Source organism: Misgurnus anguillicaudatus, chromosome 4 (genome assembly GCF_027580225.2).
Source record: "Misgurnus anguillicaudatus chromosome 4, ASM2758022v2, whole genome shotgun sequence".
In the NCBI taxonomy this organism is placed as follows: Eukaryota; Metazoa; Chordata; class Actinopteri; order Cypriniformes; family Cobitidae; genus Misgurnus; species Misgurnus anguillicaudatus.
This window is the reverse complement of record NC_073340.2, coordinates 25,638,775-25,710,863: the sequence shown is the minus strand read 5'-3', so window position 1 is coordinate 25,710,863 and position 72,089 is coordinate 25,638,775. Positions and strand designations below refer to the sequence as shown.

Genomic DNA, 72,089 nt, shown 5'->3' with positions numbered 1-72,089 from the left:
TTATACACTTAAATCTGATTATGCATTTAAAATAACATGTCATAAACACACCTCGAAGTGCTACATATAAATGATAAAGAACAAAGCTCTACGAAATTAGCACATAATGCAAAGTCACTCACCCCAACAATTATGACTGTGTGATCCATGATGAATGAAATGAAATGAACAAGCATGTTCTTTTGAGCGATTTGTCTACCACACCCACCAGCCCCATACACATTCTAAGAGACCTTGCAGAGATTCATAGACTTTGAGAAGGTTAGGAATTTCCAGAAATACTTGCAGCTGATGCATGCATGAAAGTTCCTGTTTTAAAATTACAATACTACTGTATTTTAAGTCGTTTTGTATATGTTTTCTAGTAAAAAAAAAAACACTCCTTTGTATAATGTCTTGCAGTTAAACTCGTGTTACTTATACATGTTGTAGGACACAATGTGCAGGTGCATACAGTATAAAAAAAGAAAAACATTTTTAGAATATCTTCAGTGACGTCTGTTCATGTTCTTCGCGGGTTTATTCACTTCCTGGTTGTAGTACCACAGCAGTGGGATGTTCACAATTTCTATACAAGATTATTGTACGTATTTCCTGAAAGCAAAAACCGAGACAGTGAAATGACAGCTACCTATAGACCAAATATAGTCTGGCTATGAGTAACCCACTTCCCTTGAATTTGGTTACATGCTGTACGAAATTCCATCCTGTAAGCAAAGTCAACAAGTGTTTAAGGTGTTTTCCTTCATTTCTTTTGCATGTTTTAAAAGTATATGCATTGTCTATTCTTGTGCAATGGTTAGACGTCTATTAGACTTTCACTGGCAGCCCAAATTTTGCCTTGTTTTAGCCAAAATTGCTTGTTGGGTTCATATGAGGACTTGTACAGAAACAGATTAACAGCATCCATTTTACCGTGTGGTAGAGAGGTGCGGCATGCACACTTTAACAACAGCTGTTTGCCAAACATTCCTATCTATGAACAATCATTAACCAAATCTGGATTTCCATCCGTGGTCTAACTTCAATAAATCTTGCAATTGCACTGTTAAAAGATTAGATGTGCCTGTGGCTGCATACCACATCCCGTTTAATGGTAAGTTATATTGGGTGCAAGCCAAGGATAATCCAAAGATACACCCTCCAACAGCTTGAATAAATGCAGGACGTACAATATAGCCTATTTTAGCTTTAAGCTAAAAAGCAATTATTAAGTAATGTTATTATTAATTAATTAAAACAAATATTTTTATATCTTTTAACATAATTATATCTATCTGGAAGAAACAATATTCTAATTTAACGGCTTTTATTTATGCATTTGAAACCACGACACGAAACTGTGTATCAGTTATAGAGATTTATCACCCTTGTTAATCCCCACAAATACAGTACATGTGACAACTACTGTACCCAAAATCTTCTCTACACATCAACATTAATGCTGTACTAGAAATAACAATGAATAATACTAATAATGCATTTATCAACATATAAAACAAATTTTTTCGAAAAAAAATAAATAAAAAAGGCTCATAGAGAAATGCTTTCATTAAAGCAAAGGAAAGTTAAACCACTTCAAACCTATGCAACTTTCTTCTATTGCATAAATGATTTCAGTTTTCCTGCTTGACTGACTGTTTGAGCAGCCATGTGTTTTGTGTTGAGATGCAGTCTGTACTGTTGCTTATGTGTTGGATGAGCTGTTTGGCGTGGTGGACAGTAAGAAAACCACATTTCCTCCATCAACATGAATCTCAAACTTCCTGCCCCGCGGTGTAACCCATGACTCAGTATGAAATGCGCAAGGAAATAATAACATCATTTATTGTGATAAGATACAAAACGTATTTCTTCAGAATTTAGCCACATTCTGTGCAAAGTATGCACATTTATATAATATGCACAGCACAGATTACCCACACTCATAGAAGAAAAGCTGTCACTGGGGTGCTACCCTTACAAAAAGTATTTTATATTTGTATCTAAATTGTACATACTGTATTAGAATCTTTTTAAAGGGTACCATCTCAGTGACCACTTTTGTACTTTAAAAACTAGTGTTGTAGTTCTAGAGACCGGTCCACTTTTTAAAGGTCTTGGTCTCGTCTTGGAATCGACCGCATGACAATTTTTCTAATTTTTGTTTCTAATTTTATTACTAAAAACACCTGCATTGTGTTAAGTGGATGGCAAGCCATGGATAGACAGTTCAGAATAAATGGTTAAGTTGATTTCAGCTCTTTAGTATTTATTCACTTTTATTTGCTTACACATATCTGCCCACATATCTGCAATTCCTTTGATTATTTTATCAACTTCTCTGATGGCATACACACACACACACACACACACACACACACACACACACACACACACACACACACACACACACACACACACACACACACACACACATTCTGGTTTACATGTTTTGTGGGGACATTCCATAGGCGTGATGCATTTTATACCGTACAAACTGTATAAGAAGTGCCTAATCATATGAATATTGCACATTTTATCATAAGTGTTTTAATGCAATGACTTGCACTGGTCTTGGTCTTGACTTGGTCTCGGCCTGTCTTGGTCTTGGTCTTGACTTGGTCTCGACCCTTTAAAGTCTTGGTCTTGTCTCGGTCACGCCCTGTCTTGGTCTTGGTCATGACTTGGTCTCGGTTTAGGTGGTCTTGACTATAACACTTTTAAAAACTTACTGTTCTAAAACAGCTAAAAGTGGTAGCACCGGACCCAGAGATCAGCTGAATGGATTCCAAAACCGTAAAAATCAAATGTTTAGGGGAGCTGGAAAAGGAGCCTATTTTCAAAAAAAGTTGAGGGTCGCTTTAAAGCTAATATTTTCTGATACCTTTGTTCTTTTATACAAGGTCATGTTCTTTCTGATCCCATTTATTAACCCTAGTTAGTGTGTAAGGTTAGAGGATAAATAATACCTGTAAAATGATAAAGTTCAAAGTTCACTGCAAGGTGATATATATTTTCTTTAACAGAATTCGCCTACAGCGAACGGCCAATTTGGACTACAGCCCTCTACTTCCTGCTTTAATGACATCAGTAGAACAGTTTTTTGACTAAACTCCGCCCACAGGAATACGTCAGTCGCCAGCTACAGTAACGGCAAGCTAAGCTGCTATCGAATCACAACACACTAAACAAGCTACACAATCAGAACTCGATACCTATTTTTGAAGGAAGGACTTACACATCCTTAGAGTGTTGTAACATTTGCACTTCTGCCACTTTGAGTGTAATTGTACAAGAACAGTAGTTTCTAGAAACAAACTTTGTTCATTTGTAGCAGAGGTGTGTAGCTATTTTTGTTGCTTTTAAAATATGTTTAATCCGATCTTAATTTTTTTTCTTTTAATTATTTCAAAACCAAAAAGTGTTGTGGCCCAGTCTCCCCTACAACTGTCACGGTCTTGTCAGACATCGGTGCTAGATGTAGGTCTGAGTGCATCTGACAGGACCGTGGCAGTATCATGTTCTGTGTGGGGGCATGTGGAATCACATTGTGTGTGTGGCTTCCACATGTTCCGGGTGTCTTGTTGCTGTCGTGATCTTGCCAGACCTTAGTATAGGTTCAGGTCTATGTTAGAGGGCAAGATCACGGCAGCATTGTGTGTACGTGGGAACACGTGTGCTTCACATCATGTATGTGTGACACGTGTTCCCAGTGTTTTGTGGCTGTCATAGTCTTGCCTGACCCTGGTTAGTATCCAGGCGGTATGTTAGAGGGCAAGACTATGGCAGCATTGTGTTTATGTGGGAATACGTGTTGTTTCACATCATGTATGTGTAACACGTGTTCCCAGTGTCTTGTCACTTTTACCCTACTCCCTTATGTACTCGTGTCTTACGTGATTAATGATGTTCACCTGTTCCCCATTGATGTGCTGTCTATATAATGCCCTCTCGTCCTCTGGTGTGTGTGCGATCATTGTTGTAATCTTCATGTGTATATGCTTCGTGTTTAGATCTGTTCCAGTTTTGTGTTTCATCACAGTGTTTGGTTTACTTTCTGTTTTTACCCCCTCGTGGGTGTTTCAGTTATTTATTAAATAAATCATAGTTTATTCTTGTATTTGAGTCTGCGTTTGGGTTCTCTTTTGGTTTTCCTTTTTTCGGTGTTAACACACCGTGACAACAACCACATCGGGTTGAAGACTTCAGACAAATTCTTTTTTATTTCATTCTTTTCTTCACTATCGAGTTTTATTCTCAGCATCTCTCGTAGAATCTCATTAAAAAGAAAGGCCTTACTCCGTAACTTTGTATTTCTAGAAACAGAGACACTCAGACCAATGAGGTGAAGCTCTGTGATGCCAAGTACAGAAGATCAGACAGCTTGTTGACCACATATTGTACTCTGCCCTTAACCTTCAAACACACATGCCAAACAGTAAGTCAACCCCAGATTAGGGTTGTTGCGGTGACAGATTTTACCCACCGTCAGGTCGTGGGAGGGGCTTATAAATCTGCATGCAGATAATGGTTTGTTGTACCTAGTTGGTGTGACCCCTTGGTCAAGTTTTGTTTTGTTGGTTTCAGGAAAAGTGCCTCTCTGTATCTACAACTTTAATGTAAGTTTATTCACAAGGACATTGGGGAGGCTCAGGTACAGAATTAGTTGCACCAATTCTGTAGAATGGTCCACGTAAGCAGATGACATCATGCTCGATCATCAGAAGCTTCAGTCATTGGGTAAAACCTACAGTAAACCCTTGAAACAGGGTGGATTACAATGAAAATGGGCAACATTTGTTGCTTCTTAGAAATGTTCTGCACAGTACTGATCATACATTTGTCATGGTGCGAATCATTTTGTAGTAAATCATCAAAAGTACCCAATTTACCCAATATTAAAAAATGATATGTAACGAGTAAAAGCCAACAATGTTGTGGTAAATAAAACGTTTGAAAGACATGTCGTCATATTACATACCTGTAACACGTGCCAGCCAAATAATGTCATTGTGTTAAATACAGAGCTATTTTATCTCACGATTAGGGGATCATTTTGTAGTAAGTCATCAAAAGTACCCAATATACCCAATATTAAAAAATGATATGTACCGAGTAAAAGCCAGCAACGTTGTGGTAAATCAAACGTTTGAAAGACATGTCGTCATATTACATACCTGTAACACGTGCCAGTCAAATAATGTCATTGTGTTAAATACAGAACTATTTTATCTCACGATTAGGGGATAACCGGGGGATAACAAGGGGATTTTCAGAACCCTGACTACATTTGCATGCCATTGTCATGAACGTGCAAGAACAGGACCAAGTGCAGGAATAGATGAACTCAAAAAAGGGGGTTTATTTAACCTCAGACGGCTGTGGCTGCGTACAGTAGGACGCTGCCGTCACACAAACCAAACACCCAAAACGATCAAGAACAAAACACACAGGGGCCTTAAATATGGAAAACTAAACAAGATAACAAGGGAAGGACAGGTGAGGGGAGTTAACCAATAATGGATAATTAAGAAGGAAACAAGGGGGCAGGGGCGGAGACAAGACACGACTGCAGGATCATGACGCCAAACTATGACAGCATCTTTACCACGAAAATAAAACTAAAATGTGTTAGATCAATGTATAAATAACTTAAAGGTAGGTTAGGTAATAAATCTCTCATAGAACTTGGATGCATTCAGTAAATTTTGTTGTTCCACATGATTTCCTCAAGTTTTGCACGTCTAGGTCCAGAAAGTTTTCGACCATGATAAGTAAATTTCATAAGTGATAATTATATTCTTATAACGCATTGTGTTTCTTGTTTCATGTGTTACTGTACTGATTAATCTACAGGTTATTTAATGCTAACACATCCTGAAGTTTGCCTTCTCAGAGTTTTTCAAAATAAAAGTAAATGTCAGGAGCTCCTGTCGGGACGAAAGTAACACTTGTCACTTTTGTCCCGCTGCTAATACTGTTACATTATGTTGAAAATGTATATTATTCTAATTTGGTTTAATTTAACTTTCATACTGTAATTTAGTGTTCATAATGTTAAAAAAAAAATTTTATTCTCAACAATTCAAGTTTGTATTGTCAGGTTGCTTTTGAAATATTTGAAAAACTGACATTTAAGATGAAAATGTAATTTCATAATTTTTTGCAAAGATAAAGGACAAAATATGTTTGCAGTTACATATCAACAAGGTTTTAGTCATGTATATTTACTAAAAACAAGTGTAAAACAAAAATCTATCTTGTTCTGTTATGTTACTTTTGACCCACATGTGTGTTACTTTCGTCCTAGTCTCAGCCTCAGACGTCACGCCCACAAACTGTTGGCTGAACGTCTGATGTTTTTCGTACACTTTTCTGGAAACCCTGTGAAAATGTTAAAGTCGGCTTTGATTGGTTGAAAAAAACCGGATTTCCAGGAGACGCGAGTGTCGCGATTAGTTTCGGTCCCTGGAAAACAAAGCTCTGACATTCCATTGAGTGAAGAGTGTTCACGTGGATAATAATGAGCAGTTATCATGATCAGCTAAACATTGGATTTTTAAAAATATGCAAAATTTGCGGCATCGACTCTCTAAAAGGCGTCCAAGAGTTTTGCTTGAGGCAGTTAGGGGAGTCAAAAAGTTTGGTTCTCCTGAATTGCTTGTATGTGTTAAAAAGTGGAGAGATATGCTTCAAACAGACGTTTAACGGGATCGTCTCATTGGTGTGGCTGTTGATGAAGTGCACAACGTTGTCCTATGGTGAGTAATGTTGTTTATTTAGATACTTTTCGGTTGCGGCTGGTTATTTCAATAACTGACTTGTTGCCAGCCGGCTCGTTGTTGTGGGGAGTCCGAAACGTGACGCTAGATGAAACAAACTTTGATTGGTTGTTTGACATGTCGGTCAAACAGCTCGTGGGCGGGATTTGTCCAGAAAAAGCAGCGAAAAACACCAGACCTTCAGTCTTGAAGGTCTGGCTACGCGAGACTACTTTCGTCCCAGCTGCCAGGGTTAAAAGTAACAGTGCGCTACTTGTGTTCAGAGTAAATTATTCTGAAGTCGTTAGACCACACTTGTGAGTTAATAGCCTCTTTCACACAGTAATTCTGTTAAATTACCATGAATTTACCAGAATGAATTTACCAGTAAATACAAAAATGTGCTGTTCACACATGCAGTGACCTTCCGTCTTTTTACTAGTAAGACATCATTCACACATCAGTATCAAAATACCCGTAAACTCGGAGAGAAAGCGGAAGTTACCTGTGGCGCGCGGCCAGCGAGCTCCGTGTCGTATTTGTAAACAACGGCGGGTTATGACTTAATATCCACGGTCCGTATTTTGTTGTTTTCACATCTGTGGCAAACGGTCGCGAAGTTGCTCGTGACCAAACAAATTGCGTGAGGCGACGTCAACCTGCGTTTGCACATTAGGCTTCACAGATGGTGTGCTAAGGACGTCAGCAATATGGCAACTAGACAGTAAGCTGTTTTAAACAACTTTGGTGAAGAAATGTGGATGTTAACTTCAGTTGTGCTCGACTTTTAAGCAGCATGTGTGTGGAAACGTCCGTAAACAGTTCGAGGTAAACGCGTCACCTGTATAAAAAACTTTCTGATTGGCCCGATCTGTCAGCGCGGTCTGACGTCGTCCGTTCTAAATGCCGGTAATCCTATATTTTTCGTTCACACATAGTGCTTACCGGTAAATTACTGGTAATCTTACAACCTGTCTTACTGGTAAATTGGGAGCACTGATTTACTGGAAAGGTTCTGTTCACACATGACATGTTAACTGCAATTTACCAGTAAATTACCAGTAAAGACTGTATGTGTGAAAGGGACTATTGACTCTTTGCTAAGCCACGCCTGAAAACCGCCACAGGCCAATTGTGGTTTGAAACCATGACTAAGCGCAGGAGAAAGCTTTCGAGCCAGGGAAACATGCAAAGTGCTGTGCGTATGGATGGTGTTAATCTGATACCCGGTATAAAGTTTGGATGGGGTGGTGGATTTTTTCCCTTCCTGAAACTTATAACCCAAGGGGAGAAATGCCGGACGTGGATCAAGCAGTGTGGAAGGCCTCATTCACAACTAAATATTGACAGGATTATCGAAAACACATACGTTTTGCTTCAGTGTAAGAGCAGGCTAATGTTAGCTAACTCAGCACATCATTGCTTGGAAATAATGCATATATTTAAACATAAATAAGATGATTAAAGGCAAGATGGAGGCTGACGGACATACTTTAAAAATATTTCGCATTTCGTTAAGAGATGGCCTACTCCTGAGTACCCCAATCCGCGTAAGTAGTTCTATAATGGGAGAATGTTATCATTGCAAAGTGGTCAGGCTAATGTCTTGTGTTTAATCCACAATATTTATGAATAAGATATTTGATTTATAATTATTAGATTATTTATTTTCTTTTCACTTACCCTGCTGTGCATGAACAAAACTGTTCCTCGTTTTGTGTGTTTCCCATTTGAATGGTCAACGTATGAGGTGGCGGCGGCTGCTTGCACTGGGACCTATAGGGTGTAGCTTCAATTTTGATTAAATTATTTTCTAATCGGTTGCATATTATGTCGTGGATAAATCCCTCGAATACATACTGCAGTCCATTTTGTCTTGCTTTATTTAGCTAATAGCTTTCCCTTCATAATAAAAACCTTCATTTAAAAACTACATGTTGGGGCGGTTTGACGGACAGGGATTAGCTTAAGCCTGGACTAGGCCTTAGTTTACTTAGAAAATATGACTAGTTTTAACAAACATGCCTTACTAAAAACATTACTTGTGTGCATTTTGAGGCAAAACAATGTATTTTAAGATATGAAAGTGTAAGTTGTTTTGAGTTTGGACAGCTCTTACATTTATTTTAGTCTAGGACTATCCCTGTCCGGGAAACCACCCCGTTGTGTTTACTTGTGTTATTTTTGATTAATATTTAAATTTGTTTCATGATCTGAAACATTAAAGTGTGAAAAACATGCAAAAACATAACAAATCAGAAAGGGGGTCAACACTTTTCACACCACTATGTCAGTCATTTCTTTTTTTTTTTTAATATATCTTTTTATTGGAGAATCCAGGATGTTACAATTGACCTTACGCCGGCCCCTCCCCCAAAACGGCCATTGTCCAATCACACATCACAGCAACCGTTACTATGCAAGCACCTCCGACAAACATTCACGCCCGCAGCGTTTGTGAGCGGTGCATACAATGGATAAAACAGTGTGGACTGCCCCATTCAGTTAAATGTGTTGAACATTTACGAAGCATAAATACGTCTGCACAAAGGTAAGGCTTACAGCTAACTAGTTACAGTGGTCTACATCTACTAACTAGAGGCAAGAACACAAATTGGACCAAAGTTATAATTACCATGAATATAATTGCCAGAATGTTAACCTACTCTCTATGCTAAATTTAATGAGTTATTTTGCCAACATTAGTTAACATGTTAGCTAACGCTAGCTAACGTACATAGCTGCTGTTGTGTTGGGACTTTCAGCTCCCCAACTTTATTTTTCGTCAGTTTACGACAAAGTCGAACATAGCGCCCTTAACAATCAACTTTAAATGATTTGTTTTTATCTTTCATGTAGCATTTTATGAACGGAAAACCTACCCCTGAGTTTCCCAATCCCGTAAATGCTGTGCAATTTTATTATATTATACATTTTATTTATTATATTATCTGTCCTGCAAATTTTAAGACAAAACAATTTCCTGTTTGTGAAATCTGAGTATCACCATAAATACAGTCTTTCACACATTAAATAAATATAAGCAGTTGAGAGAATATAAACCTAATGCTGTTTTTATGCTGATGTTAATCAAACCATAAACAAAGAAAATCTCCAATAATCTAATATTTCCTAGTGTTGTTTGAATAACTTTTGCAACTTTAATAAGAATGAATCGAATTTTCACATTAAATGTAGTATTATCTGATTACTTTATTCAGTTTCTGTACTCCTGAAAACAGTTTATTTAATTTGTATGTTTGTTCTATGTGCTTATAATTTCACTATGTTTTATTACTAACCATTTACTTGTCTTTAACAATATGATGGTGACAGCATGTAGGATGTCTGTGCTATGAATAGTGTCGGTACGTAGCAACATACGTGTACAGTGCTCCTTTAAGAACCAGGCCAAAAAAGTTATGTGCACCCCTGTCTATGTGTTATTATGAGCTAAAACGTCACGTACTGAGGACATAAACCATTCATATTACATCTTAATAATGTCTTGAAAAATGTCCCCTTTAAGTAATGTTATTTTAATATGTTAGGAGAAACGGTAGTACCCTGTGTCAGCGTGGGTTTACTCCCACAGGCCAAAAACATGCAAGTTAGGCAAATTGAATATATAGCCATAGATGCTGGAATGGTGTAAAGAATAAAGAAAAAAAGAGAAATTATGAAACAGTAGTACAGTGTTTCCCATACATTGATTTATCTGTGGCGGCCGGCACAAATAGATGCTTTTTAAGATTCCCATTTACATTTTTATTTTACTAGCGCACCACCCTCTCTCTCGCGTGCACGTGCCCCCTCCCCTCTCCCTCTCATGATGGGTGCAGCGCGCCTCTCTCGCATAACAGTGAAAAGTAAACGGCAGCAGTCACAAATGTTACTGACAGAGAAGACGGCTGATCGAGTTCTTCATGACTTAGCGGAAGGTTAGCAGTATTGCTTCCCACACACACCGCCACAGTCTCTCAAAATCCTGTGGGAAACACTGTAGTCTTAGCCTATTTCTAGTGTTATGGTGACATCCAGTGGAGGGTCATGACAGGAACGAATGCTCCTATCCAAGGGTTGCCTGCAAAAATAAAACACTCACTGTAAAAAACGCATCACGAAGCTAAAACAACTTGGTTTTGCAAGTCAATTCAACCTACATGTACTGTTTTAAGTTTTGGCTTGTGAAAAGTTGGCATTACTTATAAAATCAAGTTGAAATTGTTGAAACTTAATTTTTTAATAAAAATATATATGTTAATTTGACCAAAATGCTGCATACACTCACCTAAAGGATTATTAGGACCACCTGTTCAATTTCTCATTAATGCAATTATCTATTCAACCAATCACATGTTAGTTGCTTCAATGCATTTAGGGGTGTGGTCCTGGTCAAGGCAATCTCCTGAACTCCAAACTGAATGTCAGAATGGGAAAGAAGGGTGATTTAAGCAATTTTGAGCGTAGCATTGTTGTTGGTGCCAGAGAGGCCGGTCTGAGTATTTCACAGTCTGCTCAGTTACTGTGATTTTCACGCACAACAATTTCTAGGCTTTACAAAGAATGGTGTGAAAAGGGAAAAAGATCCAGTATGCGGCAGTCCTGTGGGCGAAAATGCCTTGTTGATGCTAGAGGTCAGAGGAGAATGGGCCGACTGATTCAAGCTGATAGAAGAGCAACTTTGACTGAAATAACCACTCGTTACAACCGAGGTATGCAGCAAAGCATTTGTGAAGCCACAACACACACAACCTTGAGGCAGATGGGCTACAACAGCAGAAGACCCCACCGGGTACCACTTATCTCCAATACAAATAGAAAAAAGAGGCTACAATTTGCACGAGCTCACCAAAATTGGACAGTTGAAGACTAGAAAAATGTTCCCTGGTCTGATGAGTCTTGATTTCTGGTGAGACATTCAGATGGAAGAGTCAGAATTTGGCATATGTAATTGTGTGGGGGATGTTTTCTTGGCACACTTTAGGCCCCTTAGTGCCAATTGGGCATCGTTTAAATGCCACGGCCTACCTGAGCATTGTTTCTGACCATGTCCATCCCTTTATGACCACCATGTACCTATCATCTAATGGCTACTTCCAGCAGAATAATGCACCATGTCACAAAGCTCGAATCATTTCAAATTGGTTTCTTGAACATGACAATGAGTTCATTGCACTAAAATGGCCCCCAAAGACACCAGATCTCAACCCAATAGAGCATCTTTGGGATGTGGTGGAACGGGAGCTTCGTGCCCTGGATGTGCATCCCACAAATCTCCATCAACTGCAAGATGCTATCCTATCAATATGGACCAACGTTACTAAAGAATGCTTTCAACACCTTGTTGAATCAATGCCACGTAGAATTAAGGCAGTTCTGAAGGCGAAAGGGGGTCAAACACAGTATTAGTATGGTGTTCCTAATAATCCTTTAGGTGAGTGTATTTTTACAGTGCATGACAGTGCATCATAACCAAAACTTGAGGCTGTAATTGCTGCCAAAGGTGCTTAGAACAGATTAAAGCGTCTGAATATTTATGTAAATATGATATTTTCGTTTTTTCTTTTAATAAACATACTGTACAGACATTTCTAAAATAATGTTTTCACTGTCATTATAAGGTACAGAGTGTAGATTAATGATAAAATAATTTAAATGTAAATGATTGCAGTATCAGCCTGCAACATAACAGTGTTGTGTGTGTGTGTGTGTGTGTGTGTGTGTGCGCGCGTGCATGTGCGTGTGTGTGTTGCACACTTACTCATCAATGCAGACACAGAATTGTCTAGTTCTGAAAAAAAATTGCATCTGGTGACTTTAGGATATAATCATGTTTTATATAAAATATATTTATAGTGTATTTCTTAAGATGTACTTTAGCTTGAATTCATTTACCTTTATCCTCGCCTTCACAGTGAATAGCTACAACAAACAATTTAATACCATTTACACCATAAAACCATTGTCTTAAAATCGTATATTCAGATAATTGTACTTGTTTTACAATAAAGTATACAATATAAAGTAATGTAAAAACATTCATTTTAATTGATTAATCTTTGACTTACATTTCTGGTCATTGGCACACTTTATATCTGTAATGCAGATATACAGTAAGAATTATAATGGATTTCATTTCAAATGTTGAAACGTTTGTGATGCTTATCCTACCGTTAACATTCCCAAGACTCTCATCATTTATGCACCTCAGGTCAAAGTTTGATGGCCACTTGATGCACCACATGCCAGATTTGTTGTAAGTTTCGCACTTTGTTGAGGTGGTTGCTATATGAGATCCACAAATTGCCTTATTGCCGTTCATTAGTTCGAAGCATGATACATTTTCTTTTGTCTGGCTTATTATCACGTTGAACTGACACTCTGCAAAACCAAAAGAGACATATTGTGTGATATGCATTCATTTTGAATGATTTCAAATGAAAAGAAACCTCATTAGATCAGAGTGGAAACTACAATATTTACCATTTACTGCACTGATTGGCGATGCACTGCAAACCTGAAGAAGGGTAAAAAATATAACCTGCAAACACACAAACAACACAGAATCACATTATACATATGTATCCCACAAGAGTCGTCTTAGTAAAATTAAAGGGTGGTTGCCCGGAGAGGGTTTAGATAAATCCAGGACAAGGCCTTAGTTTTATTAGGACATTTAAGTACTGATGTGCAACAAAACAATGGCACTGATACAGTATGTTAAGGTGTGTCAATACAAGTGGTTTTAAAATTAGGACAGCTCAAACATGCATTTTAGGCGGAGACTAGGATAACCCCTGTCTGGGAAACCGACCCTATGAATGAATATTTGCGTATCAGTTTTTTCATATGCAAAAGCTTACATAATGCTTACTGGGAAGCACAAATACCCATACAGTAGGTGATTTCTAAAGTAACATGAAACAACAAATGAGTAATACATAAAGTTGAGGTTTTAGGGTCAGTTTCCTGTACTAAAAGGCACAAGCTGCCTTAAAGGCGGAGTCCACGATGTTTGAAAGCCAATAGAATCTGTACCTTCTGTTGATAGACCCGCCCAACACATACGCAACCCGGCAAGGATGTCGGTTAGTAGACACGCTCCTTACTGCTGATTGGCTATAAGTGTGTTTTGGTAGTCGGCCCGTCTCCTTTTCCAAAGCGTTTTTCAAACATCGTGGACTCCGCCTTTAATTTAAAAACATCTTGCGCTGACATATCTTAACATATATATTAATGCCAATGTTTTATCTCAAGATGCTCACCAGTATTGTTTTTGTAAGATTTGTTTGTGAACACTACTTAAAGGGATAGTTCACCCAAAAATGACCCTCATGTCGTAACAAACGCGTAAGACCTCCGTTCATCTTTGGAACACAGTTTAAGATGTTTTATATTTAGTCCAAGAGCTTGTTGACCCTTCATTGAAAATCTACGTATGGTATACTGTCCATGTCCAGAAAGGTAATATAAACATCATCAAAGTAGTCCATGTGACATCAGTGGGTCAGTTAGAATGTGTTGAAGCATCGAAAATACATTTCGGTCCAAAAATAACAAAAATTACGACTTTATTCAGCATTGTCTTCTCTTCCGCGGCTGTTGTGAAGCGCATGAGCGAGAATAAAGTCACGTGACTGCAGTGACGTGGATGACGTGTTATCCTCAGACATGTTGCAAAGTTGTTTTTTTTCAAACTTACAGCGTGCATCTCCCTCAGACTGTAAACGACGCCCGGGCGCACAAGAAAAAAACAGCTGGGGCGCACTAGATAACACGTCAGTCACGTTGTTCGTCATCCACGTCACTGCAGTCATGTGACTTTAGTCTTGCGCATGCGCTTCACTACAGACGCAGAAGAGAAGACAATGCTGAATAAAGTCGTAATTTTTGTTATTTTTGGACCAAAATGTATTTTCAATGCTTCAACACATTATAACTGACCCACTGATGTCACATGGACTACTTTGATGATGTTTTTATTACCTTTCTGGACATGGAAAGTATAACGTACATAGATTTTCAATGACTAAATATAAATATAAAACATCTTAAACTGTGTTCAGAAGATGAACAGAGGTCTTACGAGTTTGGAACGACATAAGGGTGAGTCAATAATTACATTATTTTTATTTTTGGGTGAACTATCCCATTAAATGTCCTAATATAACTAAGGCCTGGTCCTGGATTAATCTTAACTCATGTCTGGGAAACTCACCCACATTGACCATGTTAGCTTATTTATATTTTTGTTATAAATTAATCTCATGCACAATAAAAGTAATTTTTTGCATAATATATGAGTTTGTGATGTGTGTAAATATTATGTATATTTAAACACACACATACATATATATACATTTAAGAAATGTTTTATTTAAATATCGTTTTTTTACTTATATATAATTTAGAATATATAAAAATATAAATAAATATATATACACATGTAAATGTTTCTTAAATACATACATGAATGTGTGTGTATTTATATATACATAATAATTACACACAGCACAAACTCATATGTTATGCAAAAATTACTTTTATCTTGTATGAGATTAATCTAGATTAATCTATGCCCAGCTCTAATTTTTGTTAAACACAGTGCTTATTTTTTTTGCTATAACCAAAAGTCTATGAAAAAAATTGCATTTTGGCAAGGGATGTGGTGGCTTTCATCACACTTACACCTTACTTTACAGTTTAATAGTCTGCTTGATGTCTCTTTTGATGTGAACAATGAATGAGTTATTTCTTTGAAAGCTATTTGGCATTATACTAACTGCTTAAATCACATTTAAGCCATTTTAACCTCACATACTTAATATGAAACTAAACATGTCGTAGTGAAAGCTAAGTTGATAAATTATCTATGATCTATGAAATTACTACACAACAAGACCTACATATCAATCCTTACACATTACACATTGTTTGCTAAAAAGCAGTTATGCAGTAATAAAGCATTGGTATCATCAGTACTTGTCATTGCTATCATTAAGGACATGTTAGGGCATGTTATATGAACCAAAACATTGACGTCATACAGTATTAGTGTGTACTTTCGAGGTACAAACTAACAAAACAATAGATGAACACCCAGAGACTCACCATTTTAATCATCACTCCCGGAACTAAAACTCTATCACAGTAAAAGCTCACTTCAAATGACTAAGACCAAGAATCCTGACGTATCTTCAAACAGTGATCTCAATTATGGTTTTTATTGCTCTAAGTCGTCACCGAAGTGTGAAGAAGATCAGCGCATCATTCATTCAGTAGGAGACATTTTATAGCAGGGCAGGAGTGGAATTTTTTTTATAGCTATAGTACGACGCATCATTTCCTGTTCTCGTAACTCTCGTAAGCGTGCCTGACATAAAACAATCTCAAACTTAGAATTTGAATCAAACAACAAATTTTAAATGATACAATGTAGTGCTATTGCTTAGTAGCCTTATATTTCTGAGGTTTAATTACATTCCTATAAGACTGAACCACCTCTGCAAGGTGAAAAGATAAAGAGTCATGTTTCATTGCATGCTGCACATAGATTAAAGCAATGTGCTTTGTCACAATCAGACCTTGTCTGTTGTTTTAAAGGCATTTTAGGAACAATTATAGCTTTTGCATGATCTAAAACAGTATACAAGAGAAAAAGCCCATTAAGGATGACTAAACTGCAATTGGTTACTCGATAACTACAGATAAAATAAACATTTCATCAACACTGGAACTCTGTATTATTTTTCTGATATTAGATTTCAATCAGGTGATTAGAAATCATAAAATGCATTACATAGAATACTTTTCATACACGATGTAAGCAGTCATTTCTTTCATAACAGATTTTATCTCACCACGATACACTACTATTATGAATCTGATTTTGCCTTTAAAAGCACCTCAAAGTGCTACAAATAGATGATAAAGAACAAAGCTTTACAAAATTAGCACAATATGCAAAGTCACTCACCCCAAACGTGATCACTGTGTGAGGCATGATGAATGAAATGAAAAGACACGAGCATGTGTGTCCATGCAAGCATCAGGAAGTAATTATAGAGACCTTCACAGTGACTTTGAGTAAGTTTGAAATCTGCAGAATACCTTGCAGATGATGCATGCACACCAGTTCCTGTTTTAAAATGACAAAACTTTTTTATTTTACAGTAAGTCTTTCTCTATATGTTTTCTAGTGAGAAAATATCTTTTGTTTAATGTCATGCAGTTGAACCCATGATACTTCAGCATTATATGCATGTTAAAGGACACATTTAAAATCACAGGTACATATTACAAAATAAAAACATTGTGATATTTTCAGTGACATTTCTTTTGTGCTTCGCGTGGTTGTTCACACACTCCTACAGAAGGTTATTGTACATTTTCATATTAAGACTTCTGTACTCACTACTGTATTTACCGTGTGGTAGTGAGGTGTGACATGCACACTTTCACAATAGCTGTTTGCCAGACATTCCTATATGAACAAACAATCATTAACCAAATCTTGATTTCCATCTGTGCTCTATAGTTTAAAGTAAACAGCAATCATTTGGTTGATTTGACAGTGTTACAAGATAAAATTTGTTTTGATGATATCTACAAAGATCAGATTGTGGCTGCACACCACATCTTGTTTCAATGGAAGTTATATACGGTGCACGGATCATCTACAGATTCACCCTCCAACAGCTCGAATAAATGCAGGACGTCCTCAGGGTCGTCCACCAACATTTCCACTGGTTCATCGACACTCATTTCCAATCCATAAGAGTTCATTGTGATGTCAGAGTCTGCATATATTCATATGAAGACAAAATTAATTGATGGATGGATGGATGAATGCATGTAGATACTGTAGATAGATAGAGATTTACCTTTTAAAATGTTTTTTGCATTGGCTAAGAGAAATTTCATTGGTGGAAGCTCATCATCACTCTCCTCAATGTTCATATCATCTGTCACATACATCTCTCTGTATGTGTCTGTCTCTACGTAGAAAAAGAATTCACATTAAAAATCATACTGTGTATTTTATCCAATGTCAAGTGCTATAAAAGTTACAGTAGGTAATGATTTACAATAAGGGTTGTAGGAGACACCGGAAGTAAACAGTAGTAGATTGTAATATTGTTCCCCAATAGTGGAATCTGCCATTAAAGATACAATTTGTAGAATCTGCCACTAGAGAGCGCATCATCAAAACAATAACAATGACGTAGATTAATGACACACTAAAGCAGCGTGGAATGATGGGATTTGTTGTCTTTAACTCAACCGCTGATGGCCATCAATCAGACAGGAATGAGAAATCATGTTAACGGATGAGGTAAAGTAATCAAGTGAAATGTTGCGTTTGATGACATCGTTTTAATTCAAGGTTTCATGTAATGTTCCAAATGAAATTTTTAGTCATAAATGTTACAATATTAGTCTAATTCGATGGTGTGTTAAAGGAATATTCAATTTTCTTAAAAGAAAAAATCCAGATAATTTACTCACCACCATGTCATCCAGGGTGTTGATGTCTTTCTTTGTTCATTCGAGAGGAAATTATGTTTTTTGGGGAAGCATTTCAGGATTTTTCTCATTTTAATGGACTTTAATGGACACCAACACTTAACACTTAACTCAACACTTAACAGTTTTTTTCAACGGAGTTTCAAAGGACTATAACGATCCCAAACGATGCATAAGGGTCTTATCTAGGATTGTCATTTTTGACAAGAAAAATAAAAAAATATGCTCTTTTAAACCCCAACTTTTCGTCTAGGTCTGGTCCAGCGCGACCTAACGCAAATGCGCAGTGACGTAGGGAGGTCACGTGTTACATATATAAAACGCACATTTGCGGACCATTTTAAACAATAAACTGACACAAAGACATGAATTAGTATCAGTTGACATACAACAATGTAGGAACGGTCCTCTTTCTCCACACTTGTAAACACTAGGGCGGAGTTTTGCGTTCGTCCTCTATGACCTCTTGACGTCATGACGTATTGCGTGGGGTCACGCTGGCGCATCACGACCGAATCTAGATGAGAAGTTGTGCTTTAAAAGTGTATATTTGTTATTTTTATTGTCAAAAATGACAATCGTTTTGCTAGATAAGACCCTTATGCCTCGTTTGGGATTGTTTATAGTCCTTTGAAACTCAGTTGAAAAAACTGTTAAGTGTTGAGTTAAGTATTAATTGTTGGTGTCTATTAAAGTCCATTAAAAGAAGAAAAATCCTGCAATGTTTTCCTCAAAAAATTCTCGACTGAACAAAGAAAGACATCAACATTTTGGATGACATGGTGGTGAGTAAATTATCTGGATTTTTTTTAAGAAAATTGACTATTCCTTTAACACAGCACAGAATTAAATGTTCAGATTAACAAACTTACTATAAACCATAAACCTAGCCCGACAGGCGCTATACACAAACGCATACTTCCGCATTTGTCCACAACACTGTTGTCATTAGGTTTCTACGTCAGTAAATGCGGTAACAAAGGGAAACGTGGATATTAACATCATCGACAGGCGACTGCACTGCCCCGTGTCACTGTTTAGAATGGCAATTTTCTCATAATTTACAAATAGTTGAAAACGTTAGAAATATTGTTAGTATATCAGATGGACAAAATATAAAACACTGGCATAGTGGTTTTTGGATATTTTACTGCAAATATCTTACAAATTGTACCTTTAAGTAGACTATATTAGCTTTTAGCACAAAAAAAAAACTATTAAAGGTGGCAAAGAATGCATTGAAATAATATGTTAAATTGTTTTCTGATATCCACATAGAAAGTATGTGGCTTTATTAAGTGCAAAAATTATCCAGAGATGGTTTTACACATCCATTTACAACCCTAAGATTTGCCTTTAGAATGAAATGGTCCATTAATACCTTATTTGAAAGGGTCATGAATAATAATTTCTAGATATTGCTCCAAGGCCAGATTCATTTAGTTTTACATAAAATATTTAATATATGTTTTGTTATTAAAACTGTATAATTTAAGCTCTTTATAACAACTTTTTTCATTATGTATAACTAATTTCGACTTCTTAATAAACTTCCAAGGGACTGCTTTTAAGCTTTTAGTGCAAAGGCTTCATAAACTCTATCTATTTTAGTATGGCTATATGACCTTTTTGAGTTTTTTTTTAAAGCACGGGTTTGATCTATGCATATGAAACCACAAAACCCCTGCTTGTTTGTGCTGAAAGAAGCTTCTTGCATATATTAAAATATCAGTTTTTATTGTTTTGTCTCAAATGCACGCTTGTAATGTTTTTTGTTTGTTTGTAAAAACTACATAAACGTCCTAATATAACTAAGGCCTGGATCTGGCTTAATCTAAACCCTGTCCTGAAAACCGCCCCATTATCACCCTTGTTAATCCCCACATGTGACAACTCCCACAAATCTCCTTTACACATCAACATTAATGCTGTAGTTGAAATAACAATGAAGAATACTAAGAATGCATTTATCAACATTGGTTAATACACACTTTTTGAACCAAAACTGTGACTTATTTTTTCTGAACAAAAACTAAAAAAGGCTCAGAGAAATGCTTTCATTGAAGCAAAGGAAAGTTAAACCACATCAAGCATGCAACTTTCTTCTGCATCACATCATTTCAGTTTTCTTGTTTGACTAACCGTTTGTTTCCTTGCACTGAATAGCCATGCGTTTTGTGTTAAGATGCAGTCTGTGATTGTTGCTTATATGTTGGAGCAGGTGTTTGGCGTGGAGGACAGAGAGACTGTAAAACACCACCTTTCCTCCATGCAAGGCATCATCACAAATTTCAAGCTTCCTGCCCTGTGGTGCAACCAAGAGCAAGAAAGTCATGCAATTATTTGCTGTGTTAAAGGGACAGTCCCCTGTGCTCATTTTCCAGTTCCCCTAGAGTTAAACATTTGATTTTTATCATTTTGGAAACCATTCAGCCGATCTCCGGGTCTTTTTAGCATAGCTTAGCACAATTCATTGAATCTGATTAGGCAATTAGCATTGCGCTAAAAAATAGCCAAAGAGTTTCAATATTTTTTATATTTAAAAAACTTGACTCTTCTGTAGTTACATCATGTAAGACAGAGAGAAAATTAAAAGTTGCGATTTTCTAGGCAGATATGGCTAGGAACTACATTCTTCTTCTGGTGTAATAATCAAGGACTTTGCTGCCTTAACATGGCTGCAGGAGGCGCAATGATATTACGCAGCAGCCGAAAATAGTCCCCTGCTATTGAAAGTAACCAAGGGGACTTTATTTTCGGTTGCTGTGTAATATCATTGCGCCTCCTGCAGCCATGTTAAGGCAGCAAAGTTCTTGATTATTACACCAGAAGAAGAATATAGTTCCTAGCCATATCTGCCTAGAAAATCGCAATGATATTACGCAGCAGCCGAAAATAGTCCCCTGCTATTGAAAGTAACCAAGGGGACTATATTTTCGGTTGCTGCGTAATATCATTGCGCCTCCTGCAGCCATGTTAAGGCAGCAAAGTCCTTGATTATTACACCAGAAGAAGAGTATAGTTCCTAGCCATATCTGCCTAGAAAATCGCAATGATATTACGCAGCAGCCGAAAATAGTCCCCTGCTATTGAAAGTAACCAAGGGGACTATATTTTCGGTTGCTGCGTAATATCATTGCGCCTCCTGCAGCCATGTTATGGCAGCAAAGTCCTTGATTATTACACCAGAAGAAGAGTATAGTTCCTAGCCAGATTTGTACCTAAATGCCACATATGAGGACCCTTTTTTCCCAGCTTCTGTCCCTTAAAAACAGACTGATCTCACGGAAAGTCGTGTTATAGTCACACAAAATTTTATCAATTTATTTGTGGCTTTTTTCTGTGCCTTGAGCACTAAAGTCTTTTTTGTGACACTCACACAAATTTCTATAAATAGTTTTTTTGGGTGCGTTGCACGACTTTCTTTTTTGTTTCATTTTATGGTTTTCTCATTATTTTTCCCTATTTTCTTACCATTGTCGCTTGAGGTTAGAATCACTTTCTGTTACATTTGTAGACATCCTAACCCAAACCTCAACTCTAACCCCAACTGCAGGCGAGAATAGTTTTAAAAGCGGATGAAAAACATGTAGAAACAGTACATAAAAGTACATCCTAACCCAAACCCCAAATCTAACCCCAACCCCAAGAGACAATGATTTAAAAATAGGGAAAAAAATGAGAAAACAATACATAAAATTACACGATAAAGAAAGTCATGCCACGGACACGAGAAACTATTTATAGAAATTTGTGCGAAAAAGAGATTTGTGCTCAATGCACGTAAAAAGCTGAATTTTGTGCCAAGTACATGCATAAATTGATCAAATTTTGCATGACTATAACAAGACGTTCTGTGAGATCATGTTACTTAAAAACCAACTTGCAAAAATGTGCACTATACACAGTATTGTCTCGTACAATGCAATGGCCTTAATTTGCCACAGGTTACACTTTATGCTATCCAGTGACATTTTCTAAATAGTTTTTATAAATGCCCTTGTTTCACCCATGATTTTATTCATAGAAATTATTAACAATTGACAAAAAAGTTGAAGTTACCTGGAAGGTAATTGAGTGAATGCTTGACCAGGCCAAATCATACAGAAACTGTTGTTCTCCATTCAGCATCTAAAGAGTATAAACATAAATCTTAAAACATTCATGCATCATTATACACATGTGACTTAAGTTTATGATTGTGTTACTGTACATGTCGACATCCTAAAGATGATGGGTCATGGAAGCTACCTCAGATATTTGTAGTCCTGTTGATGCCAGACTGAGGACAACACCACCTTGTTTCCTCTTGCCCTGGTACAGCAGGAACGACGAGTAGCCAAAAAAAACAAAGAAAAAAAACTGTGAGCATAATATACACCAAAAGAAAAGTTTAAAGGCAAATTATTGATAAAAGTTTTTAAATATATAGTGCACTTTGAACAGCGTGTAGATGGTAACGGGCACGTCGTTCAGGATAAAAGCATTCTGTATGAAAAGCCGAGCAGCTTTGCTAGAGGACATTCCCGTAATTTCCTTGTGCAAGGCTGGTGTGTGCTCGAGGATGAAGTCTCTCCCACGCCTCTGTATTATCTTGCACAATGAACACAACATCGTTTCACTTTTTGTTTGTTATGCAGATAATCATGACTAAACAAGTTTTCACAATGAAAGATATTTATAGAATGGGAAATACCAATGAATAAAAATAGATCATTACCCACAAAGGGAAAAAATCCTGTGGCTGGTCAATATTTCCCTGTTTGTAGTCACCCAGTTCTGCCTGCAGGGCATATGCAGCCAATTGGAAGTACAATCCTTCATGATCATAACACATAGAACCCAAAACTCTGGACTTTATCTCAGCGTAATACAGCTTGCAGGCCTCATCATTTCTTTGAGAATAAAACAAGCAGTTTGAATGGCATTACAACACTGTTAACAAATGATACATACAGTATGTACATAGCCTGAGCCATAAGTGATGTCTTCACTTCTTATTCATATACAGTAGATGAATTAAAAATCTTGGATAAATTTGTGAATCTTCACTCTTAAATATAAAGGTGCTTCACAATGCCATAAATATAACCATTATTGACTTAATGGCAGTCGGTTGTTATTCCAGAATAAAAGCCTCAACAGTGTGATTAGGACCCCGGCACAAAGCGAAGGATCTTGTATTACACCGAAGGGGCTTATTTCCCAATAACAACTGTATGCCTGTACAGTATCCCTTATGAAACCATTTAGCCAATAATGGTTCTTCTATGGCATCGTGAAGCACCTTTATTTTTAAGAGAGTAGTCAATAAATAATAGTAACAGGTAAAACAAATCAGAAATATACAAAAGCCATCACTGGGATGGTACCCATTACGTTTGAGGTACCAATACGTATCTTTGAAGTACCGGTATGTACCTTTGAGGTACTAATATGCACTCTTTAAGTACAAAGGTGTAGTTTTCGAAAGGGTGCCACCCCAGTGGAATCTTTTGTACTTTTATTTCTGTGTATACATATAAAGCATGTGACATATTAAAAACATAAACAACCAAACCAGCCAACAGAACAAAACTTATTACCCAAATCAACACATAAACAAAACAAGATAATATGAACTTACAGAATTAGATTGGCATTTTCAACAAAGTACTGCACTCTCAGATGGATAACCACTTTATGCTGAAGATAAATGAATGCAGAATTAAAAAAAAAAGTATATGGACAAATCTCATAGTTTTAGGCTATTAATAAAATCAGTTTGTGTCAGAGACAGCCAAAAATAACTGATCATCCGATTTACCCATAAGGTAACGGAGACATTATGGTAATAAGGTAAAAATTTCCACGTGTGATATTTCTCACATTTTGACTAACTCGTATTTTAGTTTCACTTCAGTTTTGTGTCACAACCAAACTAAACCACGCCACAAAATCTGAAAACTATATCAGTCTCATTTAAACAGATATTAATTTTACAAGATAACGTAATGGCAGAGAGTTTTTAGCTTTATGTCTCATTGGATTTACCTTTAATGTATTCTTTCTCCAAGATTTTGGGAGGTACATGGACAGTTTTTGTTCCAGATCCAAAAACAGAAGTTGATTGTCTGAGCAAAACAAAATTAGCACCATAAGTTAACAATGCACCATGGTTTAGTAAGGGTCTCCAACATGTACTAACACAAACTAACTTGAGGTATTTTAGGGGAGTGCAGAGTGGTCTGTGATTTTGGTGTTTTTCTCTCTGTGAATTTGTGAAAAGTTGTGATGTGTTTTTGTCAAAATACTGAACAAAGTATTTGTAGGCTTAAAAGTAACTTTCTTTATCATATGTTTTCTATTTACAATTTCTGAGTTGGACCAAATAAAAAAAAATGTCTTGTTACCTAAAACATAACAATATTTTGAAACATGTCAACAAACATGTCAATGATAGCTTGAATTGAAAACAAAGTTACACAGTGGGGTGTGTTGTGACACAGTGTTACAACTAAGCCACAAGTATACAATGTCAATGTAAACAATGTTTAATATCAAAATGTTCATGGGAGTAAAGTAAAAACAACTATTTAGTAAAAAACATACTACAACTATGCGGCGAGGAGTGGATATTGCATGACACATAACAGTACCATGCAGGCTGAAATTTCGACGCACATGCCCGCGATGTGACCATTGCTACATAATATTGATTTAAAATAAGTACTTTTAAGTGTCCATTTTTGAGTGTATGTGTTGCTTGTGTGAAAATATGTTTCATCTAACTAAAATATTTTTTTTTTGATGATTGAGTCAAAACGAAAAGTAGCGTCGTGCTCCTGTCTTCCCTACTGCCACATCCTGTTAAAGACTTTAGACAAATAAAGTGATCACTCCAAACTTGTTTTTTGTCAACCTCAGCACTTAGTTTCCATTGCATCTCTCTACAGTAAGCATCACATTATAAAGAAAGGGCTTACTCAGTAGTTTTGTATACTAAGAAAGTAACCACAGACCCTTTATCAGACTCAGACCAAAGAGGTGAAGCTCTGTGATGTCAAGTAGATCAGACAGCTTGTTGATCACATCTTGTCCTCTGCCCTTAACCTGCAGTACACACATGCCAAACAACAAAACAAGACAGAGGAGAAATGATTTTAAAGTAACATCAGCCATGCAGTGACAAGTTTTTAAGGTTTTATAGCAGCTACACTCTTAAAAATAAAGGTGGTAGTATACAGCAGTGGTTCTCAAATTTTTTCAGCGTGCGGCCCCCTTTGTGTACGTGCATTTCTTCGCGGCCCCCCAAAGAAAATTTATGACAAAAAACAGTTCTAAAACTTCACATTTTAATTAAACAAAACATTAAATTATACAAAGTAGTGCTGCCTTATTTTTTTATGTTTAATTTCACAGAATTCATGATAAATTAATGTATTTTATAAAATGTCATAAAACTGGGCCCCCCCTGGGACCATCTTGCGGCCCCCCTGGGGGCCCAGGACCCCAGTTTGAGAACCACTGGTATACAGGATGCCTTAGAAAAATCAAATTGGGCTTTTTTGGCCATAAAGAACCTTTATATCCCCACCTTTCTTTTGTACAAAAGATTATTTATAGTGAAAATAGGTTCTTTAGACTATGAAAAGGTTAAAAATGTTTCTTTTGAGTGTCTTCGACTTGCTCTTAAAAGGCAAAGTAAGAATGCCATCACTGGGGCAGTAGGCCTACTGTTTCAAAAAGTGCACTTTGGTACCTAAAGTGTGCATATTAGTACCTCAGATGTACATACTGCTACCTTAAAACAGTGTTAATTTTGTTGATGAATAATTTTCGTCATAGTTTCTTTAACAACGTGTTTTCAATGACAAATAACTAAATAAAAACTAATTTATGATGGTACTCATTTGTTTATGACAACCAGATTTAGAAAGTTGCTGGTGGTCTGAATGGGGATAAGGGGATAGAATCTATGTGTGGTTGTGAGATTAGACGCACACAGCTGAGGGACTTCAGCTTGGTGTGTATGTCATAAAGGTACATATCTGTAACTAAATGGTACATATTAGGATACAAATTACTTTTTAAAGTGTGCATCTCAGTGACAGCTTAGTAGGGGAGAGCAGGGCACAACCTAACACTTTTTGATTTTAGCTCTATCATTCAAAAAATATTTAAGTTAGATTAATCTTTTTTTTTTCACAATCAACACACACATCTCTGCTACGCCCCAACTCAGAAATAAAAAAATATAAGATGAAGAAATTTTCTTTTAAGCGTCCAAAACACTCTTTGCTCAATATCTTAACTAAAACACATCAAAACTTTTCACAAATTCACAGGAGATCAGCTTCTGACAGTAAGAGAAAAAGACCAAAAGCACAGATTGCATGGCCCTGTATAAACCTGTAAAGTAGCCGTGTTACAATTAATCCTGCGTTAGTTTGTGCCCCGCTCACCCCTAACTTTTTTGTGACAGTGATGAATGGGACTTTTGGGACCCAAAAATAATCCCTGTATGACATTTTTGTGAAGAGCCTTGTGTAGCACCTTTATTTTCAAGAATGTGCACTTGACAAAAGTAATGTACAAGCATACCCAGCCTGATCTCACAAGAAATCGTAAATATTTTACGAGTTGGCTAATTCGTATCAATTCATACAAAGTTAATCGTGCAAAATCATACGATTCTCATGAAATAACAGCAGTGAAACCAAACCCCTAACCCCACACGTAACCCCAACCTCACAGGGGTAGAGGCAAATCGTACCAAAACTTACGAATGTGGTCGTATGAATGATACAAATTAGCCAACTCGTAAAATATGTACGAATTCTCGTGAGATAGCGTAGACATACCTACACTCTTAGAATTAAAAGTAAAAGCTGCCACTGCGGTGGTACCCATTCAAAAGTACACCATAGGTACACCCCCTAGTACATATTTGTAGCTAAACGGTACACATTAGGACCTGTCCCTTTGACTACTTTTGTACCTTTATTTCTGACAGTTAACTACAATCAAATTCTGAACGTCTGAATAGAAGTCACAAAAACATTTTGCATGATCTAAAATCATTCACACAAAAACAAATGTAACATAATATTAAACAGGCCAATATCTCTCATATTTAAAGTCTAAAAACACATCACTTACCCCAACAGTGATGTTCAATTGTGTGTTATTTGGCAGAACGACACACAGATTTCTTTCTTGATTCTTCATTATAGCCATGCTCTCTATGAGGTCCTCTTCTATGAGGTCAAGTTATTTGCAATCTCTCCTCATGGCGTTTTCCTCCTTAATGTCCTCCCTTTAAAAATGTGCATGTGTCGACATTCCTCGCAAGAGAAAAAAAGCTTAAGCCAGCCTATAATGGTTTGTTTACCTAGTTGGTGTGACAGCTTGGTTAAGTTTTGTTTCGTTGGTTTAAGAAAAAGTGCCTGTCTGTATCTATGACTGTAATGTAGAAAGTTAATTCATAAAGACCTTGGAGAGGCTCAGGTGCAGAATTAGTTGCACCAATTCTGTAGAATGGCCCACGTAAGCAGATGACAACATGCTCGAAAAGATCATCAGAAGATTCAGTCATTGGGTGAAACAGTAAACCCTTAAAACATGGTCGATTACAGGAAAAGGCTGTCCATCTGTTGAAAGCCATGTAAAAATTTATTTGTATTTACAGAATAAACTATAAAATAACAGCGTCTTGCAAAGCATTCTGCGAATCAGAAATCCTCATCAACCTTTTCATGTTTTTTCTTCAGATTTTGTTTTCCAGAATGCTTTGCATGAGGCTGTTATATTAGTTTTATTTTGTAAGACAAAGACTTGTTAATGTTTAATGTTCATTTAACTTTGAACAAATTGTTGCTAGTAAATAACATACATTTAAATCTACAGTAAGGTTCTGGCAACCAGCTGCCAAATCATCATAGTAAATCATCAAAAGTACCCAATATACCTATGACTCGTTTCCTTCTTCACTATTTGAAACTTGGTGGGGTAAATCCAGCATTTGAAAAAAAAGTCATCATATTACATAACATCTGTCAGCCAAAAAGGCTGCATGTTTGCATTTCAAACTATGACAGCATCTTTAGTGCACAAATGAAACTAAAATGTATCACATCAAGGTACAAATATCTTAAAGGTTAGGTAACAAATCGTTATGCATGTGTAGGTCCAGAAACTGAATATTTTCTTTCAAGGCTTCACAGATGTGTTGAGGTGTAAACATTTAATGTTATCCGTTAAAACAGTGGCCACATATGTGAGGAATAATTGATGACGGGCCATTAAATTATTAGAAAAATAATGCACACCCGAGGTGGTGATCCGGTCACGACGCGAAGCGGATCGAATGTGCATTATTTTTCAATAATTTAACGGCCCAGAGTCAATTATTTCGCTTATACTACGGTTACCACACCTCAAGACATCGATCACATGATATATTTAAAGGGATTTGTCTGGTTTTTGTACTTAAATCGCTGTTGTGAGTTATTCCACATCTCATCCAACGGCTCTTTTGCTTCTTCCAAAAAGTAATTTTAAAGCTGGCAATGGAGGCTTGAGCATTGATAGCATTAATGTAGTTATTAATAAAATTATTAGAAAGAGAGCGAGAATGACAGAGACACAGAGAGAGTAAGAAAGAGAGAGAGAGAGAGAGATTGTGTGAACGAGGCTACCTCTGTGCGTCTCTAAACAGCGCTGTTATTGACTCGGAAAATCGTCTGTCATGTTGTTTTTGTTAGTCCGTTATTACAGTTAACTATGCGAAGTGATATGGAACTGTAATGCGGTCAATAGAGCTCCCGGGAACTACGTTCGCTGTGCATTTCCCAGAAAAAAATTGCACATCTCAGAACGTTCAAGAGCCAATCAAATTCAAGCATTCAATGGGCTGTGTCATGTACGAAAAAGGCCAAAATTAAACGGCTGTAAAAATGTATCAGATTAATATTTTTTTATAAATCTGTTAATCAATCTCAGTACTGATCAAAACTACCAAATGTTTACAAAATTTCCATGATTATAAATCTTTAATTGCCAAGTTCATAAGTGGTGTAACTGATTTGGAAAAATTGACATATTTTCAATATAAAAAGTGATTGTGGACTGGATTTTTTAAAACCTTTTTCACAGTCTTGGGCATGCCAACGATTGGCAAAAACATTGGCTTTGATGCATTTTTAGTTTTTGTGCAGGATCAGGTTTTTTTTCTCCCTCATTTACTGTTTTTGCCCCATTGACTTCCAGTATAACAACATTTTTTGATTGCAAAGCCATAACATTATATAATCATGCATTCTTAATTGTTGGCTGTTTTTCTGATCACCATGTGGCACCATTAAAGAGTTAAAATCATGGAAATTTTGTAAGCATTTGATAGTTTTGATTAGTACTGAGGGTGATGAACAGATTTATGACAAAAATTGGTAAAAATATTAATCTGATAAATTTTTCCAGCCATTTAATTTAGTGTTTTTTTTTTTGGTACACAAACAACCCGAAAGGGTAGTAAATTTGCCCATGGTATATTGTTATATATATATATATATATATATATATATATATATATATATATTGTATATTGTATATTGTTTTTTTTTAATATTTCAAAGCATTTTCTCAAAAAATGTGTCAATATAAGATTTGTCACTAAAAATCATTCCATTTGCTGAAACACAGAGAAAGTTGTGGCCAAAGACATAAAAACACAAAAATGGCCTCAACAACCCACAAGGGTTAAACAATCTGCAGGGCTACTTTTTTCACTTTTAGTCTAGTTTACTACTTTACTTGTTGATTTTATTTTATTTTTGATTGTTGATGTTTTATCATTGTTTCATAATGTTAACATACATAAAAGAAGCCAAGCTTATATAAAAAATGTAATAAATAAATATTAAAATTTAGGCTATTAATAGAATGTGCTTCGGCAGGCAACCTGGTGCTCGCGGGGCACCATCTTGAAGATCACTTCACAACAAACAACTTTGTTGTATATAAAAATTATATGTAAGTGCCCCAAAATAATCATCGAGTTCGCCTTACCGATCTTATTCAATATATGAAGAGTTTCGTTGCAAATGCAGTTGGTTTGTTTTGATTTAAACCTTCATAACTTAAAAAATACAGCTAAGTAGCACCATAAAACTAAATAATAACATGATAACATAATAATAAACATGTTTTGACGAAAATTTTAAAAAATGGATTGATCTCATTTTGCAACAAAACTCTTTATTCTATATTCAAATAACTGAAAAACATTTATAGAATTGGTTCAATACTATTTAATGAGTTTGGGGTTATTTTAGCTACATATGCTTCTATATTCTAGCATCCACCACTTAGATTTTAGTAGTTTCCAGACTTTTCCACCACTGGAAATCACCATTTCAATATATTTATTGTATTCATGACCACAGGAACTGTACATTTTAATATGTCTGTATTAGTCACAACTGTGCAATACATCATGTATTGCATAAAGCAGACAGTTTTAGCAAGCATCATAACATTTTCCACACGCTGACTCACAAGTTTCCCTTATTCACAACACTTGTTACTTTCACAAACATGCACTGGGTCTTTAACTGGATAATGCATGACACGAAAATGATTAAACGGCACAAAATGATTAATAAAAGCTAAATGGAGTTAACAAATTAATGTGGATGTTAAACAAATCTGTCATCATGTACTCGCCCTCATATAGTTTCAAATCAATAAGACATCCTTTTATACATCAAAATTAAAAAGAAAAAACATTAAAAGTATACTAAATAAATGTTAAATACATAAATACATTAAAATGAATGGCAAACTTTTGGACTACCAACAAAGACAATGTGTGGTTATAAAAGGCACAGCATACCTTTTTGACCATTCGTTGTGTGCTTTGAGACAGGCTTGTGGCATAAATACGGTTTAATACAATACTACAGACATTGTAGCCTACACACATGCACTTACCCTCAAAAATATACAGACAATTCATCGCACAAGATCATAACACCGAAAAAAAAAACACAACAGTAAATCTAAAGGAGGGAATAAAAGCAATCCTTTAAATGTCACAGATACAATCTGTAAACAATCATGTAAAGATTGGCCAAGTTGAAACATTCAAGCTTCAAGTCCTGGTAATTTTCCACTGCACACTCACACGCGCGCGCACACACAAACAGAAACACAGACGCAATACTGCAGGCCTGCTAAGCCAATTACAGTTATATATTATTTGCTTTATAATTCACAATTTGAGAGTAATCCCTCAAGGACGACCGATCATACATGAGAAGTGACTAAACCAGTGAACCTTTTTTAAACTGATTAACAAAATCTTGTTGCACAATGTATATGAATCATTATTTTTACACTGTTTTAATGTGGTTTAACAACAGCTGAGACTCAGTACAAATCTCTGCCACAAATTGCTTGAATATTTAATTATTTTATAGGAATTATTTACCCATAAATCAAAATTCCACTTACCCTAATGTCATTACAAACCTATATGACTTCTATCCATATTGGTTTGATTGTTTGAGAAATAGACAGATGTGTTCACTTATAATTTTCCTATCTAGTAAGCTTAAAGATTGTTTATTGAGTTAATGAGTTAAACCTGAGCACTGGTATCAGTCTCATTCATGATCAAAACATTCATTTGTTTTTTAAATGAACTGGATCATTCAAATCACTGGAAAGATTCAAATCGATGAATCTGCCAAACTAACAAACAAAAAAATAACAAACATTAATTTTTGTCTTGACCTTTTGAAACGAAGAACAGGAAATTTGGAAAAAACCCTGAACTCCTGCATACCGTACCAGTCATACAGGTTTGCAACAACATGACAAAAAAGACAGTAAATACAGAAGTTTCATTTTTGGATGAATTAATCCTTTGACATTTTCTACACTAGTCACCACCTCGGTGCATTAGTTAACACTAAACTCAACCTGTTTTCAAAACAGTAACATTCATGTACTTTTCTAAGTTAAAAACTTAATTATTTCAAAGCGATCTAGCTGAAATCAAGGGCTTTCACTGGCACAACTATAACAGTAATCCTTTACTGTGCGTGTTGAAGCTTCATTTAAAAGGGTACGGTGAATGAGCTGCATTAGTTAAGTCTATAGTTATGTAGTGCATAACTAGAAGCTTTTACAGTAAGGGAAGACTAACTCGAGTCTAATGAGGCGTTTGGTGAAGGCACTTCCAGGTTAAACGTTCCATAGAGTAGCACCTTTGACAGATATGACTAAGCCAGTAAAAAGCCCTTGTTTGGGGTAGCAGAGGGGGCGGAGAGCTGTGGTTTCCAGCTCATGGCTCACAGCAGGCTGAAACCCAGAATGTATTGCAGGAGTTTGTTCCTGTTGGCCTGAGGTAAGAAAGCACTGCTCAGCTCCACGTGACACACGCCACCCTCTTTTCTTTCTTTAAGCACCTGTCAATCACAAATCAAGAGATTAAAGGAATATGCCACACATTCCACAAAAAAATCTGATAATTTACTCACCCCCATGTCCTCCAAGACGTTTACGTCTTTGTTCAGTCAAGATTCTTTTTTTTTTTTTTAGGAAAACATTACAGGATTTTTTCTATGTAATGGACTTTAGTAGACCTTAATGGGTGATTCTCACGAAACCATTGAAACACCACGGCACTAATGATTTTAGCTTTAAAATGTGTAATATAGTAACATTAAAAAGCATCAGAATTAACACAATACTGTGTTCTACCTTGCACAATGTGTGATTTCAACATAAGAATTTATAATTGGAAATTTTATCTCATTTTCTGCTGAAATTCTCATTACCGCAATGTGTCCGGCTGTGTTTGAACATGCGTTATGTTGTAATTTAATCAAGTTAACACAAAAATATTAGGAAAAAAAATAAATGGATGTTTTGCTAGACTACTTTAGATGACAGAAAAAATATTTACTGAATATTCATGTATAATAATAATGAAGAAAAATTAGGAAAATAATGTGTCCATGCCTGATGTTCTCATCCTCCGCAACACTTTTTGAGAACAGTTTAAGCACACATACAGAATTTTAATAAAGTTTGATTTTGAGTGACCAAGCACATGGACCAGTTACTTCAAGATGGCTACCAGGTAAGATTGTTTTTTTTACAGTTAATTTGAAATATTGTCTTGTCAGAATGCTTACACGACATTTTGATTATCATTACCGCAACAGATGCTTATTAAATGTTAATTGAATTAATAGAAGCATAATACGTTGATTTTAAATGCATGTGCAGAATCTCCAAATTATGTTTTTTCAGGTTTGTCATGTCATTTTGAAAATATGTCAATGTTGATGTTTTCTGACTGTTGCGGTAATGAGATTTTTTAGGACTAATTTTTTAAATTGTGTTACAAAAAGTGTTAAATGATAAGTAAAAGTTTTTAAATTAATGTTCCTGTTTACTCCAGACTTTGTTTTTCAATGTCTGGTGGGAAAAAAAGTAAATTTAAGCAATTTTTACATTTTCATGCTTGACATTTTTAAAACCAAGTTTTCGTGAGAATCACCCTAATACAATTTTACAATTTCAAAAGGCTCTAAACGATCTCAACCAATGCATAATCGTCATTGGTCAAAACAAAATTAAAATAAGTTCTTTTTAACCACAACTTCTCGTTTTGCACTAGACTTGTGATGCACCAGCATTACCTCACGTATTACAATCACGTTGAAAGGACACGTTTGTAAAACTACTGCTCCAGTGTTTACAAGTGTGGAGAAAGAGGACCGTTCACACATTGTCATATGTGGAATGATACTAATAAATGTCTTTGTGTCAGTTTATTCCACAAGATTTAACAAGTAATGTGTGACCTTTAAACATAAATATGCAGAGGTGGGGACAAGTTACACATGTTCAAGTTCAAGCCCAAGCAAGTCATTTGTTCACTGCAAGTCAAGTCCTAATAAGCATCAAGTCACAGTAAAAATTTTTTAATAATAAATTATAAAAAAGTAGTTAATTTGGCTAAGGGTATTTCTTTTTTGCTGTATTTATTGTTGCCAAGAAAAGATTAACATACCATATCTTTGGTTTTTAAATAGTTAATGTCTTTCCGTAGAATAATTTAGAAATAATGACATGTCTGTCAATTTATCACATTATAAATGCAGAACTTGCAGAAACATTTTGCTCGCAGTCCTGAGTCGAACATTAGGCCCTGGCGGATGAAAAAGCACCTATAAAATTATAACAAATGGCAAAGAATAGCCTGGCGTTCATTACAAACATCATAAAAATGTGACAAGCGTGCACCTAAAAATACTCGTATATTATGGTCATTCAGCATTTGAAACCGTAAGGTACTTTAATTTATGAACACACAACAAATAATTAATATTCTGCTGTTTCGGTTTCCATGTGCTTGTTTATGAAGAGCGTCACAAAAAATAAACCGTTCGAAACTCATTTTTTTCAATTGTTTTTTTAATCTGTTAATTTTTTTAATTAAACATACTTAGTGCACATAAAACTAAATCCCTGGAAAAAATATTGATGATGTTTTTAAAAGAGATTTATTTGTAAAAGAGTGAACAACACAAATTAAGTAAGGAATTTGTTTCACCATTTAAAATAGGCAGGGCGGTAATACATTTTGATAGCCCTTTCATAATCGTCCTCATGAATAGTCACACTTATATAATTCTAAAATAGATAATTGTATTTTGTACATAAAATTGCCCATAACCGTACATGGGACAAGCAGATTTGAATGAAATAAAATTATTTTAGGTCCACGTTTGTCTGCTTTTAAACATGATTAATAAATGCACAAAACATAATGGTAATTATTTAATTTACTGACAACCCTAAATCATAAGAATAACATATTTACAGTAATATTTCATTTGTAGCCTAAATTGTAAGATTGCAAGAAGTGATTTACATATCATGGATAATATTGTGAAATTAAAAATGATGAAATTATTTCCTTTCCTTGTGGTTCTTGAAATGCTTTATGAAATTTGAGGTTGTGGTGATTGTGTCGGATATTATATACACGGCGAAAGGTCACGCATGAAGTAGCCTATATAAAATGACCGCTCCAATGTTTACAAGTGTGGAGAAAGAGGACCGTTTCAACATTGTCATATGTGGAATGATACTAATTAAATGTCTTTGTGTCAATTTATTGTTTAAAATGGTCCACAAGTTTTTACTTATGTAACGTGTGACCTTTCAACATAATTATGCGACTGGGGACAAGTCACACGTGACAGCCCAAGCAAGTCATTTGTTCACCGCAAGCAAAGCAAGTCAAGTCAAGTCAAGTAATTTGTTCACCGCAAGTCTAGTCAAGTCCTGAGAAGCATCAAGTGACAGTTATAAAATAAAGGGGTTCATTTTAATATTAAATAATAAAAAAATGGTTAATTTGGCTTAGGGTATTTATTTTTTGCTGTTTTTATTGTTGCCAAGAAAAGATTAACATACCATATCTTTGGTTTTTAAATAGTTATGTGTAGAATAATTCAGAAATAATTACATGTCTGTGAGAATTTATCACATTATAAATGCAGCACTTAATAAAAAATAATAAAAAATGTTGCTGCAGTCCTTAGTCGAACATCCCTGACGGATGAAAAATCATCTATAAAATTATAACAAATCGCAAAAAATAGCCTGGCGTTCATTACAAACATCATAAAAATGCACCTAAAAATACTTGTATATTATGGTCATTCAGCATTTGAAACCGTAAGGTACATTAATTTATGCACACACAACAAATAATTCATATTCTGCTGTGTCGGTTTCCATGTGCTTGATTATGAAGAGCGTCACAAAAAATAAACCGTTCGAAACTCTTTTTTTTCAATTGTTTTTTTAATCTGTTAATTTTTTTAATTAAAAATACTTCATACACATAAAACTAAATCCCTGGAAAAAATATTGATGATGTTTTTAAAAGAGATTTATTTGTAAAAGAGTGAACAACACAAATTAAGTAAGGAATTTGTTTTACCATTTAAAATAGTATTGTAAAATTGTATTTTGTACATAAAATTGCCCATGACCCTACATGGGACAAGGGGATTTGAATGAAATAAAATTATTTTAGGTCCAAGTTTATCTGCTTTCAAACATGATTAATAAATGCACAAAACATAATGGTAATTATTTAATTTACTGACAACCCTTAATCATTAGAATAACATATTTACAGTAATATTTCATTTGTAGCCTAAATTGGAAGATTGCAAGAAGTGATTTACACATCATGGATAATATTGTGAAATTAAAAATAACTAAATGATTTCCTTAACTTTCCTTGTGGTTCTTGAAATGCTTTATGAAATTTGAGGTTGTGGTGGTTGTGTCAGATATTATTGCATTCCAAAAATGGTGCATGTTAAATATAGTGAATTGTTTTATTTACACAATTAATTCAGTGTCTTAGCCAAAAGTGACTGGTATCTGAGCTGGACTATGGTCTATATATGTCGTGTTTTGTGCAGTTACAACAGACTCAAGAGGTGCTGGCTCACATTTTTTTTATATTAACGTCACAATCATTTTTATTTCTATTAAGTGTTTCTTTCTTTTTTAATTTATTCATTCTTTATGCCATTCCAGCATCTATGGCTATATTCAAAGCGAGAACTGGTTAATTCAAACACAAGTTTTATTCACACAAGTTAATCCAGACACAAGATGAGAAGTTGTGGTTTGTTAAGACTTGGTAAAAATGACGATCGTTTGGCTAGATAAGACCCTAATGCCTTGGTTGGGATCATTTAGATTTTTTTAAACTGCTTTGAAAATGTAAACCATTGAGGGACACTAAAGTCAACTATATGGAATAAAATCCTGGAATTTTTTCAAAAAAAAAAAAAAACTTTGACTGAAAAAAGAAAGACATAAACATCTTGGAGGACATGGAGCGAGTTAATTATTGAGATGTTTTATGAAAGTGGAGTAATCTTTTAAATATTAACAGACAATTCAAACTGGCAATCAGGAGTGCACTGCAAATATATATAAAAGATAAGTATTTTTGTGATTAGATAAAGATCAGTATTCTCACCCCCAGCTCTTTAAAGGTTTTCACTGTATTCTTTACGAGGTAGTGTGTGGCGCTCTCGCCTAGACAAAAAATAAAAAGGTGTGGTATTAAAAACAACATTAATATTGTTAATAACAATATTGACAACAATAACAATGCTATTTATTGCATATTCTTTATGTATATTATTATTTCCCCCTTTTTTTGGTAATTTCTTTTGGTACATGTACACACATTAAGCCACTGAATTAATTTAAATACATCAATGTGTGACTAGTGTTCAACAACTTTTGGTCATTTTTAATGGTCCATGTAGTATGGAAAAGCACGTATGGTTTAAAGGATTCGTCTATTTTCTTTAAAAAAAAAATCTAGTTAATTTACTCACCACCATTTCATCCAAAATGTTGATGTCTTTCTTTGTTCAGTCGAGAAGAAATTGTGTTTTTTGAGGAAAACATTCCAGGATTTTTCTCATTTTAATGGACTTTAATGGACCCCAACACTTAACAATTTTAATGCAGTTGGGGATTGCAGTTTCGAGGGGCTCTAAACGATCTCAAACGAGGCATAAGGGTCTTATCTAGCAAAACAATTGTCATTTTTGGCAAGAAAAAAATCACTTTTAAACCACAACTTCTCGTCTTCCTCATTTAAAGAGAAGTTGTGGTTTAAAAGTGCATATTTTTTATTTTTCTTGCCAAAAATGACAATTGTTTGGCTAGATAAGACCCTTATGCCTCGTTTGAGATCGTTTAGAGTCCTTTGAAACTACAATTTTAAACTGCATTAAAACTGTTACGTGTTGGGGTACATTAAAATGAGAAAAATCCTGGAATGTTTTCCTCAAAAAACATAATTTCTTCTCGACTGAACAAAAAAAGACAACATTTTGGATGACATGCTGGTGAGTAAATTATCTGGATTTTTTATAAGAAAACAGACTAATCCTTTAATATGATACATCTCATCTATCAATGTAATTGACTGTTTCATATGAGAAACTCAGATGCAAAAGCCTCTAAATGCCACCTCTGTCAAAAAAGAAGTCCTTATATGTGCATGAAAGATAAATTGGATGAACGACAGCGTGCAAAAAGACAAGGGACACAAGCTTGAATGTGAATCACTGTGTCAGTACTTGCAGCTGAATACAACCCGAGTGACATGGTTCACTTTCTTCATTTTTGCATTCTGACTTTGATTATTTGCAATGTTTCTAGTTGCAATCTTTAGTGATTTTGCAACTGTTTACTATGTCTTATTTTACGAACTTGGAAGTTTTTGTCTTGCACTTGAAATGCCAACACGTTGCATCAACGGAAAAACAATGTCATGTGTACACATAATGAAAGTAGTTGACTCGCCATATGCTGCTAATCCTCTCTCTGTGCGTGTTAATAGATATTTGAAAAGCTGCTGGGTGTACTCTCTCTCAGACATGGGTGAACTCAAGCCATGTATGAAGATAGCTGCACCGCTGTACGCCTCCAGTACCGGGGTCAGAATCCTCTGCAGGAAAACAAAAAACTCCTGGTGCTCAGCAGATGGGCTGACCTTCAAGCAAATATAAAACACAAAGGGGTTTTAGAGAAATGTCATGACAGACAAGAATTTTTGCATAAAGGTGGTAGTGGGCTGCAAATCATCATCTCACAATTGAACGTTTTAAAAGGGAGCTTGGTGCTCAGTGATACAGCATTTACCTAGAAATCATACATACTGATAAAATAGTACTTTATACCCTTTTTAATGCAAGCTGCTTAAGATTAAAGCGTTTGCAATTGTAAAAAATTAACCTTAACCCTCATATTAGCCCCTATTTTCCTGTATACGTTACAGTTCCCTGGGGGTAAAAATGACCCCAGAAATTAAAAGTGTGATTACAAAAAATATATACATTTTTAATGATACAAATATTATATAAATTTTTTGTTTACTTCCCATCTATACATTAATGCTGTGTTTGGGAGGTATGAAGTACTTTTGTACCTGTTTACCACTCAATTCCTCAACTATACCATTAGCTTGTCTGTAAAATATACATTTTTATGAAAAAGTCACATAAATTATTATCTAATTTTGATTTAAATTGTTTTAAGATATTGATCTAAATGTTATGTGTTGAATTCCACAATTTGGTGTTTAGAAAAAAACAGTTTTATGGTTACAGTTTAGAAATTCATCATTTTGACCAGCAGTTGCCCATAGAGACCCATTCATTTTACTGGATGTGGCCAACTGTGCAACATCACTACTTTAGTGAAACATTTTGTGAATTTATGTTTATATAAACATTAGAGAGGTCATTAAAAAGAAAAAATATTTCAAATAGTATAATTTTTTGTAGTTTTTGATGCATTTTTAAATGTCTGTTTTTACAAAATGCCACAGAAATTTGACTAAATGGAAGGGTGTTTGTCTGTGTGTGTGTGTGTGTGTGTGTGTGTGTGTGCGTGTGCGTGTGTGTGTGTGTGTGTTTGTGCGTGTGTGTGTGGGCATGCACACACACACCTGTGTGAGCATTTTACATCTTTGTTTTGCATCTGTGGCTGTTTTTTGCCAAATTCTATAAGAAATGCTCTCTGTGGCAGTCATACCTTTGTGTGTTTTTTTGTGTGTTTGTGCGATTGAGCATCTCTTTTCTATAATGCATTTGTGCTCTAGTACCACGCCCACCTTTCTGTGTAAACATTTTCAGATTTATTCTGGATACATTGATTTTATTTGATGAATAACAAGAAAAAATGATTTTTTGCATTTCCCATTCATTTTATTTGGAGTAATTTTTACCCCCAAAGGGCCTCTTTTGGTGAATTTTTTTACACCTCTTAAGAACGACCGAATCAAGCCCATTTTTTTTTTAATGAATCTTGACAGATAATCTGGAAAATCACAAAATCTTATTCCACTAAGATGAAGGGAACCATGTTTTTTAACTAAATAAAAGTGGCGTGGGGGTAACATTGACCCCAAGGGACTTATCAGGGTTAAACATGAACCATGACGTGTTTTTTATTAGGTGAATGATCTTACCCTTGGTAAAATCTGCTAAATAAAATATGATTAATAGCTAATGTTTTACTGAATCAAAGTTAAAAATGACCCAGTTTCAAGATCCCGTTCTCTTTCAATATTACTTCTATTGTTTCAATTCTCTGCTGTCCTGTCAAAAAAAAAAAAAAAAAAAAATATATATATATATATATATATTTTTTTTTTAATCTATTATTTTTAAGAAATGTAAAATCAGTATTTTTATTTTCTTTCCAAGTTTGGGGTGGGCCTGAATTGCGTAATATGCAGTACTGAGTTATAAAAATATATTGGCCCATGCAGCATAATGTTTCATGGTTGACCTTCAGGTAACGGTCTCTCTGTTCATCTCCAAAGTCACTGTCTTCATCTTCCTCATCGCTTCGCCAGGTAAGAGTCTCTGGAAACTTCTTGGGCCAAGGCTCCTCAGATGGGCTTAACTCCTCCTGCTCCTCCTAAACATAAGAACACAATTATAAAGTTTTTAAAATAAAGTTTTTCTTTTAATCTACCTACAGTACAATAGAGCTAACTTACCTTTGGAAATGAAAGTGAAACAAGTTACACTTAAACCTAAGTTTATGTGCAGGGGGCACATTTTCCATCAAAAGCACCTTATGCAAATGTGTGGGCTGATATGAGATACGAAATAGATGGCCTTAAAGGGACACTCTTAAATTTTCCAGCTCCCCTAGAGTTAAACATTTGATTTTTACCGTTTTGGAATCCATTCAGCCGATCTCTGGGTCTGGTGGTATCATTTTTAGCATAGCTTAGCACAATCCATTGAATCTGACTAGACCATTAGCATCGCGCAAATAAAAATACCAGAGAGTTTCAATTTTTTCCTATTTAAAACTTGACTCTTCTGTAGTTACATCGTGTACAAAGACCGACATAAAATAAAAAGTTGCGATTTTCTAGGCAGATATGGCTATGAACTATACTCTCATTCTGGCGTAATAATCAAGCACTGATCTTTTTTATTTTTTTTTTTAAATCTCTGCGTATACAAACTTTTCAACTGGACAAAATACATTTAATTTTTAAGCATATTTAAGCATAAACATATAACATTTAGGCGGTGCCATGTAAAAATAAAGCCTTTAAATTATAATATTCTTTCAAAAAATATATATTTTTGTAATATATATTAAATTTATACAACAGTTCTTTCTGGTTCTCGAATCTGATTGGCTAAGAGCCATACGATATTGTGCTGATAACAGCACTGTAGCCGCTTCACCTTTAGTATTATTCCGCCACCTAGTGAATGGAGGTCCTAAGCAGGCTCATCTCTGAATGGAAAAACACATACGCGCTGTTTGAATCACTCTCCGTGTATCTCATTAGTTTACTAGCTCATAAATCAGTCTGTGAATCCCCAATCAGAAGTTATTAGTCAAAGATCAGCGCTCTTGGATGTTACGTTACAGTTAATGGGAGAAATGTCTTGTCACATCGTGTGGATTATTAACACTTGGAAAGAGGAATATAAACACTCGTTTTTTTTCTGGAGCTATATTTCTTATCAGAACGCGAAAACACCGTGAAACAGCAGGTAAGCACCGCAGCTTTTAAATGTGGACATTGATCATTTACTTTATCGTGACCTGACTATTAAAACATGTTATGAGATATCGCCACTGGTATATTTATAAGCAGCATGCAAAAACATCTCTCTGACACTTATAAAAAACAGTTTTATATAGTACTGACAAGAACAAAGTTTAATAATAATAATCGAGTGCTCGTATCACGTTAAGAATAAATGAGAAAGCAATAGTAACGTTATACAAATAGTTTTATTAACTTTTACCTCGCGCCAAAACAATAACAACACAAAAGACACTAAATATGAATTAAAAAACAAGTAATAGTTTGATCATGACACCAAATACTGCTGATTTGATCTCATTTTTGACGATCATAAACAAACAAGGCCAGCATGAGAGCCGGGGTATCTCTGTCAGAAATGTAGCCCAGAGAGGGCGGTGGTCAGCGGGCGAGTGAACACTGATGTCCGCTCATGCTTTGGTTCTCATTTGTACCGAATCTCACTAAGCAAACGTTCAAACAGGCGCTATCTTTACTAATCGACTGCAGATTTAAATATAATACAGATACATTCTCGACTGAACTAATCTTAAAACTACACTTTGTGACCAAGAAACAGTAATATAAAGAAACGGCTTTTCCGTCCATTGAGTTGTTATGAGCTTCAAAGCAGCCGAAAGTTTTACCTGTCATTCTGGCCGCCCTCAAATCCGTGGCGGAAGAAGTAGTTCTCAAACAAAGAGGCTTTTAAAATAACTCCGTTGTTGTTTTCTAGTTTTCGTTTTTCAAACGTGTGCCGTCGAACTGTTGTATAAAAGCAATATCGCTCTCGGAGTCGTGTGATATAGCTCTATATCATCACGGCTGTGATTGCCTCCGGCACTCGGCCTGCGGCCTCGTGCCTCTGGCCTAATCACAGCCGTGATGATATAGAGCTATATCGCACTCCTACTCGAGCGATATTGCTTAAGTAAACATCAAATCAAAAACACGACTCCATAATTTCATTTAAAAAGCTGTAAACACAGCTCATAACTTGGAAAAGGTATCACAGAAAATTTTAGTGGTTTTGAAACCTTGACTCTCTCGGTACAGTATAGCTTGAAACCGGTAACCGCCCATGCCTAATGCAAATGTAAACCGCATCTTTATAACACATTTCATTTACTCATTTTATTATTATAATACACCTTTAAACCCCAAAACTGTGAGAGACTTAAAAGAAAAGTTCACACAGCTCACCTCAGCCACGATCAGCACACCGTACTCGATCAATCTGGTGACAGCATCATGCAAGACCTGGTATAAAGTCTGGCAAGGCTACAGAAAGCAAAGACAAAATAAAACAGTGCATGAACAACTGACATCATGGTTATTTTATCACACACATTTAGTTCAATCTAAACATGTTTTGTGTAAATTCCACTTAAAGCCAGGTCCACATTGTGTAATTTTGGCCAGGATTTGGCTGTCAGAGACAAACTTTAAAATTCCTAATAGATTTCTGGAATCGTAGTCTAAAATCTGAAGTCTTTGAATGCTAGTATGACATGTTTGCCAACCGTCAATGACCGTTGGGATCAAATTTTTCACCACACAATCCTGCATTTGATAGGTCTTATAGTTTTTATTAATATGACAAAAACAAACACGTTTCGTACGGGTTATTTTTTGAAATTGAGATTTATGCATCCTCCAAAATATAAATAAATACTCTTTCTATTGATGTATGGTTTGTAAGGATACTAGGACAATATTTGGTCGAGTTACAACGAAAAAATCTAAACGTTGAGAAAATGTAAATGAAGTCTTTAGAAACATATGAGTACAAAAAATTACAAAATATCTCCATGAAACATGATGTTTACATAATATACCAATAAGTTTTTGGCATAAAAGAACAATTTATTATTTTGACCCATGCAATGTATTTTAGGCTTTTCTACAAATATACCCGTATGACTTATGACTGTTTTGTGGTCCAGGGTCACACATTTAACCGCGTTATATAAGTTTGGTTGCCTGTTATAAAACACTACACAGTTTTATCTCGTGTTAAAAAAAACTTAATTAAAAGAGCCAAATTTTACTCAATATAAAAATGTCTGTTTGGTCTAAAGCAGTTATGCAAACACTCCTGCATTGGTTTCCTAAAGCACACGTGCAAATAGTTTTGCTTTCATAGAACTTTCACAACTTGTTAAGTCATATAGTCAAAGATATATGCTAGAAACCACAAAGGCTTAAGGTGTGGGTTTGAAAAAGCAAAGCTAAGCGCACAGCGGAGCGCTGGAGCGTGTGCAATAGCAAATGCGCAGGACTATATCCCAGGGCCAGGTCTATATGTGACCAGGGTTTAAATTGGGCCGGGGCCGTCCGATGCTAAGCTCCGGCACATAGGCTGAAGGTCTCGCTCTGCTCATGCCAGTCTACCCGCTGCGCTTGTGCGTGTGTACTCGCTGCGCTGGTGCGTGTGCACTGACGTGAAGGGAATAATGTGTTTCCATTCATTATGGGGCATACTCACCAACGCAAGTTCAACGATTTGCGCGAGTAGATTACATACAAAGTCAATGCAAAGACGTCCTCGCACGGGGCGATGCAAATGACGCGAATTGGGCGGCGCAATTGCCGCAGAAACACGCGCTTTTCCTTTTAAACGCGTCTTCGCGCAAGTTATACAACTCGAGCGAATAAACTCAGGAACTTCAAGAACGCGCTTTCACACAGGATCATTTGACATTGTAGAGACAAGAGAGAGAGAGAGAGAGAGCGCGCGCGCGCGAGAGAGAGAGAGAGAGAGAGAGAGAGAGAGAGGTAATAATGGTGCCCACGTCGAGGAAACTTAGTAGAAGACTAGAAACGTGTTAAGGACTCTAAAGTATGTATGTCACTCATCTAATTACAGTATGTTAACTGGATAACACTTCATATAACTTATTGTATAGTTTAATACATTTATGTATTTTGATTACACAAATCAAACCTTACGATTGTTTTAGCTGCTGACCAGCATAGGGAATCTCTATTGCTAATTTATTAGACATGTTGATGATACAGTACTGTGTGTTGTAACTTTTCTTGTTAATTTAATCATTTTGGGTAGCCTATCTTATGCATATAGAATTATTCAAGGAGGTTGATTCCTTTTACTTCATTTAAAGTTTGATCAATTGTGCATAATGACTTGTGCAACAAATGAATATAGGGTGTCAAACTCATAGATTTGCATAATTTAAAATTCAGACACTCTTTATAAAATATTTGTGGTCAATCTCTGGCACAGATTTAAAGTTGAAACTTATCAAATCCTATCAGAGGTCCAGAATGTCATTAAAACACACCAGTGGCTTTGCTGTCATCAGTATTAAACATGTTACCCCTTAAAGTACCCTCCCCGCAGAGCCCCCCCACATAACAAATCCCAATTTAACCCCTGTATGTGACCCTGTCTGTGAAATTCAGGTTAACTCTCTCCCCGCCAATGACAAGTTCTCATCAATTAACTTTCCCAGTTATCTCATTCATTTCTCGAAATCATGAATTATCTCGTCAATTAAAGGCAGGGTATCTGATTTGATCCAGAAACATTTTTAGTTATGCTGGTTAAAAGTCTCCTCATATCCTGATAGCAATCACTATGTCAAGTTGTTTAAATGTATTTGTAGAAATTTATGTCATCTGTGAAATGCGTAGGACCAAAAATGTTCAACAAATCATAGATCTCGGTCCGAACGGACGTTGCCTTTTTTGTCCCTCATCCGTAAGCGTAATTTGAATGCCACCGCGCAGCCTGTTCACACAGACACCATACGTCATCAGCGCATTCATGTGCGCTCCCGTCTGTAAACAGAGGGAGAATCGCAGACTTTTCTGCTGAACTGACAACCTGCACAGGAGCCACAAAACGAAAGACACCTTTTAAAACAACAACAGCAAAAACTGCCTGGATCAGCAAAGAGCAAAAACCCAAATGAACATCGATAACTTTACTGCTTTACCACGAGATGCAAACAGCAGCAGGAGGCAAAGGGTCTGAAAGGGTCGTTGCTCTGTTTATTTTGGTATGGTAGGTACGTGATATCTTTGTATTGAGATGGATTCAGATATTCTACTTTGATGAAACATTGTGTTGCTTATGAAATTTGTGTTCGTTTACGGAGTAGCGTAACGATATAGTTACTACGTCTATAAAACCGAAAGTGTGCTTTAACTAATTCTGATGTAAACCAGTTGTTTATTTTGGTTATTTTGGTAATGTTATTCACTTTGTACTGCAAAGCTTTCTCACTGGTGAATGAGACATGAGACCTGGACGTCTGATCTGTGCGTGTTCATGTGTTTTGAAAGAAGCGAGACTTTGGATGGCGATTTGAATGGAGGGTGGGATCGTGATTTTATTGCTATTCGGCTACTGTTAGCATTTTTCAAAATTAGAAGAGAAAACATTTGCATGAAAAAACGTGTTCCTGATTAGTTTTTGTGTTAATCTGTAATACAGCGATTATCCACTAGATGGTGCACTTACAAAAATATTTTTTTTTAAATAATTTTAAACTCCGTGAATGTTTTGATAATCATACTGAATCTGATCTCTAATAAAATTCTTTCACAAAAATGCAATTATTTCAGCTTTTTGCTAAAAATTGGTTTTTTTTTAAGAAAAATATCCATATTTAAGAGAAATAAATACAGATAGAATGAATGCGTATTGTTTGTTTGAAAGCAGAGGGTCTGTTCTTTCTTTTTAATATATTTGTATGTTTATATAATTATTTTAGAAGAAAATTTTACAGGAAGGCATTTTGTGAAACTTCACCAAAATCACCAAAAATGCAGGTGGGCAACTTTAAAAAAAAAAGGGTGGTGGGGAATGAGTTAAGAGAAAAAGTTTTCTGACGGGTTTTTTCGACAATCCATATTTTCGCTATTATCCACCAGGTGGCGCTCTTACCCAACTAATAAAACACGGAAGCATCCACTAAGGCCAAACAGTTAAAACTCTGTATGTTTTGATTATCGCTTTGAATATGATCTCCTACAAAAGTCCTTTACATAAATTCAATTATTTCAGCTTTTTGCTCACAATGTTATATTTTTGAAGAAACCTACCCATATTTAACTCTTTCCCCGCCATTGATGAGTTATCTCGTCAATCTGCAATACCGCTATTATCCACCAGGTTTATATTAACTTAATATAAACCGGAAGTATTGCCCTAGGGCAAACAGCTGTATGTCCGTGTATGTTTTAAAGATCGCTCTGCATCTGATCTCTATCAAAAGTCCTTCACAAAAATGGAATTATCTCTGCTTTTTGCTCAAAATGTGGTGTTTTTGATGAAACCTACACATATTTGAGAGGTGATAAGAACAGAACACATTAAGGTAGGATGAAACAGATTTTTTTGTTTGAAAGCAGAGGATCTGTTTTTTTATTTCATATATTGTATGTTTATATATTTAAAAAGGAGCATTTTCTGGAAGGCATTAAACTTTTGTGAAAATCATGAAAAATGCTGGCGGGGAAAGAGTTAAGAAGTGACAGAAAGAAAACAAATGAATGTTTTTATTTGTTTGAAAGCAGTGGGTTTGTTCTTTCATTTGATATATTGTAAGTTTATATATTTAAAGAAGAACATTTTCTGGAAGGGATTTAATTTTTGTGAAAATCATAAAAATGCGCTTGCTGTCAATTTAAAAAAAAAAAAAAAAAAACACTGGCGGGGAAAAGAAATCAAATTGGGAGATTATGAGAATCAAAGTCTGATGTGAATCATTGTTTTAACTTTCATTTCAATATTTGATATAGCCTAGTAAAAAATTAAATATATCATTATTTTTCATAGAATTACATTACTTAACATTACATTAAATTACTAATTTGCAGTGCTTCCATCATCTTCCATTATGTAGGACGATTTCATGCAGAAAACAGTAAATCACAGTGTTTTTACAGACTTTTATCTGCAGAACACGGCTCAAGATATTCAACTTTAACCACTAGATGGTGCTGTTGCTTTAGGATAGTGTTGTGAAGACGTACCATTGCCACTGCCACCTCATTGGACAGAAAGTGGGAGAGTCCAGCAGCCCTGCGGATGAGTCTCTCCTGGCTCAGCAACGTGGACGAGGAACTCTGCTCACGTGCTGAAGTTATTGCTGGTTGTTCTTTCAGCAGGGCCAGCGCAGTGCAAGCTAGCATACAAATAACAAACTTAAACCTCAAGGTCAATCTACACCTAAATGTCCAAACATACACATAGTGCTAAAACGGTTGTGATGCATATGGTACATATGGCATATGGGGGACGCTTTACTGTACCTATAATGGCATCGGCGATAAAGACATGGAAAAGGCCATTGCTGTAGAAATTCAGCTCAAAGAGCGCGGGAACTGTGCTGCGAGGGGCGATGATGAACTCTGAGTTTTTATTGGTGCTGGTGACGTTCAAGCAGTTTCCCAGGAGGCTGAGCGCGTGCATCACCACATCCTCCGAGTTCCCGGAAAATCCCAGGTCAAAGTCGCGTGACAAGATCTCTTCCTTCATGTTGAAGAAATCCTCCACCAGTTTAGACAGCAGCACACCCTGCCCAGTACAAATAACCATTTGTCAGCGAGTGCACCAGTAGATGCTGTGGAAAAAGGTCACCATGATGACATAATACTTGTCTGTGCTTACCTCTCTGTGTCGGTATAGGAGGAGACAGGCTACGATATGAGTGGACATGATAGCGGATGACTTGCTGGCCGCTATGGGAAACACAAAAAGATCAGATTTGTAATCACATGTGTTCTCCGGGGTCAAACCCATGATCTTGACCCATGATAAAACAATGAGCATACAAAATCAAATGCATCTTGGCTTTATGTGTCTCTTACTGAAGAGTACGTGCTTGGCTAGGTTAGCGATAACCTGCCTCCTCCAGGGTTCATCTGTCAGGTCTCTGAAATTCAGATGATCTCCATCTTCTCCATTAACAACAGCGTGATCAGGCCTGCACAGAAACAAATCCAACATGATCTTGTAAGCCACACGGATTCATCCACATACCAGTATGCACCAGTCCAAGTTATTATGTTGGGTGTTGGTTGCTGCCAATGTAATGACCGTACTGGGCAGCGATGATGGTGGGAAGAAGGACCTGCTCCAGGGTCAGAGTGGTTTGGAGATGGCGACTGCGTTGCGTATCCAGGTACTCCTGCAGCATTGGAAACATAACCCAGGCATTAGAGAAGAGATCTTGTGTGAATTTCAATAAGTTCATGTGCTGACAAACTTTTCTAACCTTTAGGGAAAAGGGCTGTGTGAAATCCACACGCACACATCCGTAGTTCTTCCGGAGCATTCTGAACACGCCACAGGCCACACCCCAAAGACTTTCATTTTTCTTCGGTCTTCCCTTAAAGCGAAAGCAAAATCGGTTTATGCACGCTGATGGGTAGATTTGCGAACATTTTCTATGCTTATAGATAAGGTAGCAAAAAGCGAACATTCTGTGAAAATATACTATATATTTAATATTGACTGAGTAAGGTTCAAATCTCAGAATTAGCCTGAATTTCATAGGCAGCATCACAAATATTTACAAAAAGACTCAAAAATGACAAATGGGTGATTCTCGCGAAATTAGGTGTCATGAAACATTTTGATAAAAAAGTAAATGCAAAGTAAGAGTATCAAAATAAGAAACATACTGTTACAAACATCTCTTCATGTACTATTTGCACATGATTTCAAATGACATCATATAAGCCAATTTTGTTGCTTTTTCCACATTTAAGAGTAAAATTTTTATTACCGCAATGTGTCCATGACTGGATTTGGGTCTTTTGACATGGAAATATTTATAATTAAAAAATCTAAAAAATAAAAAATGCATCGTATACTATTAAACATTTACAGTAAAGAAACATGTGGTATTTGGTGATCATTGGAAAATGTAGAGACAATAATAAAAAATATAAATGTGTCCAAGACCAAATTTCTCATCCTCCGCAACAATTGTTTAAGCCCTCAAGGAACTAACATTTAAAAAAATATATTTGTTGGAAGGGACATAATTGACTGTGACACTCAAGATGGCTACCAGGTAAGCAGTTCTTATTTTTTCTCTCCAGATAAAAGTGGAAATTTTGTTTGTCATAGTACCTAGACAACTTTTTAGTTCTCATTACCGAAACATGAGTTTGTAAATGCATATATTTAATGTAATTTCATGTTGCAGTAATGATAATTTTTTAATAATGATAATCTAAAAAATTCTATAAAGTAATTCTATAGTTATTTTTTAAATCCTCTAAAATGGTTATAGTAAGTTCAGACCTTAATCTTATATCTTAAACAAATTGGCTTCAAGGGCTTTTTAAGAATTCTAATGCTGGACACCTTCTAAGTCTGGATTTCATGAGAATCACCCAAATGCTTAAGGTGATATTGGTCAACAGTGTGTCTTCCCAGCTGTTCGCTGTTGTAGTTTCCCTCAATAATGCGGTCGTATGAGATGCCAACGGGCACGATCAAAACATCAGGGATGCTGCCGGTACACAGCGTGTCCACCACTATAGAGAGCATGCCAGCACAGGCAGGAGACGGCTTTCCACTTCGAGAACGTGTGCCCTCTAAATACACCTCCAAAAACTGCTGTTGACGCAACAATTCCTCTGTGTACTGAGAGAGAAAGAGAAAGTGAGAAGAGATAGTGAGAACACCACTGATGGCAACTGAAACCATATCTTACCAAAGTAGTGCTTTCGGTCTGAATTAAGGGTGATGAGTTAAAACGACGAAGCACTACTATGAAATACTGCCAAGATTACACTTCTTTTTATTGCACTTCACTGAATAAATCGGAATGACTTCCTGGAGAGTTTGGCTCCAACCCTAATCAAACACACCTGAATCAGCTCATTAAAGGAAAACACCACAGTTTTTCAATATTTTACTATGTTGTTACCTCGACTTAGATGAATTAATACACACCTATCTTTTTTTTAACGCGTGCACTTAATCTTTGCACATTTCTTCTTGAATGTGTTAGCATTTAACCTAGCCCCATTCATTCCTATGGCTCCAAACAGGGATGAATTTAGAAGCCACCAAACACTTCCATGTTTTCCCTATTTAAAGAATGTTACATAAGTAGTTACACGAATAAGTATGGTGGCACAAAATAAAACTTTTGTTTGGAGCCATAGGAATGAATGGGGCTAGGCTAAATGCTAACACATTCAAGAAGAACTGTGCAAAGATTAAGTGCACGCATTGAAAAAAGATAGGTATGTATTAATTCATCTAAGTTGAGGTAACAACATAGTAAAATATTGAAAAACGGTGGTGTTTTCCTTTAAGGCATGAATGCTGAAGCTGGAGCTAAACTCTGCAGGACACCAGCCATCCAGGACCGAGTTTGGGCACCACTGCACTAAATGAATCAATAATTGTTTTGTGCATCTACAATTTTTTATTTTTTACCATATTCACTCATCACGACATAAAATAAGACATTCTGAGTCAATCTTCTGCAGAGGAAAATGTGGTTAACACCTAGTCGTGCATGAAAAAAACAATACTGTCATACCGTGAAACGGCATAATTTTGAAAAATACCCTGATGTACATTTTGGGTCAGTACGCCCAATTTTACTTTCAGTTATACACTTAAGATGCATCTTTTACAAACTCTCTGTAAATAAAGCAGCCTATTGTGGCAATGTGGTGCACAACAGGAGACTGCATGAATAATGCAGAAGTAATCTATCAGCATCCTGTGACAACTACTGACCAACATCTTCATATGACAGCCACTAGCCTTCACATGTATGCGTTTAGCAGATGCTTTATTCAAGGCTATCAGTTTATCAGTTAGTGTGTGTGAACCAAACCTCTTATATTGGTGTGCTAGCACCATGTTTAGCTATAGTGTTTAACAACTAAACACAATAAGTCTGCCTTATCTTTGGTCTATATTTACATTAAAGGTGCATTGTGTGACTTTTAAAAGGATCTGACAGAAATGCAATATAATATACATAACTATATTATCAGTGGTGTATAAAGACCTTACATAATCAACTGTATTGTTTATATTACCTTAAAATGAGCCATTTTTATCTATCTACACCGTGGGTCTCCTTACATGAAAGTCGCCATTTCGTGCCACCATGTTTCTATAGTAGCCCTAAATGGCTAAAACTGTCACTATAGAGTTTTGTCACTCTGTTGTCTCAGATGATGACATGTTTGTCCTCTATGCATTGGTTGCAATTCACAATCTTACCACTAGATGCTGCTAAAAATCTACACACAACACAACAACAACAATTTGGCTGACACTTCTAGCCAAAGTGCATTCAAGTAGGGCTGCACAATAAGTCAATAAACTAATTAAGATTACAATTACGTGTGAAACAATTACATAATCGACAAAAGTATCAATTACAGCAATATCCATTCATTTTAGATTTTTTACTAACAACATAACTTCCATAATTATTCGTTATTTACATTACAATTTTTATTTTTGAATGTTTAAAATTGACCATGCAGCTGCTTCACAGAAAGTTATAAAACAATAAATAAAACATTCATATCAATGTTTATTATATCAAGGTGGATATCCGACAATTATGATTTTTGTCATAATTGTGCAGCCCTAATTCAAGGCATAGGGTTTAATCAGTATGTGTTTTCAAGGATTCAAACCCATCACCTTTGCATTGCTAATGTAATGCTACACCAATTGAGCTATAAGACACTTGTGAAAAAAATGTGTAAACTAAAAAAGGCCCCTTCTAAAATACACAAAAAGGTCTTACTGCATGTAACAGTGATCTGTATAACACGTCTTTCTTTCCATCCGACGTCTCATCGAGTTTACGGCGAATGAAGAAACCTCCAAGTTTGCGTATAAGCGTCCTGAGAAAAAAGGGAGAATGTCATTTACAATGTCCATTGTCACGTATATGTATTTTAACGTTTTTAACATAGTTGTCCCCACTTTTACCTTAAAATAGGGATGTTGAGGTTGTTGCCGGCGGCGATGTGAGGGGCTTTGATGTTGTGACAGAAGAGGATAAAGGTGATGAGCAGGTAATCTATGTGGGACTTGTGAACAGGAAGAAAGACCAGTGGAGCATTGTACTGAAACACAGGAAAGACACGGAGTAAGACGCATGAAGACTTGCTACATAAAGCTCTTTTCTTTAATCGTCCTCTCATTAAAGGTGCATTGTGTAGTTTTTGATAGAAATGCAATATAATATACATAACTTTTTTATCAGTGGTGTATAAAGACCTTACACCTTATTAAATTCACTTTATTGTTTTAATTATCTTGGATTGAGACGTTTTTATCTACATACACTGTGGGTCTCCTTACATGAAGGTCGCCATATGCTACAGCCTCGACCTCTCCATTATTAGATTATAGTACCTGCGTTTGTTGAGTTTCGTGATGCATGCTATACACCTTCAAGTATGCATGTACATCAAAACAAAAATGATTCACTTTAATTCCTTGCATTTAATTGCAATTTACATTAGGGATGCACGATATATCGGCCGATAATTGCTTATTTGTAATATTATCGGTTATCGGTCTGTTAGCAAAATTAGGCCGATAAATGAAAGCCGATAAATGATGGATTATTTTGGTTTGTTGAACTACTTCACTTGCTCATTGCTGGCCATGTGGAGTTTTGATTGGTGCTTTCTGTGACATAGCACGAAGATGACACGTGTTGCGGGCTTAAGAAGAGTATGCTAGTCTAGCGCAAAGACAAGATGTCCGCGGTCTGGGAGTTTTTCATTGTGAAAATAATATGAATATTTATCGGCCTATATATATATATATATATATATATATATATATATATATATATATATATATATATATATATCGGTTATCGCCCCCCAAATATAAAGAGTTATCAATATCGGCCAAAATTTCCATATCGGTGCATCCCTAATTTACATAATAATAAAATTTAATTTTACAATTTTAATTTGAAATATGATCATCTGCGTCAATGACGTTTATCCTTTTTCCTCATCTCACGTGGCATAACGGGCCAAATTAAAGGTCATTGCGGGCCACTCACAGTTCCAGTCTTGCATAAACTTAATTGGCTGGCTAGCACTAGTTTATTTGCATAAGGCGATCTGATTGGCTGACACACGTGTTGGCGCTTGAAAAGTTGAGAAAAGTTCAACTTCTGCCGAAAACAACAGCAGTGACGCGAAGGATCCACAATTCAGTAACGCATGACGTCACCCATTAAGCTTACGCCCTGTGTGAATGTACCGTAAATGGACAAACTGCTATATAGAGCATGTTTTGTCAATACATTGTCTCAAACATTGACGTGTTTGTCCTGTGGCGGCTACGGTAGCTTCAGTATGCGTTTCGAAAGGGAGAAGTGAGCTGTGAACTGAGCCGTTGGTTAAAATTCACAGTCTCACCACTAGATGCCGCTTAAAATCTACACACTGGTCCTTTAACTTTTTGTCATTTTAAAAATGTGTACGACAACAGTTTTATCTATCTATGTCTGTATTGGGATGTTTTGGTTGTGGTAGTCCAGATAAGAAGCAGTGTTGTGCAGAGTCGATGTCTGACCTCTGATGCTGCTTTCTTCACCATCTCCAGTTGACCTTTATGTATCTGAATGCTCCAGAAAAATCCATTGAACAGCTTCAACAACACCCATCCTGTTAATCTGAATAAAAGAAAAGATCTTGGGTTAAAGAAAAATAAATAAAGTCTAGTAGCAAGCAAATGAGCTCCAAATGCACCCATTTACTTCCCCCAATGCATTTATTCTTAAAAATAAGTCACACGATGCAACCGAAGAACTGAAGAGCTCAGACGCGAAACCTCTAAGTGCGTCAAACATGTTTTCCTGGAAATTACGTGTGCTTAAAAATTTTAGAATTTTTATGAAATTATCCTACACTACAGGGGTAATATGGATTTTTTCCAGAAATCTTTCTTGCATAAAATAGATTCAAGCACTTTCAATGACATGTATCTATGTATGCATATTTTCAATAACTTCCCAGGGCCTTAAATTTTTTCTCCAGATTCACAAACTTTCATGGATTCCAAGGACCCGTGGGAACCCTGTTTATAACGAAAATAAGATATATACTGTATGAATGCTGACACAAAACAACTGAGTCAGATAAGGTTTAGTGAATCAAATGATTAAGTAACCATTCTAATAGATTCAGTGAGTTCATTCAGGGCTGCTTTGCAGCTAATACTGAAAACTCAGCTCTGTTAAAACTTTACCTGATGAAGGCAGGTGAGATATTGGCCACCATTTCCTGCAGAAATCCTCTGGCTTTCCGTCTGACCTTACTGTCAGCTTTGGGATCATCTTCAGACTCGGCCGCTACTTCGATAATAGCGCTTTCCAACCTAAAGCAAGGATACAGTGAATCATGATGCTTATTTATACCCCCCGTACCTCTCCCATATAGCCTGTTGGTGGTACCTGCTGTTGTTGAGCACGTTCTCCACCACGTTGCGGGCGAACATGTCCCTGTGGACATCTCTTTCCAGGACGAAGAGCACATAACTCAACCTCCGTGCAAGCCAACCTCTGTGTCTGCATAATATAAAATTAAAGTAGCTGTGTATAGTGAGAAAAATACAAAAATTTGTCTTAAAAACACACACCAATCTCATCAAATTAGTTATGCAATATTACACTGTCCACATCCTGTGATTGACAGTACTAGGTCGGACCACCTTTTGTCACGTGACCTGGACACATACTATCCTCAGAAAAACAGACTTAATTATTTATTTCCTGACTTTCCACTCCACATCGAAACCTACAACCGTTCATCCGACTCCTGTATGTAAACAGAGGCTGGGTCATCTGGTTGGTAACTTCATCTGAACAACTAGGGTATTAATGATGTATCATAAATGAAATGAGGTTTTTATACTACAAAATGCAATGGTAAAAGGTGCGTATCCAAGCAGAATGTACTATAATGATTCTTGTGATAAAATGAGGAAAGCGGTCAGGCATTTGTGGGAATAACCCCCTAACAAAGGTTGGCTTTACCTTGTGTGCGTTTCATTGATGTAAATCACATTACGGAGTCCCAGTGAGGGGATGCTGGGATTGAACAGCCTCTCCTGCAAAACAAAATTTCAATTAACCAGATGACTAAGTTAACATACAGCAGTTGCGTGGCTCGCAAAGATTTAATTTGTGACTTGCATGGCAGTAAACAATATGGTAATATGATCACGCAGTGATGCGCTTTATCTGTATTTTCTGCTACAGACGCGACGTTTGTTAGAAATCCATACCTATTATATCAAGACGCATGTCGATAAGCGTATTCAACTGCATGCAGCACTTGCACAGAGTGATTCTCATATGACATTTCAAGCTCTGCTTTAAAAGAAAGATCAAGGGAGCCCCCTAGTGGTTCGGGGGGCACTGCTTACGCACATTATAACAATGCTTAGCATTAAAGGATTAGTCCATTTTCTTAAAAAAAATCCAGATAATTTACTCACCACTTTGTCAATCAAAATATTGATGTCTTTTTTTGTTCAGTCGAGAAGAAACTATATTTTCTGAGGAAAACATTCAAGGATTTATCTCATTTTAATGGACTTCAATGGACCCAAACACTAAATTGCAGTTTCAAAGGACTCTAAACGATCTCAAACGAGGCATAAGGGTCTTATTTAGCGAAACAATTGTCATTTTTGGCAAGAAAAATATAAAATATGCACTTTTAAACCACAACTTCTCGCCTATGTCCGGTCCTGTGACGCGCCAGCGCGACCTCACGTAATTGCGTAATGAAGTTGAAAGGTCACGTGTTACATATATGAAACGCACATTTTCGGACCATTTTAAACCATAAACTGACACAAAGGAATTAATTAGTATCATTCCACATAAAACAACGTCGGAACGGTGCTCTTTCTCCACACTTGAAAACACTGCGCCGTAGTTTCGCATACGTCATCCGTGACCTCTTGACGTGATTGCGTATTACGTGAGGTCGCGTTGGTGCGTCACAGGACCAGAGGAAGAAGAGAAGTTGTGGTTTAAAAGTGCATATTTTTTGTCAAAAATGACAATTGTTTCGCTAGATAAGACCCTTATGCCTCGTTTGAGATCGTTTAGAGTCCTTTGAAACTGCAATTTTAAAGACTGCAATTTTTTGGGGTCCATTAAAGTTCATTAACATGAGAAAAATCCTGGAATGTTTTCCTCAAAAAACATAATTTCTTCTCGACTGAACAAAGAAAGACATCAAATTTACTCACATGGTGGTGAGTAAATTTTTTAAGAAAATGGACTAATCCTTTAAGGCAATGCTGTTTTTTGTTATTATGGGATATCATCTTGTCTCGTATCCATATTTGACTGGTAAATAATAAAGAATGATTCCACTTTTTTATTTACTGCATTGCATATTGTATGTTCAGGGATGGCGGACTCATAAGCAGACATGCTATTTATGACTGGATGTGGCTTTCATGAAAAAAATTGTCAAGACCACTAAAATACAGTATGAAGCGGTTTACCAAGGACGCAGCTCAAAAGAACAGAACGAAACACAATCGTGTCGAGTTGCATTTTTTGTGTTTCTTTTTCTTAACCCGATATGCCATCACCAAAACGGAGCGCTCATGATGCAATATGCTGAATAAACTGCTTGACACATCACACCACGACAAATATGTGTGTTATTTTGCACAATACATTAAAAACCAATTGTAAAACAGCACATTTAGATGCAAGGATGTGTCTTGTTTGTACAGCATGGAAAAATTACAAAATTGTCAAGAAACTAACCTGACTCTGAGGTGTGCAGGAGTGACAGCATCTTCCAACAAATGGTCTCTTGCGGTTTAGCAGACCCTCTTTACATTTGGTGGTCACAGAACGAAAGACAGATGGGCTGGAGCTTCTGTCCTGCATTACGCAAGTGTATAAAATGAAAAAAATTACCACAAGGTATTCTTATCACTCATTGCTATGGATTTTGATCAAAAGATTCCACTTCCTCCTTAATGATTTTATCCCATCAGAAAACTAAAACGTGGCTCAATTCAACAAGCTCCATTAATGTTAACCTTTCAAATACATTGTGTTTGCCCAAAAAGGAAAATTCAGGCTTTTTAAGCACCACTGACTTCTATAGTAGAATTTTTCCTACTATGGAAGTCAATGGTGCTTCTGTTTCCTACTCCATTACAAATATCTTTCTTTGTGCTTAGCAGAACAAAGAAATTAATACAGGTTTGTAACACGAGAGTGAGTAAATGATGGCACAATATTTATTTTTGGGCGAACTATCCCTTAAAGGGATTTATATGCTAAGAAAGAAAACTGTATGTTTTTACATATAAGCAATAGTAATAATAAAGTCTTAACTAGTGACAAACCAACCAGATCTCATGGAAAACCTTAAATATTTTACAAAATTTTGTATGAATTACTATGATGTGAATAGTACAAAAACAAACAATTATTAAAAAAGCAAAAATTAACCATCTAATAAACCCAATGTCTTTAGGGGCACAAGTAAATCATACTACAACCTACAAAGTAGTCACCTTAAAAATTTACGACATGCCATGAGACCGTGTTGGACAAGCTTTAATCTTACCTGCTCATCACAGGCATGCTTCAAACCGCCACTTCCAGCGTCCGGATTATTGGCCAGGAGAACATTATCCGGACCTCCCAGGACCATGCAGACATCCATCCCCTCACTTCAAAATGAATATCAACAACAAAACTGTAGGACAGAAAAAATATTAAGTAAGAGTAAGTCCATAGCCTTCCTCTTACTGAAGGTCATGCTGCTGCTGCGGTCTGAGCTCTTATTACACCTTTTCACAATACATCACTCGAGTCGAGCCGGAAAAATATCTCACAGAAAGCCAAAAAAGCTGTATATTAAGAAAACCACCTCCAGCTGAACTGCGTTTGAATGAAAGGAATGTCGGATGATGTGCTCCACCCATTTTGGCACAAAAACCAGGTGAGAAACCTGCCGAGGTGGTTACAGGAAAACCGATGAATTTAAGCAGAAAGAATGGCAAAGATCACAGTTAAGTCATAATCAATCCTATTGGTGAAATCCAAGCTAAAGTGTCAACCTAGTTATGATATTAAGAGCATCAACGTTTGATTTCACAATTTATGAAATATTAATGTTGGAAAAAGAAACTGCAGACATAAAAACACATGGGGTGACTCATACAACTGTTAATGACAGATAATCAGATTTAGTTAATCTGTAAATCACCTCACATTGTTATCTTTTCTGCCTTGGGGTAAAAAAACCTGACAGGTGAATCTGGGTGAATCCTGACAGCAATGAATCTAGTCGTAAGGTGCCCAAATAGAGAGAGACACAGACTTCTTTCCATTATGTTTGATATGACCTACAGCTAATCTCTTGGTTTACATCCTCTTATTTGCTGACCCGTGGATGAGACCGGCCGCTCTCTGTTGTCAGGTTACAGGGTTATAGCCTGCCGCCTGCCCTAAAACATTAAGCTATTCTTAAGAGGGGTGCATGTACGCAGCTGTCCAGGACGGAGTTGCGCTCTTGCAAAGTGATACATTTCTGGAAGATGAGTCGTGGAAAAAGACTTGTGTAGTATGTAACCTTTCAGTGCACATGCAGAGCAATGGTGCAACATGCATCTATGTCCAAGGCTATATTAAAGTAATAGGAACTTTCCACCGATAGGTCACAAAATGGGACCTGAAACTCTGTAAAACCTTCACAGTGCCAAACATAGGCCATAGACCAAAAGCAGTTTGTATTTAATAAAACGATTAAAATAACGGTTAACTCTTTCCCCGCCAGCATTTTTCATGATTTTCACAAAAGTTTAATGCCTTCAAGAAAATGCTCCTCTTTAAATATATAAACATACAATATATTAAATGAAAGAACAAACCCTCTGCTTAAAAAAAAAGTTTCATCCTACCTTCATTAGTTCTCTTTTTATCACCTCTCAAATATGGGTGGTTTCTTTAGAAAACACAAAACTTTGAGCAAAAAGTTGAGATAATTCCATTTTTGTGAAGGACTTTTTGACTCAAAATTTAGACGGACTTACAGCTGTTTGCCCTAGAGCAATACTTCCGGGTTTTATAAGATGCGGAAGAGTGCCACCTTGTAGATAATAGTGGTATTGCGGAATGACAAGATAACTCGTCATTGGCGGGAAAACAGTTAATACTAATAAAATTCATATTTAGATTAACTATTCCTATAAAGAGCACCAATGGTCCGATTCACATTTTTACATTTCCTTTGGTGTGTAGGTGTGTATTAGTACATGTAGGGCTGAAACGATTCATCGAGTTACTTGATTAAAGGACAAGTTCGGTATTTTACACTTAAAGCCCTGTTTTTAGATTGTTTATGATGAAATAGAACGGTTTTGACTGAAATTTGGACATATGCGGCTGTCCCGAGAATTTTTGGTATTTGTGTTTCACCTCCCACCTTTACAATGGGTTTAATGGTGCACTGGAACAATCCTTCCTAAAATGCATTAAACTTTCGTTTACAAAGACGTGAAACTCACCGAGTGGTCAGGGGTGTTCACTGGTATGCTCACACAAAAATCGCTGCAAAATACGCATTCCAACAGGATTTATCATAGTTTTTGCCAACTCCATTGACTTGTATTAGATGTGCTGTGAGGTATGGGTATTACTCCGTGCCGGGAACTTTGTTTCTTTTCTTGCAATGGCAATGGCGGATTAGCGCCACCACCTGGGCTGGAGTGTCTATTATTCAAGCTCTAAGCGGAAGAATGTACGGGTGTGAGGCGTTTGGAAAAAAAGGTTAACCACAAATGCTAAAACAGCTGTTGGAAAGCATCTTTTGCAGCGATTTTTGTGTGAGCACACCAGTGAACACCCCCGACCACTCGATGATTACAAAAATAATCGATAGCTGCAGCCCTAAGTACATGTCGATATGCAAAACGTAAAAACTCCAAAGTAATCGATGATGCGAGTTATCGTCTCCAACGTAAATCTCTTTTCTTGGACTACAACAAACACACAGATTGTAGGTAACAGTTTACTTCCTGGGATTGGTGATCGCTTCGGACTTACAGCCTGTAAGTTAACTCCTGTTAGCAACTAGGGTGGCCACTGGCTGGCCATTCGTGCCAGTTCCGCCGGACACGTCCCGAACATGTTTTCGGGTTCGTTTTCCGGAAGTCGCGTTGGTCGACCGCATACGTCATCAAGGTTTAATATTTCGGGTTTAATTTCAGAAAAGCAACCGTTACATTTCAAGGTAAGAATGAAACTACAATGATTGTATGTCTTAAAAGAAATAAATCTTAATTTTCTAATGTATTTTAACTGAAATGTGATGACGTATGTGGTCGAGCAACGCGACTTCCGGAGAACGAACCCGAAAACATGTTCGGGACGTGTCCGGCAGAACTGGCACGAATGGCCCCCCTATTAGCAACCGAATCTTTCAAACATGGTAAGGAGCGTCACATTTCCTGCTGACGTCAGAGGTAGTCAGACCAATCACAAGTAAAGATTAGCTGGCCAATCAGGGACACATAGCTTTTCAAATCCATCCATTTCAGGAAGAGGGTCAAATCTGGAGCTATAAAAAGGTACGGTATGTGGAAAATAATGTGTTTTTTATCCATAAATCATGCAAACACATTGTGTTATACCAAATACACAAAATAACGTTTTTTAGCAATGAAATAGGTGCTCTTTAAAGCAACACCAAAGAGTTTTGGCTCTTTGCTCCCCCTACAGGTTAGAAGCGTAATTGTCCATTACCCACTGTCATAAATACTGAGGCATAGCTGGCTCTGATTGGATTGTAGGTCTGCCGTAAAACAAGTTTTTGTAGTATTCACTCGGACTACAGGACCGCTACCCGATGGTTGGAAACTTCTTTAGTGCGGTTTTGGCCGATAGAGGGCTGCAAAGCGAATGTGAAAGTGCTGTTCACCCTGTTTAGAGTGGATGAACGACTGAAACTGTTTTGGAAGCGTTATTTTAAGGTAAAAAAAACTCTTTGGTGTTGCTTTAATATATGGCCATCACATAGGCCCTGTTTACACCTGCAGGCTTTCCACACATTAGTTAACTTCAAATTCAAGGACCTTTCAAGGACTTTCCAGGTGCAATACCCTCAAATTCAAGGACTAAATGTGGGGACACATTTCAAGTGAGACCAAGGTTACCTTTTAAGATACATTGTTACAGTTCAATTTCAAGGGAACTCTTGCTGCATCGCTGCGGTGACACTTTGGGGACGTCTCCAGGGATAAGTGCGTCTGAATGTGTATATCAAATTCAACCAATGATGAGGCTTAACCACAAAGACAGGGTGATGCAGGAGCCAGAAAGTATATCGCTCTCTGAAATATAGCCAAAGAGTTACATACGTAACTCCAGACATTTTCATGTGTCAACCACAACTATGCAAAAAACATTTTTGTATGAAAATTCAGATTCAGAAGATATAAGCATTTAAAGTGAACAGTTTAGCATGTGTGCTTAAAAAGTCTAGAATTTTTATGATATTATCCTACACTACACAGGGAATAATATGGATTTTTTTTTTCAGTAAACTTCCTGCATAAAATAGATTCAAGCACTTTCAATTACCTGTATCTATGAATGTATATTTTCAAAAACTTCCCAGAGCCTTGAATTTCTTCCCCCAGATTCACAAACTTTCAAGGATTTCAAGGACCTGTGGGAACCCTGCACCTGGTATTAAGATGCATTTTTGTCAATCGGATCACAAGTGGACGATAGTAAATACATTTGTAAATGGTGTGTAAAACGTTTTGAGCTCATCCACTTTCGACCACATTCAGAGATAGTCGACGAAAACACATCCGACCAGATTGCCTTTTCACAATTTGTCAGATATGTTCGAGCAGCCACAAAAGACGGCCTACTCTCTGCATATTGATCTAATGTGTGATGTAGAGAGCACAATGTATTTTCATCGGAAATGACTTATAGCGCAAACCCACACTGTTCGGAGCCGTCTTTAGGCTATCATTGATAAAACTAAACCGGCTGCACGCCACCTCTTTCATTTTTGTTTCATTTTGCAAGCGTGTGAAAGTCTTGCATCGACTACGCTGAAATACTCGAGAAAGCCGTACATATACATGTACAAATTTTGTGCCGCATTTTTAGCAACACAAGCTGCCATGCTCAGAGGATAAAGAGGAAGTGTTTCACTGTGGTACAGTATTATTGTGGGTTATTGCAGTATACTTCTGTGACTGCAGTTCATCAAAACACCCCATCAGCAAACCCACAAGGGCACTAAAGAACCTGCCATGGGAGTTTAATTCTCAGCAGAATACACTGAGGCTGCAACATGTTATTCTTGATTCTCTTGTGCATTAAACACAAAGAAAGACACTGCTCTGCTTATTATTAACATTTAGCTCTATTGGTATAACATTGCATTAGCAACACAAAAGTTGGGTTTTGGATCTCCAGGGAACACACACAGTGATACAAATGCATGCTTTGAATGGACTGCAAGTCTGCCAAATGCAAAAACATGTAATGATAAACTAGAAATTGAAGGACAAACTATATACTTTTGCAAATAATGCTTGGGTGACTTTAATGTACTTAGGATCGCTCTATCACATGTTCTGAATAGGGAGGAAGTCAGATTGCCAAAAAGAGTGTATTTGTATGAGCGGAGCAAACCAAGTAAGGGGTATGGGGGGATAGAGAATAATCTCTTCGACAATGAATAACAACTCCAAACAAGAGGCAGAATGAGCCTGTGGAGAGCAAAAAAAGTAAGAGAGTGAGTGAGAGAAGTGCATAGTGAGCCACGCCGCAGCTGCTAAATGAAAGTTCATTGAACTCTGCCTGCCTTGCCTGATGTGTTTTGCACCAATGGGTGACTAGAACACCGCTGAGAATGGAGGCTGGAGAAAGGCTCATAGCCGCTTTCAGACCGCTTTGTTCTGGAACTAATTTAGAGAGACGAGTACTGGGACGCTTTTCCAAGAACTGAATATTTCCCAGTATTATTTTCCTGGTGGCATTCGGACCTCCAGTTGGGACTCTGACCTTATGTACTCAGTGACGTAACATTCGTATTGATGGCCGATCTGCATTCACGCAGGGATGGGTGAAACAGGAAACAACCAGACAGCAATCTGTACCAAAACAATAAGCTTGTTTCCCTAATACACATTTGCAAATACTTGCATACTGTCACCACATCATCATGTAAATAGTCATGACAGAAAGAAGATATACACCATACTTGATTAGAGGTTGAAAGGTGCGCAAGGAAGACTCGACACAAAATAACAACAGTTTTTAAAGAAAACTTATCAGCTTTTTGTGAAATGTGAATAATCTGTACGTGGGCTAAACTAATTTTACAAGGAAAACAAATTTTAATACTCAAACAGATCAAACTGTCATTACCACAGTGCGCTGTGTGCATACTTTGTTAGAAAACATGACCGAAGATTACATCCCCTGAAACCATAGACTGTAAAAAAAAGATGGATGACGCCCGTTCGCTTTCTTCCATTGGTGAAAAGTGAAGTTTCTCAATGTCAAGGATACTTCCTTGGCAGGACTGGTCCCTCCAAGTCACTTCCTTCACAGGCTAGGCGAGGCTCCTCTTTAGCATTCGGAGAACACAAAAAATGGACGTCAGTGAAAAGGTGTGCTTTCAGCGCTGCGCGCATAGGATTGTGGGTGATTTGAGAGCGTTAAGGGTACACATATGCATCCTTTCCTGTACATGGGATATTTTCAGAACGAAGGACTCCTGGTTGAGATTCCGAGGATCCTCAAAATTGGAACAGTCCTTCGACGGATGTCGATGACGTAGCATCCTCGAAATTCTGGCTTCCGAGGATCCTTCCTTGACTTTGAGAAACAACTAGAGTCACAATATGCCACTGACATCTTGGGCCTGCGCAGTAGCGATTTGGGACCAGTCCTGCGCAGTAGTGAGCAGGAAGTAAAGAGGCGAAATCATGGCCCCGCCCTCGCAGAATGCGCATATCACAGCTGTCAATCATTACATCACACCACCGTTTTTATAGCATTGAATAGCTAACTAAAAACAAACTTATTTTAAAAACAAACACTGAATTTACATCAGCGTGACAAAAACTACAGTATCTTCGGAAAAAAGATATTTGAAGTGTAATTAAATAGTTTAGTTGGTCTCAAGTCCCATTAAATAACATGGGGGAGGCAGGATTTATGACCTATACTAGAACCAGTCACCAGGGGGCAATCAAGAAGTTTTGGCTTTACTTTTCAGGGCTTGTGCGGCACGCTTGCTGTAAACAGTGGAGGATAGCTCAATATTTATTTTATGTTTAACATTTTTGGACTAAAGCGTTAAAAAAATATAGCTGGTAGTGTTTTGTATTATGGCTGCTTGATTATGGCAAAATCATTATCATGATTATTTTGGTAAAAATCATAAACACGGTTATTTAAAATGATTACTCCGTGACTTTGAAAACATGCATTTATTTAACCTTTTTATTAAGTAAGTGTTGCATTGGGCTACACGTGTCAAAGCAGCGGTGCGTTCGAGGTGCCTTACAAACAAGGGGTATAACGATAAACCAATATGGATGCATCGATGCCACACATAAAATATCGGTATGAGACACCTTTATTTTGTCATTCTCCGCATCCTCATTCCTTGATGTAAAGTCCATCTACGCATTTCCGCCAAAGTGCGCATTTTAATTTTTTTCCATCTGCTAGTATCAGCAAGTGAATGCGATGCAGCAACAAAGCGGGGTAGCAGCAAAACACAGCCAAAGAGACAGAAGACAAGCGTGTTTAACACTGCACGTAATATTGTTCATGCAACACGCAGTGTCCTCGCTCCTGAACATGTTGATCAGTTTTTTTTTTTTAAGAAAAATCTCTCAAAAGAGACCACTGCAGAATCAATATTGGATCGCTTTGTAATGAACTGTGTGATTACACCCCTATTACAAACACATCAGTCCAGCAGCATGCAATTTAAATTTTAATCGCATAATAATTATTTTCCCCAGATAATTTTTTGTAATTGTTTGAATAAAAAAATTTAATCCAAAAGGATTAATTGCACAGCCTATTTTGTAAGGCATGTTTATGGCCAATAAACACACAGTTCAGGTTGTACTGGTTAGACCCTAATCCAAAGAAGGAGCTAATTTAAACCCACCAAAATGTGTTCCTGAACTTAAATCATTTCTAGTTCTTGCGGTTTGACAGCATCAAAAAGCAGGTACTTCCTGTTAATGATTCTGGAACTACAAAATAGTTCAGGCAGTGCGAATGCCCCTCATGTTTTTTTAAGAGAGCCTGGTTGAATGTCAAAGCCAGCAAAGATAGTCCTGTTCAGAGAGCCAAAATGTCAAATAATCATAAAATTTCAATATTTAAAAAGTTGCTAAATAAAGCCTATGCTGATATTGAAATTCTAGCTTGATCTCTTCCGTTATAACCTAAAAATGTCACACTGACAAAACAAATCATACTTGCCCAGTAAAGAGAGATACTATGTGCTAACTAGGGTCCTTGACATTTGGTGACAAAGTTGGAAAACGGTCACCGACACTATCAACAAAAAACTCTCCATGTCAATATACAGCAAACCACAAAAGCTGCCATTAGTTTTTAAGCACAATGCAATCTAATGAAAAAAAACCACCAGCAATGGGGCCAGTGGGTTAATCCGTCTCGCAATCTGTTCATCTGAACAAAAGACACACAAAGGACAATGACAATCAAATGTTGACACACTTTATGGGACTGAATAAAGCCTTACAGTACAGTGCATTGTTTAACTACTAATCTTACTTAAAGGCGGGGTAGGAGATTTGGGCCAAAAAATTAAATCGCCAATTAAAGTGGTCTAAATATTTTTATATAAAAAAATTCTCTCTTTTGTGAAAGGTGCAGGATCATTAAATGTTGGCACAATTGCATTATTAAGCTAGTTTTGATTACCCATTAGGCTGGTTTTGTTTGGCAACCCTGCATGTTGTATTATGCCATGCATACCAAGCGAGAATAGACTACTAAAAGCGACTACCGTATGTTACTCCTGAACCGACAAAACATGACAAAAGAGAAGGATGTGAAAACAAATACAGTCTAAACAACGGCTATAAAGAAAAAAAAACCCTGTCTAAATCATTAAGTAGCTATAGACGGTTTCAATGGTCGCACGTTGGCTGACGCGATACGTCTGGATCCGAACTTTACTTCCGGTTTCGTTTTTTTTTTTTGGTATTACTAGTTTCTAAACTGATCTCTTGAACAAATGCCTCGTCGAAAATAACAAATGATTTGGTTTCCTAGGTAATCTATGTGTTGTTTTTTTGCTTGTTATATAAATAAACTACGTTTAAAGATCTTTGTTGTTATTTATTCTTAGCGAAGTTTACCGGAAGTTACGTGCGGACCACGACAGCAGCTTTTGTATGCTGTTACTGCTGAAACCGTCTTTAAGCAGAGTTCATGCGTTTTGAAGGAGGCGTGGCTTCCTGTAATAATTTCTGTGAATAATTTTTATTTTTTTATTTTTTGTGAGTAACTTTTAATGTTGTCATCGTATATAACTGTGATTACACTGCTGATAAACAATAACATTATGGTTCCATAACAAATACCATTATGAACAATAAATTCATGAATATTTCTGTGATGATTTTTCAGTACTGCAAACTGTAACCTGTCAACCAGGCGGATAACATGTCTTTATTCAACAACTTAAGCTTTAATAGAAATTTAATCTAATCTTTTTAGTAATATAAAGCCACTGCATCATCATGCAGGATTTGACATCATCATCATTAGATGAACTACACGCGCCTCCGCTGCTGTCAGGGCTTGCTCTGATGTTCTCACGTTAGCCGCATGCTACAGTCTGTCTGTCTGTTTGCATGTCTGCTTAACCACGTTGAGCGAGACCAAACTGCGAACTGCTGTCTTTCTGCTGTGAACCGCATTCACAAACAAAACACGCGATTACAAAGCTCAGATACATCGCAACTATAACCGGTATGTTTGTAATAAAGTGACGCTGTGATACATGCATGCTCGTGGCTTTAATGTACTTGAAGTCTTTAAATCCCTTGCACAAGATCAATTCAATATCACGCATTTCTATTTGAATTTGAAGTCGCGTGGTTCTGCCGGTAAAGTACCTTCCTTGCATTAGTGCTCATGCTAGCATGCTAAGCCAGGCGCTCAACCTATTGTGTGTCAAACTGGACTAAATGCGAAGCGTGGTGTATAATGAGCAAAGTTTACCTGGAGAAATCGCCTTTGATGCGCCATCGCTGATGAATTTGACCTCTTTTGCGTATTGTAAACCTTGTCGTGCCCTTGAAGGAGCCGACGACACAGCCTACAGGCAGAAGTGCACTTGTCAGCCACTGCACACTAAAGACACATTACAGTTCAGTTTACCCCTCTCTCCCCCTTTTCCTATGTAATTACATAACGAGTCACAAGGGGTCGTAGTTACACAGGATGCGTGTAAAGTTGAGAGCTAGTTTGCGTGCCTTTCGTTAGAGAAACTGCCAATGTTTGAGGAACACGACATATATTTTATTACACAATGACCATTTTTAAACAAATGCAAGGGCTTAATGTACCGAACGTACCTACCGTACAAAATGACAAATCTTACTGGACAGTTCTAATCTCTTATCTTTTTAGCTAACCAGAAAAAAAAACACTCTTTAGCCGTCAATCATTATGCACTACAACATCTGATTGGCTGGCACATCTTTGAAAGGTGGGGTTTTAAGCATTGGTACGTTTTACTTATTCCTCTAAACCAGAGGTGCCCAAACTAGGGCCCGAGGGACAAAGTTGGCCCACAATGACCTTTAATTTGGCCTATCATGCCACGTAAGATAAGAAAAAACGTCATTAACGTGGATGTTTCTAAAATAAAATGTAACATTTTTTGTTTTATTTGTACATTGCAAAAATGCAAATTTAAATTAAATGCAAGCAATTAAAGTGAATACATTTTTTATGTACATACATTCTTGAAGGTCACGAAACTCAACGAACTCGGGTACCATGGGCGAATAATGGAGATGTTGAGGCAGTGGCACACAGTCAAAATAAAATTTAAAAATGACTGGCAAAATGTTACATTTGAAAATATAACTGCATTCGTTATGCATAAACAGGGTAATGTCTGCTTATTTATTTTTAATATTATAAAATTATAAAAATCAGGGCAACTTTAATTTTTATATATTTTAATTTAATATATAAATTTTAATATAACAGCAACATTTTCTTTTGGCCCACAGCCCTCAGTTAGGTAGGTAGAAAAATAATACTACGAAAGTAAATTGGGTCCACGAACCGTTAGGTTACAAAAATTTCTTAAAATATCCTCCTTTGTGTTCATCAGAACAAAGACATTTATACAGGTTTGTAACAACATAAACGTGAGTAAATAATGACAAAATTTTCATTTTTGGGTGAACTATCCTTTTAAGATGGGGTGCATTCTAGTACAAAATGCACACCTGATATTACAGCTGTAATGCTAGCGGTCCCAGGGCTCCAGGCCTTAGAGTTGATTTGCATCTGCCATAGTTTTCTCTCAGGCATTGCACTTGAATGTATCCCCAATGGTCTCGCTTATTCTTATGGTAATTAGTTAAAAGTTGCCTTTGCTGTTCTCTAACTGTTTCACGTGGGATATCTTTGCTGACCTATGCTATCCAGACCTGATCATTTTACAGAAGCGCTTGTAACTCACTGATTCATATATGTTTAGATGAAAACCAAACTGCTATTTAGGAGAAAGTGTCTGTGTCAAAGTAATTTGTTTATATAGTTTAATATATTATCTTTATAGGTTTGCAGATCTTTGCAGAACCCCCGAATAATAAGGTTATGTACATAATCGTGAATGCATTGGGTGTCATGAACTACATTTTTACAGCATTTACTAATCTTGGTTCAGGCTAATGTGTAAATACATCATTGTTTCTTGTTATTGTGCACTTCATAATACATTTACACTCTTAACCCAGATATTGTCTTTACTTAAACAATGAAGTATATATCACTTATTTATTCCAGAAACATTTTTAGTTATGCTTGTTAAAAGTCTCCTAACATCCTGATAGCAATCACTATGTTAAGTTGTTTAAATGTATTTGTAGAAATTTATGTCATCTGTGAAAGGCGTAGGACCAAAAAATGTTCAACCAATCATAGATCTCGGTCCGAACGGACGTTGCCTTTTTTGTCCCTCATCCGTTAGCGTAATTTGAATGCCACCGTGCACCATACGTCATCGGCGCGTTCACGTGCGCTCACCTCCCGTCTGTAAACAGAGGGAGAACGGCAAACTTTCCTGAATTGACAACCTGCCCAGGAACCACAAATAAAAGACATCTTTTAAAACAACAACAGCAAAATCTGCCTGGATCAGCAAAGAGCAAAAACCCAAATGAACATCGGTAACTTTACTGCTTTACCACGTGATGCAAACATGCTGCAGGAGTCAAAGGGTCGTTGCACTGTTTATTTTGGTAAGGTAGGTACATGATATGTTTTTATTGAGATGGATTCAGATATTCTACTTTAATGAAATATTGTGTTGCTTATGAAATTTGTGTTCGTTTACGGATTAGCGTAACGATATTGTTACTACGTCTAGACAAGCGAAAATGTGCTTTAACTAATTCTGATGTAAAACAGTTGTTTATGATGGTTATTTTGGTAATGTAATTCACTTTGTACTGCAAAGTTTTGAGACATGAGATGTGGACATCTGATCTGTGCGTGTGTTTTGAAGAAGCATGACTTTGAAAGGCGATTTGAATGGAGGGTGGCATCGTGATTTCATTGCTAGTCGGCTACTGTTAGCATTTTTCAAAATTTGATACCCTACCTTTAATATTTTGAGTTTTGAACCAAATACTTAAAAATTATAGTTAATTTAACGTTTAAACAAAATCAATTAAACTAAAAAATTAATTTGTGAAGTCACCGTTCAGGTGATCGGTGTTTCGTGTTTCCCTACATGAACCCTGTTAAAAACATTTTATTGTATTTTTCTCCACAGTACTGACAATGTATGTCAAAAACACAGTTTTGTGTGTGTCTCTGGAGAATTACATTTATTCAATGATTGACTTAAAGTCAGTCATTAATTTTGTGTTATTATACCATTTATAACACCAAAAGTAATATAAAGGATTAGAAAATGGTGCAAAGGGTTTCCTCGCAAATTTCTAGTAATGTCAACTAATCCATGCTAAGAGTTTTAAGTCTATTCAACTTAAAATTGTTGTTAGAACAGCTTATATGTTTAAGTAAACTCAAGTTATTAATTTTTTAGGGCAACAAGTTTGCTTCATTTTTTTAAGTAAACTCATCTTATCCGGGCTTACAGTGTACATGTTTACTTTAATAAAAGTAAAAAAAATTTAATTGCAATGTAAATGCAATTTAGATTTGATCTTTACTGTGATCCATAATAAGACTATTGGTTAGACCAGTGGTTTTCAAACTGGGGGCGCGAGATGGTGCCAGGGGGGCCCCAGTTTTATGACATTTTATAAAGTACATTAATTTATCATGAATTCTGTGTAATTAAACCTAAAAAATAATAAGCCAACTAACCAACAGCACTACTAGGTATAAGTTTATATGTTTTGTTTAATTAAAATATTACATTTTAAAACTGTTTTTGTCATTAATTGTCTTTCTGGGGGCCGCGAAAAAATGCACTGTACACAAGGGGGGCCGCACGCTGAAAAAGTTTGGGAACCTCTGGGTTAGACTATACTGGTTAGGTTTAGTAATTGTATATGCTGTAGGTTATGTGCAACAAACTTCTGCATTTTGTATATAGAGCTGCTTTACTCAAGATTCTTTTAAAGAAGCTACAATAGCTTTAGCTAAATACCTTAAAATGCGATCTGTTTTTCACGTGAAGCTTGGCACGTTTATGCTTTTGGCAGACACTTTTATTCCAAAGTGACTTATACAATGCATTCAAGCTACATTTTTATCAGTATGTGTGGTATGCTTTCTATCGTTGTTAACTAGATACATATTTGGTGTATGCTGTGGCATTGA

At 36.4% G+C, this 72,089-nt stretch overlaps 3 protein-coding genes across 3 annotated transcripts in view; 1 reads left to right on the top strand and 2 right to left on the bottom strand.

Annotated features, from left to right (window-relative positions):
- Positions 1-17,378: 17,378 nt before the first annotated feature.
- On the bottom strand, positions 17,379-27,859 carry LOC129421154 (FERM domain-containing protein 6). Its single transcript, XM_055176479.2, has 11 exons — positions 27,414-27,859; positions 25,274-25,364; positions 24,306-24,385; positions 23,899-23,957; positions 22,993-23,167; positions 22,710-22,865; positions 22,524-22,586; positions 22,335-22,403; positions 20,415-20,577; positions 17,630-17,743; positions 17,379-17,545 (listed from the first exon to the last, which is right to left on the bottom strand). The coding sequence occupies exons 1-11, from the start codon at positions 27,489-27,491 to the stop codon at positions 17,391-17,393; spliced, it is 1,203 nt and encodes a 400-aa protein (XP_055032454.2). The 5' UTR covers positions 27,492-27,859; the 3' UTR covers positions 17,379-17,390.
- A 2,686-nt stretch (positions 27,860-30,545) lies between these two features.
- On the bottom strand, positions 30,546-68,444 carry gpam (glycerol-3-phosphate acyltransferase, mitochondrial). Its single transcript, XM_073867056.1, has 21 exons — positions 68,274-68,444; positions 58,579-58,710; positions 57,762-57,881; positions 56,001-56,074; positions 55,419-55,532; positions 55,214-55,342; positions 54,539-54,638; positions 52,925-53,061; positions 52,737-52,836; positions 50,366-50,590; positions 49,209-49,322; positions 49,036-49,121; positions 48,802-48,917; positions 48,602-48,672; positions 48,244-48,508; positions 47,965-48,116; positions 43,162-43,239; positions 40,686-40,817; positions 38,694-38,883; positions 37,348-37,406; positions 30,546-32,725 (listed from the first exon to the last, which is right to left on the bottom strand). The coding sequence occupies exons 2-21, from the start codon at positions 58,675-58,677 to the stop codon at positions 32,609-32,611; spliced, it is 2,478 nt and encodes an 825-aa protein (XP_073723157.1). The 5' UTR covers positions 58,678-58,710; positions 68,274-68,444; the 3' UTR covers positions 30,546-32,608.
- Positions 68,445-71,446: 3,002 nt separating this feature from the next.
- tectb (tectorin beta) overlaps positions 71,447-72,089 on the top strand; it is a 6,858-nt gene continuing 6,215 nt past the window's right edge. The window contains exon 1 of the mRNA XM_055176516.2: positions 71,447-72,089. This exon is cut by the window's right edge and continues 1,556 nt beyond it. The gene's annotated coding sequence lies outside the window, so the exon portion shown is untranslated.

Bases quoted from the DNA above. Each gene is read 5' to 3' on its own strand.
- gpam (XM_073867056.1), bottom strand. From the start codon at position 58,677: ATGGATGTCTGCATGGTCCTGGGAGGTCCGGATAATGTTCTCCTGGCC. The intron at 55,533-56,000 runs GTAAAGCCAACC...TATATTATGCAG, and splicing joins ATCAATGAAACGCACACAAG to ACACAGAGGTTGGCTTGCAC. The intron at 55,343-55,418 runs GTACCACCAACA...TCCTTGCTTTAG, and splicing joins AACGTGCTCAACAACAGCAG to GTTGGAAAGCGCTATTATCG.
- LOC129421154 (XM_055176479.2), bottom strand. From the start codon at position 27,491: ATGGCTATAATGAAGAATCAAGAAAGAAATCTGTGTGTCGTTCTGCCA. The intron at 25,365-27,413 runs GTAAGTGATGTG...TGTGTACTGCAG, and splicing joins AATTGAACATCACTGTTGGG to GTTAAGGGCAGAGGACAAGA. The intron at 24,386-25,273 runs GTCTGTGGTTAC...TGTTTTGCTCAG, and splicing joins TGGTCTGAGTCTGATAAAGG to ACAATCAACTTCTGTTTTTG.